The 58132-nt window shown below is 37.6% G+C and overlaps 5 protein-coding genes across 8 annotated transcripts; 2 read left to right on the top strand and 3 right to left on the bottom strand.

The window, feature by feature from the left end:
* Positions 1-828: 828 nt before the first annotated feature.
* LOC130740038 (polygalacturonase At1g48100) lies at positions 829-4234 on the bottom strand. Its single transcript, XM_057592535.1, has 8 exons — positions 3367-4234; positions 3086-3214; positions 2760-2930; positions 2629-2664; positions 2304-2511; positions 1880-1961; positions 1666-1774; positions 829-1395 (listed from the first exon to the last, which is right to left on the bottom strand). Exons 1-8 carry the CDS (start codon positions 3652-3654, stop codon positions 985-987), a joined length of 1434 nt encoding a protein of 477 aa, XP_057448518.1. The 5' UTR covers positions 3655-4234; the 3' UTR covers positions 829-984.
* Positions 4235-8429: 4195 nt separating this feature from the next.
* Positions 8430-11388, top strand: LOC130740037 (cysteine-rich receptor-like protein kinase 3). The gene is made up of 7 exons (XM_057592534.1): positions 8430-9306; positions 9518-9631; positions 9728-9867; positions 9965-10175; positions 10261-10495; positions 10610-10754; positions 10867-11388. The coding sequence occupies exons 1-7, from the start codon at positions 8517-8519 to the stop codon at positions 11200-11202; spliced, it is 1971 nt and encodes a 656-aa protein (XP_057448517.1). The 5' UTR covers positions 8430-8516; the 3' UTR covers positions 11203-11388.
* Positions 11389-12147: 759 nt separating this feature from the next.
* On the top strand, positions 12148-19718 carry LOC130740035 (cysteine-rich receptor-like protein kinase 2). Of its 3 annotated transcripts, none has more exons than XM_057592531.1 (8): positions 12148-12400; positions 15657-16468; positions 16585-16698; positions 16893-17032; positions 17102-17312; positions 18482-18716; positions 18848-18998; positions 19127-19718. In XM_057592531.1, the coding sequence occupies exons 2-8, from the start codon at positions 15685-15687 to the stop codon at positions 19460-19462; spliced, it is 1971 nt and encodes a 656-aa protein (XP_057448514.1). In that variant the 5' UTR covers positions 12148-12400; positions 15657-15684; the 3' UTR covers positions 19463-19718. The 3 variants fall into 3 exon arrangements, with proteins under 3 accessions (XP_057448514.1, XP_057448515.1, XP_057448513.1); XM_057592532.1 differs by lacking the exon at positions 12148-12400 and adding an exon at positions 12461-14070; XM_057592530.1 differs by lacking the exon at positions 12148-12400 and adding an exon at positions 14793-15250.
* A 21-nt stretch (positions 19719-19739) lies between these two features.
* Positions 19740-22426, bottom strand: LOC130740036 (2-phytyl-1,4-beta-naphthoquinone methyltransferase, chloroplastic). Its single transcript, XM_057592533.1, has 8 exons — positions 22278-22426; positions 22136-22200; positions 21951-22041; positions 21625-21713; positions 21282-21415; positions 21130-21191; positions 20596-20695; positions 19740-20197 (listed from the first exon to the last, which is right to left on the bottom strand). Exons 1-8 carry the CDS (start codon positions 22368-22370, stop codon positions 20097-20099), a joined length of 735 nt encoding a protein of 244 aa, XP_057448516.1. The 5' UTR covers positions 22371-22426; the 3' UTR covers positions 19740-20096.
* Positions 22427-26015: 3589 nt separating this feature from the next.
* LOC130740034 (homeobox protein knotted-1-like 6) lies at positions 26016-40712 on the bottom strand. Of its 2 annotated transcripts, XM_057592528.1 has the most exons (7): positions 40498-40712; positions 35463-35517; positions 32594-32879; positions 32380-32499; positions 32136-32271; positions 26514-26755; positions 26016-26397 (listed from the first exon to the last, which is right to left on the bottom strand). In XM_057592528.1, the coding sequence occupies exons 2-7, from the start codon at positions 35513-35515 to the stop codon at positions 26239-26241; spliced, it is 996 nt and encodes a 331-aa protein (XP_057448511.1). In that variant the 5' UTR covers positions 35516-35517; positions 40498-40712; the 3' UTR covers positions 26016-26238. The 2 variants fall into 2 exon arrangements, with proteins under 2 accessions (XP_057448511.1, XP_057448512.1); XM_057592529.1 differs by lacking the exons at positions 26016-26397; positions 26514-26755; positions 40498-40712 and adding exons at positions 29241-29463; positions 29697-29731.
* Positions 40713-58132: the final 17420 nt, after the last annotated feature.

Here is a 58132-nt window from a genome sequence, read left to right as displayed (position 1 = left end):
TTTATGTATGAATTACTCGGTCATTGTGTAAATCACTTAGGATGTACAAGGTTAACTAGTCCGATGTGCAAGTTTGTCATAAATCAAAATGTGTGAGATGACTTGGCTATTGTGTAATCGGTTATGGTGTATGGAGTAACTCGATTGTCGTGTAAGTTGGTCATGATATAGTGTTGAACCGTACACCGGACAACATTTTTATAACAATCATGTTAGTTATTTCACTGTAGTGTAGTCTTGCGCTGATTTCAAAAAAATGACAAACTGGTTTAGTAAGATTCTCCAAACCAACAAATCACTCACAAAACCCGCCAACGATACGAATCATGATTATTCTTGTATATTTCCTAAATTATATATATTCTATTACATATAGAGATATTTTGTCCCGAATGTGTGATTAAACACACAACTCTGTTCATACAAGATTATCACTCATATGAACTTTGGAAATTTTTAACTGCATAGGGCTAGAAGCCATTTTAGCTGTTTGGAACTTTAAGGCAGCTGGGAAGAAAGGGTCGTCCTTCCACAACCCCATTCGTTCCTTCCCACTACCCTACTTTAGCATTCTTTGCCATTTTAAAAGACAATTAGCTTTCGTGTTTCTTTATTTAGTCTTTCTTTGATTTGTTTTTCTCATCTGTTTGGTTTATCTTGCCTACTTGAGAGGGTTGGTCTCAAGGCTGTTTTCTTATCTATATAATCAGTTTTCTTTTCGAAAAAAAAAAAGACAATTAGCTTTCTGTCTCTATCCTCTGTCACTAACACTGATGAACCAGTAAACAAAGTCTATTAGCACATTCTAATGTAAAAAAAGAAAAAAACAGAACTCGAGCTAAATTACACCATCATCACCTTCTCCTAGTTAAAAACTTTGTGGAAGAGAGGCTTAAGGATATGTTTGTGAATCCTTCTAGTGTTGGTTCTAAAGACAAAATCAATTCCAAACATGCTATATCTAAAGCCTAAAGGTCACATCTATTATCTGTAACATGCACTATAATCATGTGACCTTGCTATCCTCTTGATCAATCCACCACCACTTCTCAAACAATAATCAATGCTTGCTGGCACCAAGGGGCCTTGTGATTTACCATAAGAGTTCCAGCACGTAGCTTGTTGTGAACCTCGATATTTGAGAGAGGGCCTAAGTTGAATATCAGTTAAATCAACATCTGTGCATGGTATGAAATTGCTGCAGGCTAGATGCACAGGCTGCACTGCATAAGTTCCACTTATTTGATCAAAATTCACACCAGAAATAACAACTGTTCCTGTCTGGTTCTTGCACATTTGCTTGTCACAGTAGTATTGATCTATCATTATTGGAAACAGAACATCATAGATTCTGATTCTGGAAAATGTCACATTTTTAACCATACCAATGCCTCCCTGTACAAAGAAAAAAGACTCAAATTAATGCCAAATAAGACATATGATGAAGATCATTAATCCTCATTTGGTGTTTCGTTCTCTATCCCACCAATCAAATTATGTCGTGTAGTCATGAGTATGACAATTATAACCTTAGATTGATAATTTTTAAATGACATGACACAGTTTGATTGGTGGGACAGAGAATGGAACACTAAATGAGGAATGAGGATTTCGCTCCACTTTATTAACCTGGTTTACTAGCAAAAGTAATTATGCTAATAGTACCTGCCATGTTTTGATCCTTGCTCCATACATAGTATTTTTCATTGAGATATCCTCAACAATGATGTCAGAGACGCATGCCACACTCTTGTCTTTTCCTAATCCTCCTAAACTAAAAGCAGAAAATTAAACCAGTTATTTATGATCACTGGTTTGTTAAAAGTGAAAATTAAAACACCAACTTGTACTGGCTAAGCCTTTTGTATTTTTTTCTTACCTTATACCATGTCCAGGGCCACATTTAATGTGGTGGACATGAATATTAGAGCAACCGGTTTGGATGGACACACAGTCATCTCCTGATAATAAATAAATTAAGATAAAAAAGTATCAATATTATATGCTCTATATAATATAAAATAAGTAGGCTTCAGTTAGATACCTAAAAAAGTTAAAGTTAGTTCAGCTGTGTTAGCATAATTTTATAATCTGCACGTTTCAAAAGTTAGTTGCTGCGACAGTTTACCGTTTCAACTTCAAAAGGGTCTCTCTGTCAATCATTCTTTGTCATCTTTAAGCCCAACAAGTCAAAGTGGGCAATGCACCATATTGGCCATGATTTAACAATTTACTATATTCTTACTTTTCCAGATAGAAGTTGAATGTAAGGTCATTTGAAATGAATTAAATTAATGGCTTACCAGTTCCAATATCAGAATGCTGAATTTCCACATCCTGAGTGTTTTGCAAGTGAATGCCATCAGTATTTGGGCTGTTCCCAGGGGAAGATATTGTGATGTTGTTAACTTTGATGCCCTTTGAGTTGTCAAATTTTAGATGGCACAGAGGACTGTTTATGATTCTAATATCTTGAACTGTCACAAAGTTGCTAGAGTAAAATCTTATAGCCTGGTTATAGACAACATCAAACAAGATCCATGAGAAACTTTCAATCAGAAACTAAAACTAAAAAACAATACACTCAAAGTGACACATTAGGTTGTTAGGGAATAAGGAAAATCTTACAGTTGGCTTCATTACAAGATTTTCAGAGTAGCTTTTCTGCAAGATTTCATGATAAAAAAGTGAGCTTTTTGTTATGAAATTTATATGAACTTTGTCACAGATACTTGAATACTTGAGGGTTATTTTATTACCTGCATATCATAAAGTTCTGATGAAGTGCCCCACCAGTTGAAGCCTTGGCCATCAACAGTACCAGAGCCTTTGATGGTGAAGTTCTGCAACCATTTAAAATTTATCCACTGAAACAAATTGGATTTTGCCCAGGATGATGGTTCAGCAGGAGCCAATACAGTTCCATCTATCTGCAAATTTATATCACACACTAACCTCATATTAATACATTAAACATTTTAACTTGCAAAATGTGACATATAATACTAATATATTTGCATGCAAAAAATATACACTTTTCTGTGACTATCTTAGGCATGATTAAGAAAAGGAAATGAAAGAGAACCTGAAGAGTAAGGCCAGGCATACAAGGGCCTTGGAAAGTAACAGGCTTGATGAGAAACTTGAGTTGTGGTGGAACTTTAACTGTAGCTCCAGCAACTTTGCAAGCACCATTCCATGCAGCAAGAAGTGCCTGGTTAATGAACATTATAGACAAAGTTATAATAGCATGTTAAGACCAGCTTCTGTTTCCACATAATCAATTATGGCAACCAGAAGCTACATACAGAAAACTTCTCCTCATAATCATTCTATCTAAAAGTTCTGAGGGATTTTAATAATTACCTCTGAATCATCAGAAATTCCATTTCCCCTGGCGCCAAAATACATAATATCAAAAGGGTTCACTTGGTTTGGATGAGGACCATGATGAGGAAGAGGAGCTGGCGGTGGACGTGGAACATGTGAGCCTCTAGTGTGGCCATTGCTACTATTTTTGTGACCTTTATGAAGTTTTTTCTTGATGGTGTTATTAGTCTTCCTTGCCTCCACAGAAGTTATAGTGAAGGTGACAAAGACATTCACCAACAAGAACATGAAAAAGAGTAGGGAAGAACTTGTGTTCCTCTTCATTGTTTCAGCAGGGTCTTTGTTTGTCACTTTCAGAAACAACACTAGCAGCAGCTATAATTCTAGCAATTTCAGGTGTATTGTGTTTCATACAGGGAAGTAGTATGGTAGTTCTGTGCAGCTTATATAGTGGAATATGGTAGGAAAAGTGTTGGTTTTCCAAGGGTGCGCTTTTTTTATTCAAAAGTTTGTTAAATCACTAAGAGCAACTCCAACGCTGGTTTATTAACCAGGTTGGAGGTGCTAAGAAACCGTTTCTTATTTTTTGCAGCATTGGAGTTGATCTAGGTGGCAGTTTTGGGTTCTTAACTACAGTGCAGAGTTCCTTGTGCAAGGAACTCTGCTTTTTGGTTTCTTAGCCTTAAACAAATGATATTTTCTCTCACATGCTCAACAGATTTCAGAGGGAAAATTAACAGATGAAGGAAGATGGAAAATTCACAACCTTAACAACATGAACAGAACACCAAAATAACAACTTTATTACAGAACATGGATTTTACAGAATAGAACACCAGGGTTTTTTTTTAAAAAAAAAAACAAGAAAAAAACATAATCTTGATCTTGACTGAGAAGCTCCGATCTGCAAAGAGATGAGAGAGTTTCAATAGAAGGCTAATTGAACAGACGAAAATCAACAGAAAAAAAATTACAACACAAACTCACCTCAGATCGCTTTGCATGTGAGGAAAGGAAACTCCTCTGCGAGATTGAAGGCCTTGAAAGCATGAAACAGGGCCGGTGGTGGCCGGATCGTGGCCTGAGGGTGGCAGGTTGGGGGTTTTAGGCCTGGAGAAGAAGAAGAGAGGGGCGGAGGTGGTGGCCCTGTTGGTCACACAAGTGCAGAAAAGAAAATGATTTGAGAAGAAAAGGAAGAAGGTGATGGCGGCAGAGAGGTGGAGAGAGGACGAGACGGTTGTTAATGTGGCCGGAGAAGAAGAGGGATGGAACGCAGGGAGGAAGAAGAAGAAGAGGGAGGAAGGAGATGTGCGGCTAGGGTTATGGAGAGTGAGAGATGAAAAGTTGTTTTGGCTTAATTGCAACTTTGGTCCCCGACTTTTACCAATACTACGATTTTGGTCCCCCACCTAATTTAATTACATGGATGGTCCCCGACGTTGTAGGTCGTGTGCAACGTTAGTCCTACCGTTTATTTCTTAATGGAGGAGGCTTACGTGGACGTCCAATTGGAGAGAGAAAGGAGGTATGAGGAGAGAGGGAAGCACGTGAGTATCACGTGACCCTTATCTGAACCCATTATACTCAAACCCCTGACCTCCCTAGAACGAAGAAGGTAACACGATTTAGATCCCTAGGGTTTCAGATTTGGGTATAATGGGTTCATATAAGGTTCACATGATACTCACGTGCTTCCCTCTCTCCTCATACCTCATTTTTCTCTCCAACTAAACGTTCACGTAAGTCTCCTCCATTAAGAAATAAACGGTAGGACTAACGTTGCACACGACCTACAACGTCGGGGACCATCCATGTAATTAAATTAGGTGGGGGACCAAAATCGTGGCATTGGTAAACGTCGAGGACCAAAGTTACAATTAAGCCAGTTGTTTTTATAGTGGGAGACCGGCTGAGCCGGTTTTTAGCCCGTTAGTGACCGGTCCAGACCGGTTTAGACCGGCTGGAACCGGTTTTCTGCCCGTTTGGTGGTATTTTGACCGGTTTTACCGGTTTTCTGACTGTTTTGGCATCAGTTTTTCAATTAAATTATTTTTAAGTTGAAGTATTTATTTAGTATTAAATTTTAAATCTAAATTGGGTGAAAATAAATATTATAAATTTATGTTGTATGGTGGGACACGGGTGAGACCCTTCAAATAGTAATTTAAGAAACCATGGGTTGGAGAAAAATCTACTTCAGTTTCTTAGGAGTTTCTTAAGTCTGATGTGGCAGTACGGACCCACAGGAATAGTGCTGAATAGTGTGTTAAGAAACCAAATAAGAATTTTGGGGTTGGAGTTGCTCTAATTCACACTTACAAGGTTAGCTCCTACTCCTAGCCATTTTCCGATGCATAAAAAAAAAGCTCCTACTCCTAGCCTCTTTTAGATTAACTTTTATTTTCTCATATTCTCAGAATCCAATTCTCACATCTTTTAGAAACTTTTATTCAAAATTAATTTTAATTTTTAAAATTAGTTGTAAGAGAATTTTACCCTCATGAGCAGTAGTTGAGAACGCAAACAAGTGTGTGGAAAGAGTTATTGAGTTCAATTTTCGCACAATACACTCAGAAAGAGATGAGTAACCCTAACTATGTTTGAATTTTAAATTTGAAATAATCAACATCCGAAATGTGACGGAATATTGAATGATTTATACTAAAAAATATAAGAAAATTTTCAAATATATAAAATTCTCTATGCGCAATTATGTGTCAATTACTGTCTCGCCAATAAGATTATCTCAACTAAAATTATAAATGATATATTTATACATTTTCTAATTAACATGGAATAATTTGAAGATTCCCATAATTTTGAGATAGGTTGTGCACTATACAAGAGGCATATTTGTTTATGAATTTATGGTTTCTTCTGGCATACTTTTTTTCAGAAAGGTGCTGAACCAGAATCTATCAATTATCTATGTTGGTGAATACTCTGGTTGCTTGTAAAATATAGCTAAGGAACGAAAATGACAAAATTAAAAGCCCCCATAACTCATAAGGCATGGATTGGCGATTGGCGAAGAAGACTTAAAGTAGTTAGCGTTTGGTTTACATGCATGTTAGTACTATCTTGTTCCTCCATTTGAAGGGTGATGATGACTCAACCAAAAAAACTGACAACAAAATTGTCATTTAAAAGAGAGAATACTTTTTTTTTTTTCAAAGAGAATACATTATAGTAATGTTCTGTTGCAATTCCAACTACAATCCCTTATTATCTTGGGTGGGAAGTGGACGAAAATTTTTTGTTAAGGATAGCATAATTTAATCCTTAGCTTTATTGTTTTCATGCTTATATTGCCTTCTTTTTCCCCTTCTATTGGCATCCCCTGACCATCATTTTATACGCTTGATAAGGATAACGTAGTTAATTAGATGATTGGTTGTAAATTGTAATGGCAATAAGATAAAGGCAGCAACACTTACGGATAAACAGGTCATTGACCTAATAAATAAAACTCTTATTCTTCTCTAAAGCACCGGCTTAATTATGAACTCAGAAAGTATACAGAGATTCTTGTTCTTACTCCATTTATTTTTTATGTATAACAGAAGAAACCAACCTGGTCTCAAAAGTTCCCAGGCTTTAATTTTAGAAGTAGACAAATAAAGGTGTATGAAAACACCTTGTATTATTGCACTTTGAACACGGCTAATTTTAGAAGTTGACAAATATGACTAGTTAGCAGTACAAAATGCAATAATACAAGGTTGAAATTCAATTGGTAGATAGTTGGGTTCTTTAAATATTTAATTTAAATTATTGAATCCTTTGTCACTGCATTGCTTTTGCTGGGAACGTAGGAATTGCAGAGGGAGTTTCTGTGGGTGTGTGTGTAGAAAGAATTACCGCTCCCCAAACCAAATTATGGTTTAGTTTAATGGTAGCTTTATGAATCAGAAGGTGGTTTACACGTATATATATGTAGAGGATTATTATTTATGAATAAAAAACTGAAGGTTTCTGGCTGCAATTGCAGAGTGAGCTGAGTCTAAATTGAAGACATGCATTCTTGGTTGTAATGGCTGAAAAGAGTGTCTAGGTACTGTGTTTGTTTGTCTTATTCTTGCACGCTGGTCGGTGGTGCACAATGGGACCAGTTGGTGCCGCTAGCTGCTCTTGATGTTTTTATATATATTTATTTTTGATGTTTTTATATATATATTTATTTTTGATGTTTTTATGTATATTGATATTGGGTTTTGTCAACTATAAATAGAGAAAAATATGTTCCTAAATTAAAAGGGTTTTTCTAACTCTTGTAAGTTAATTTTAATACATAAGGATTATATGTTAGTAATAAAAATATAGTTCATGAAATTTGTCCAATGGGCCTAATAAGCTCAAGGCCCAAATCAGGCAAGTATGCTTTGTCAACAAGGTAAGGCCAGTTAGGCCATTTGCACTTTGGATAGGTGATTATGCCACGTAACTATGTAGTTATGCCACGATGACGAGCAGTAACTATAAAGACGAAGAAGATCTAGGAATGAACCATATATAGAGGGGGTTACCAAACAGTTAGCTCAAAATCCAAATAGACCGACGGATCAATAGGGTTTGGTTTAATTACATCAATCATAGGCATCTAATTTTGTAGGTGTATTATTTCGCCTTGTTGGTCCATCTACAGAACTCTAAAAAAGCAACTATAGATATTAAATATCTTTTCAGATTTTGTGTTAAACATTTTAAATTTACTTTTATGAGTAAATTTATTTGTATATTTTTACATTGAACAAAAATATATGTTAATAAAATAAACTACTTGAATATGTAGATCCTATATTTAGGAATATTTAGGAAGTAAGATATACACAATGTTTCAATTGACAGTTCACTTAAAAGAATCACGATTAACTGCTTAGTACATGAATCCTAGTATGTTGGCAATAAATGGAGAGATTAATCTCGTGCCTATATAAATTTAGAGATATTTGGGTTAATACATACCAAAATATGTATGGAACACCACCAGTCAGTTGGCCTTGACTTTTGTCCTTAACATTGTACACACGGTTTCATCTTCCTTCGTTCTTACGTCTTAGCACTGACATGACATGCAGTGCAACATTTTCTGTTTCACACTTCACTTTCTGGTCTCTTGTTTGTTTCCCATGCATTATTTGGACACTTTGTCAAACACAAACAGGTAGAGCTTCTAGTTCTTCCAAATGTCCTTTCCATTTCCATGGTTTCTTCTCCTCATCTTCCTCTGCCACCACCACCACCCCCTCCCTACTCTCGCCGACCCAAGAGCCACAGAGGCAGCATCACTATGCACCAACAGAACTTCACCAATGCCACAGAGCCAGCGCCAAGTTTTCTTATCAAATTTCTACGACGCCTTAGAATCCTTAACATCTCTGGTCACCACACAGAGACATGGAACCGTGGTTAAAGGGAGTAGTACTACTCAAAATGCCACCGTCTATGCTTTCGGTGAGTGCATGAAAGATCTCTCAAAATCAGACTGTGATGTCTGCTTCGCTCAGTGCAAGACACGTGTCCTGAGGTGCTCGCCTATTCAGAGAGGCGTTGAAGGTGGGAGATTCTTCTTTGATGGGTGCTATCTCAGGTATGATGCCTACAATTTCTTCAATCAGAGTCTAAGTTCTCAAGACTTGACCCTTTGTGGGAACATAGATTTTAGTGGAAATAGGAGTGTTCATAAGGCTAATGTAGTGGAGTTAGTGAGGAATTTGAGTGTGGAAGCACCAAAGAATGATGGGTTTTTTGTGGGGGTTTTGAGTAAAAGGAATGTGAGTGTTTATGGGTTAGCTCAGTGCTGGAATTTTGTGAATGAGAGTGTCTGTCAGAATTGCTTGGTTGAAGCTGTTACTAGGATCGATTCTTGTGCTCTGAAAGAAGAAGGGAGAGTATTGAATGCTGGATGTTACTTGAGGTTTTCAACAGACAAGTTCTATGATAATTCAAGCAACATTGCTCCTCCAGGGACTAAAGGTTAGTTAGTGCAATTGTTAGGAGATTTTCCTTCTCTCTGCTTTGGTTGGTGTTTCTGTTCTGAGTAATTCCAGTAGCACATTTTGTCCTTTATCTGTTATGGATTTCATTTCTTAACAATAGGCGTTGTTATGCAAGAACAAAAAAAATTCATGACTTGATCTGTGTTCTGAGAAATCATACCAATAAAACATGTGTTATTGTGTGTTAGGAAGTACCAAGGTTGGTATAATTGTGGCTGAATCATTTGCCGCAGTGGCTACTCTGCTGATTGTTGCAACAATTATTTTCTTTGTGAGGAAGAATGTGCTGAGGCAGAGGAGAGGTAAGTATCTATGTGTGATATCTGGGAATGTCTCAGGTTGTTTAAACTTTAAATGTCAAGTACTAATTTTTTATTGTAATGATGTTTTTACTTCAGAAAGAAGACAGTTTGGTGCATTTTTGTTCTCCGAAAACAATTCCAAATTAAATATGCCATATGAAGTCCTTGAAAAGGCGACAAATTACTTCCATGATTCCAATAAGCTAGGAGAAGGGGGATCAGGTTCAGTTTATAAAGTAACTTCTCAATTCTCATCTTATCTATCATTATATATTTTTACCATCACAACTTTTGCTTAAAGATGAGTTGGATTGTGCTTTTAAATCAATATAGGGAGCTTTGCCAGATGGAACAACAGTGGCCATAAAAAGGCTTAGCTTTAATACAACACAATGGGCAGATCATTTCTTCAATGAGGTTAATTTGATCAAAGACCTTCAGCACAAAAATCTAGTGAAGCTTTTAGGGTGCAGCATCACAGGACCTGAAAGCCTTCTTGTTTATGAATATGTGCCCAACCTGAGCCTCCATGATCACCTATCTGGTATATTTTTATATCTGATATATGGTCTTAAGACATAAACTTCTAACTTGGGTGAGTTACTCATGTCTCCTATGATTTGCTCCAGTTAGAAGGAACCTTCAACAGCTGACATGGGAAGTCAGGCATAAGATCATATTGGGAACTGCAGAAGGTTTGGCCTATCTTCATGAGGAATCCCAATTGAAAATCATTCATAGAGATATAAAATTAAGCAACATTCTGCTTGATGATAACTTCACACCCAAGATTGCTGATTTTGGACTTGCAAGACTATTTCCTGAAGACCAGTCTCACATAAGCACAGCCATTTGTGGCACACTGTAAGTTCATTCCCTTTGTAATACTATTAATGCTTCCAAGAAGATTAAGTGTTGTGAATGCAAGTGAGTTTCAAGTTCCACATTGGTTACAGTTTATTTGATGTTCACTTGTAGGGGTTATATGGCTCCAGAGTACATAGTTCTAGGGAAGTTAACTGAAAAAGCAGATATCTACAGTTTTGGAGTTCTAGTTATTGAACTTCTATCTGGAAAAAGCAGAACATCCTTTGTTCAAAACTCATGTTCCATCCTACACATGGTATACTACTACCAATTCACTTTATGCTTTCAACAAGACAATGTTCTCACAGTTTCAAGGCTTTTTCCATAGGCTAATAATAGATCATTCTTCTTTTTCCTTTTGCACAAAGGTTTGGAGCCTTTATGGATCAAATAGGCTTTGTGACATTGTTGATCCAATCCTGGAGGGAAATTATCCAGCAGAGGAAGCATGCAAACTCCTCAAGATAGGGCTGCTATGTACACAAGCATCTGCAGAGCTGCGACCACCAATGTCAGTGGTTGTGAAAATGATTAACAACATTCATAAAATTGCTGATCCAACACAACCACCGTTTCTTAATTTTGGCAGTGGAGAATTCAGCAGATCCTCTTTACCAGAAGAGAGTCTTCAGCCTGGATCTAACACTCAATCTTCAGGGGACAGCATGACCGAAAGTTCTGAGCATAGATTGGTTACTCTATAAATATTAAATATGTATAATTTAGTTCATGAAAACAATCATGGTCAAGTGCTGTACAAAATAGTTTCAATAATTATGAGCATGGCTTGTACAGATGACATGCGAAGGTATTTGAAATGCTTTTGCATATATGAAAATAGAAAACCTGAGTTCAGTACATATACATAACATATGTATATTACATTGCAATTTTAGTGGCTATACATGTGTGATTTAGTTCCCAATCATTTGTTAGCAGTTTTATTTTCTAAATCTGTTCAATTGTTAAGATTAAGTCTCTTCTCATAAATCTTAACATTATAAGTTAAGATTTATCTATACATATTTATTAATACCCGTTGCGGCCGGCCCAAATGGCCATAATGCTCGATGGCATCTCAGCCAGCCCAAAAGTCTTACAACCAAGTAAGCACCATGTAGGCTAGCTAAAGTGACTAAGTTTGAGAACATCTCATCCCGACACTGGCTTCAGCCAGCACATTTGATGAAACATCACAAGGCAATCTAAAGATAATCATCATCTCGAAAGTCCTTCATCAAGGTTTCTTAGAGACCTCAAGTCATAGAAATAACAATCACCATGTCTATGAATACAAAACAAGGTTGGATGTTCATTTACTCAGACATTACCCCACTTGTTGTGCTCCGCCTTGGACATTACCACCACAACCAGAATGTTTAGCCTACAACCAGCATGCGAAGATTAGAGGAGTGCATTGTTCAATTTTTCTAGAAGAGCAATACATTTTAATTCTTAAAAAATGTCTTGTTTAAGATAGAACTTATTATTAAATTATTATTACTATTATAAACAAATATGCTAACAGAAAAATGAAACGTGTAACAAACTAACCTAAAGAGGAAGGATATTCAAGTATGTCCTCTAGTGTCATTCAAAGGTTATATTTCGTTGTTGATATTGATGTTGCCGCGTGATTGCGCTGTAGTTTTTGTCCACACAGTTTCTCTTTCATGCTCGGTTTTTCAACGCGGCGAGTAAACACTTCACGTTTCAAAGTCTACTCTGTTCCTTACTCCTCCCCCCACTTATCATCTGCTTGACTAAAGCTTCAATCTCTGTTTTCTTGTTGACTTCACTACCACCACCAATCCAGCAAGAGCAAATATAATCTAATCAATCATCTTCACCTTCTCATCCATCTCATGCTCACCAACAACACCTTCAATATTCTATTCCCAGGTAATATTAATCAATTATTTCCTCTTCATCTCATTCATCTGCTGAGTTTTAGAATATACAAATATAATCAATCATCTTCATCAAAACTGAATGAGTAGATAATAATCACCTCTATTAGCAGCACAACACAGGTAAGTAAAGTAAGAACTTCCTTCAAAGTTCTTTCTCTACAAGCTTATCATCTACTCCAATATCCACTTTTGTTTCAGATTTCCCAACTTAAAATTGTACTATATATTCTGTGTTATCTGAGGCAACATAAACATAGTTAATTTTAAACTGTTCTTTCCTCCTCTTGTTCCTCTTCTGATTTGATGAAACTACACAACAGTTTTGTAAAATATCAGTAATAAAAGAAAAAGTTAAAAAGTGTGATAAATCAATAGGGTAGGTTGGGTTATGGATATTTATGCCTATGGGGCATATTCTCGATGATAATAAATGGGGTAGGTTTTGTTGTAATCTTGTGGAGAAATAAATATTTTCAGTCCTGTTATATACCGACATTTTCTCTAGAAGCTTATGATTTTCATAACCAAACAGAGCAAGCCAAATCAGAGATTGCTTGCTGTGAAAGTTCATGAAGACTCTCATGAACTTTCCTACAACAGGCTTCCATTCTTTATCTGTATTTATTAAAATAATTTGTAGCTTTCAGTTTTTTAGTTCGGTTTCTGTCTTTCTAGTTTGGCTTAAATGCATTTGGTGCCCCTGATGTTTCAGGTTCGTGCAAATGATACCCTCCATCTATTTTTGTCGACGTTTGTACCCTCGATGAAACAAAATAGTGTAGTGAGTACCCCTCCGTCAGTTCAACGTTAAAAAACTAACGGAAGGTGCTGACGTGGCTTTTTTATTTATTTTTATGTGGAAATTACATTTAAAATTTTAAAAAGAGGGAGAGGAAAAAGGAGAGGGTGGGGGGATTCGAACTCAGGATCTATAAGTGGCAAAACACAACCCTAACCAGTTGAGCTACACAAAGAATTGATATATAATGCAATACAATTTTATTTATATCTTTATTTCGTCATTTTCTTCTCACCAACACAGTTCTTCTCCCTTTTCCTTTCCCTTTCACGCTGCCATTTCTCCTTTCCCTCTCCTCTTCATGTTTTCCTTCTCTTGGTTGTGTCTTCTTCTTCACCTTATCACCACCGTCACCGTGTTCCTTCCAAAGTTTCTTCTCCTTCAAAGGACAACACCATGAAACTTACCCAAGCTTTGTCCTCCTCAACCCAAGATCAGATTTGGGCTTGGAGTTACCCCCACTTCCGCCAGTGGCCGACCACCACCACCACCACTGTGAGTTCATCTTCTTCATTCGTCTCCGGCGAGACCGCCACCAACACCATATTCGTTGCACTTGAATCGGCTAAAAAACCCCACAAAATCATCATTCCCGTCTACCCAAGTGAAGAGGAACGACCAGAAATGCCTCTTGGATGTCTCACGGCCGCGATCTGGTCGTTCACCGACGAACCATCCGACCTGTAACTGCGATTTCCTGGAAAACCGTTGAGAAATTGGAGAAACGGATGCCACCACCGTGTTCCTGGCCACGAAAAGATGGAGAACCATTACACTTTTCCCCCCCGGCGACATCTCCGACGCGGGCCACCATCCTTACCGGCGACACTTCGCCGGAAAATCTCCAGAATTGCGTTTTGGTAAGTTTTGACCTACAGAACTCATTTTTGGACTCCAAACTTCAATATTAAATAGAGAATAAAGTGTTGGTTGTTGAATAAAGGTGAAAAGGTGAAGAAGAAGAAGGGTAATCTATCGTTCTACACATGAGCTAGATGCTAATGATGTTGTTAGTATCAGCATGTGGGTTGAAAGCCACCTGAATTGTGTTTTCTTCTATGAAGATTTCTCAAACTCAGATCCTTTCATTTTGGGTATTCAAACTGAGTAGCAATTGCAAAGAAACTAACATCAAATGGATAAATGATATAAATAAAATTGTGTTGCTTAATATATCAATTGTTTGTGTAGCTCAACTGGTTAGGGGTGGGTTTTGCCACTTATAGGTCCTAGGTTCGAATCTCCCCCACCCTTTTTTTCAACTTTCAAAACGTGGTAGGTCCAAAAAATTAAAAAAAAAAGCCACGTCATCACCTCCGTTAGTTTTTTAACGTTGAACTGACGGAGGGGTACTCGTTACACTATTTTGTTTCATCGAGGGTACAAACGTTGACAAAAATAGATGAAGGGTGTCATTTGCTCGAACCTGAAACATCAGGGGCACCAAATGCATTTAAGCCTTCTAGTTTCAATTAAACAGATTATTAGTAATAAACTAAAATGGTAGTTTCTAATTAAATGTATTAATTTTTAAAAACTATGATGTTCTCATATAACCTTATTATTTCATTTAAAAAAAAAACTTATTATTTTCCTCTTGTAACCAAAAAAACCTTATTGCCGGTGATAATGATGGAATTATTGATTAACAGTTAACACTGTGTGTTAATTAGGTAACGCATTTATAAGAGAAAAGAAAAACATGTAGCCCATTGACCCATTGATACTCAACATTAACCACTGAATAAGACATCATCAATCAGGGTGTGTAGAACCAATAATCCCAAGTTGGTGTGGGGTTTGCTTCAACAACACATCTTTAACACTTCTTCTCCCCCATATTATTTTCAGCCTCATTCATATGTCAAATAAGTCTGAACAAGTGTGAAACTACTGTTTTGTGCCGCTGTATAAAACCAAAATGTACCTTTTTTTCAATTATGATGGCCATTGAAGTAGCAAGTTCTTTTGAAACTTCAAGGATGCTAAGAGAAAAGTTATGTGCCGACGTGGGTTTCCGTCCACCTTTCACACACTAAGGTTACTTTAGGAATGATTTTCTGCCAGAAGCTCATATCTGCAAGTGGCATTTTTTGTGTTTGAATCTCATATCAATGAACTAGAATTCTTGCAAATGATAGCCTACAACAATACTATTAGTGTATTATCTTGAAGTATGTTGTGACCATTTAAGCCCAAGCATAAAAAGCAATTATACCACATGTATAAACTTCCTACTTGCTTTTATTCTTTCCTGGTAAACAATCCATAGCAAGTTTGGATCAGTTTCTTTTTTCCCACAAATTCTAAATTGTAAAATCTAGAAGTTTCTCCCCATAATTGATTCTGATTTTAGAATCAAACATGCACTCAATCATAAACATGGAATGTTCTTTTAACCTGATATAGCTACCCAGAGATTCTGAATTATCCCCTTTTTCTACAGATATAGCCTACCAGAACTAGTGATTCAGATGGGATTGTCCCAAAAAATGAAGAGAGTAGTCTCGCTCATATCTTCTCAGTGCTTTGTGTTCCTTCTACTCAAGTTTTTACTACTATCAGCAACTGTAATGGCAGAACCAAGGGCCAAGACAGTCCAGATAACATGTGCCAAACAATTGGAGCACAACACCACTATCTTTGTTCCTAATTTTGTTTCCACAATGGAGAAGATCAGTGAACAGATGCGCACTGATGGCTTTGGCACGGCAGTCGCGGGGACAGGACCTGATACTAACTATGGCCTTGCCCAGTGCTATGGAGATCTTTCATTACTTGATTGTGTGTTGTGTTATGCTGAGGCACGCACGGTTCTTCCTCAGTGTTTCCCTTACAACGGTGGTCGCATTTACCTTGATGGTTGCTTCATGAGGGCTGAGAACTATAGTTTCTTTAATGAGTATACAGGACCAGGAGACAGAGCTGTGTGTGGGAACACAACTAGGAAGAACTCAACTTTTCAAGCAGCGGCGAAGCAGGCGGTTTTAAGTGCAGTTCAAGACGCACCCAACAATAAAGGCTATGCAAAGGTGGTCGTTGCTGTTTCAGGAACAGCAAATGAATCTGCTTATGTTCTGGCTGATTGTTGGAGGACTTTGGACTCAAGCTCTTGCAAAGCATGTCTTGAGAATGCATCTTCGTCCATATTGGGGTGCTTGCCCTGGTCAGAAGGGCGAGCACTCAACACTGGGTGCTTCATGAGGTACTCGGACACAGATTTTCTTAACAAAGAAGCAGAAAACGGAAGTTCAGGAGGTATATTAAAATTGTGCTAGTATCTTGCTTTCTGCATTAAGAAAAAAATAACACTTAATAGTCAGTAGTGGTAAATCTTGAATGAGATCATTTTGCTGACTTGTGCTGTGATGCAGGTAATGTAATGGTGATAGTTGTTGCAGTAGTCAGTTCGGTGGTTGTTACGGTGGTAGGAGTCATTATTGGGGCTTATGTCTGGAAACGAAGATACATTCAAAAGAAACGAAGAGGTAGTTGACTTACAAGAACTTGTCTCTATTTGCTTGAGAATGCAAACCCAGAATATGAGCCATACAACTTTCCCAAAGCTGAAACTAATTGTCTGCTGGATATTTATATCTTAGTTATGGGGTTTACTGAGGAATCACAAGAGTCATAAGAGTGTTTAGTGTTTACTGATCTCGATGATCATTTTGGTTTCCAGGTTCTTATGATCCAGATAAGTTAGCAAAGACTCTTCAGCATAACAGCTTGAACTTCAAGTACTCTACATTGGACAGGGCTACTGGATCTTTTCATGAGAGCAACAAGTTAGGGCAAGGAGGATTTGGAACAGTATATAAAGTATTTCTCTCAAAACCTTTATCTCACCATTTAGCATATCAAAGCCACTCTTACAATTTGCTATTGCAGGGAGTTCTAGCAGATGGAAGAGAGATTGCTATCAAGAGGTTATATTACAATAACAGACATAGAGCAGCAGATTTCTACAATGAAGTCAACATAATTAGTAGCGTGGAACACAAGAATCTAGTCAGACTATTAGGATGCAGTTGCTCAGGACCTGAAAGCCTGCTTGTATATGAATTTCTGCCGAACAAAAGTCTCGATGGTTTCATTTTTGGTAATATCCCAACTCATGCAATAGGTTGTTTCTTTTCAGATTTGAAAATGAGTGAAACTGAAAACGTGAATCAGAATGAGAGAAACTGAGCAATAGGCAGCTGTGATAGCTGAGTATTGAACACAGTGACTAAGTCTACCTTATAAACAAGAGATTACAAGTGTGTATAAATAAGAAGGTTAACCAACTCATTGAAAGTAACTGAAAATTAAAGGCTTAACTAAAATAACTAGTCCAGTGCATGTAGTGCATCATCATTGAGCTCTTTGAGTGGTCATCTAGACAATTGGTCAATCCCAGCTCTTTGAGTGTATCGCTTGGTAACTAGTCTTGTCTTGTGTGTGGTTGGGGTGATTCAAGATCAGTTATATCATGTGGCTGGGACAGCGTAACTAGGTATCTTGGAGGCTGGTTGTATTCTGCTGAGACAATGTAGCTAGGTATCTCTGAGGATGGTTTAGAGCATGTCAGTGGTCCAGTGATGTAAGGAAACACATTCATAGAATTCCATATATCTAGACTCTAGACATTAATATTTCTTTCAGTTTAAGGTCAAACAGTATATTAGCTTTTGTGCAATGTTTAAACCCTAAGAAGATGCACCTCCTAGCTCTAGGATAAAATTTCTTCCTATATGTTTTTAGTGTAGATGTATCTATGAAACAGCCAAACACTTGCAATTTTGAAATGTGAGGACCTCAGCATATCAAATTTCAAATAGTGTTAAGATCTCATATTGACTAGAGATACGGTTAAATATATCATTATGGTAGAGCAATCCTCACCCTTGAAATAGCTTTTAGGGTAGAGTTAGGTCTAAGCCCGAATTCTGAGATATGAATAGAGTCTATCCTAAATCCGTTTTTTGATCAGGAGGCAGCTGAGAAAACTGTAGTGATTTCATTGATTTATCACTGAGTACATATGTCCACTTATACAAGAGATTACAAGTGTATATAAATAAGGAGATGCATGTGGTGCATCATCATTGAGCTGTGACAATATGGCACAGCACACTTCATTGGCAGTAATTTAGACAACTAATTCATGCTTATTTAAGCTATTACCTAGATCGACTCATTTTGACCATTAGGCATTAAGTGATTATCAGTTTATCATAATGTGAAGTTGTGAACTAAATATACTATTTCTCACTTCATATATAACAGACAAAAACAAGGGCAGAGAACTGAACTGGGAAAAGAGATATGAAATTATCACCGGAACAGCTGAAGGATTAGTTTACCTGCATGAGAACTCCAAAGTCAGGATAATTCACAGAGACATAAAAGTCAGCAACATCCTACTGGATGCAAAGCTTCGTGCTAAAATTGCAGATTTTGGTTTGGCTAGGTCCTTTCAAGAAGACAAGAGCCACATAAGTACAGCTATTGCTGGAACTTTGTAAGTATCTTTGCACATAAAGCATTTTTTTAAACAAATTATACTTACCAAAGAGCCCAGTGTTAATGCAAAAACCTGCAGTACATTACATCTGAAATAGTCATGTACTAATTTTTTTGGGGTACCCGCAGGGGGTACATGGCTCCAGAGTACCTAGCTCATGGTCAGTTAACAGAAAAGGTAGACGTATATAGTTTTGGTGTGTTACTGCTAGAGATAGTTACTGGTAGACAGAACAACAGGAGCAAGGAATCAGAGTATACAGACAGCTTAATTTTAGTGGTCCGTTGCAGATTCTTTCATTGTTTTGTTCTTCTTGTTGTTAAACTGTACATCAATCGGGGTTTAGGCAAGATTAAGTGCTGAACTAACATTTTTTTTTTCTTTCTTTTATCTAATGGCTACATCAGGCATGGGAGCATTTTCAGACAGGGACTGCAGAACAATTATTTGATCCAAATATAGAGTTGCATGAGGCCCACAATGGCAATGTTAAGAATGAGATTTTAAGGGTGATTCACATAGGACTTCTATGCATCCAAGAGATCCCTTCATTACGGCCAACTATGTCAAAGGTGTTACAGATGCTAACAAAGAAGGAGGAGCTTCTTGTTGCTCCCTCTAATCCACCCTTCTTAGATGAGAGTACCATGGCACTCCATGACACAAGTGGTGACCCATTGTACCCTCTTAATGCAGATGATTCAATAGCTACTATGGCCCATAGCTCTTTTTATGCCAGGTGACCATGACAGAGCAGAGAAAACCACTCCACACAGAAAGTGTGCAGAACAGCTTAACTTTGTGGTCGGCAAATAACCTGGCCTGGCTCAGACCTGTGATACTGAATATTGCTAACTAAGTAACTATGCATACTGTTACGAAATGCAGACAATGTATACTGTATAGTGTCATGACTGAAATTTATTATGGAATTTTAGAATAATTTGATATGTAACAGCTCCTAAATGTTAAATTTTGGTACAGCTATTCTTTTCTTCACTTTTCAAAAGAACAGTTGTAGATCGAAAAAAACAAGAAAGAGTACGAGCTTTTAAGATTTTGCAATTCAATGTGTCCAATGAGACAAACTGATTAAGCATTACAAACTACACAAGACTTAATCAATAGGAGCAGACGGGCTTTCGTAACAATATACTGAAGCACAGTTACAGTTGAACAATCATGATAGAACCATTATTTCAGAAAGATGTTACGGAAAAATATTAATACATGACTGAAGTGTTTCCTTGGAACATCTCATCTTTGCAAATAGAACTAACAACCGAGTTTAGGTTTTTACAACCTAAACAAAGTCAAGACCAAGCCTGGGAAGGAGAGGTGGAGAATTTATAGACAAAGATAATTCATAAATCCCATCTAACGTTTGGCTACCAAGCACCCCATGAGGCCTCCACTGATCTCATAATGTCTGGCAGTAGAAAATCCTACTTCTAAAGCAAGTTCCTCTAATTCCTTCCCTGCATCAAAGGACGATTCTTAATCAAGCAACCAATATGACAAAGTACTAATATCGATGGGCTTGATAATTTATTTATTCCTCGTGTTTGCCAAGTATATTCCTATTATTAAAAAGGATTATGAGCTCCATGACACTCACATCCTCATGCTTCCAACCAATTATCAACAGAATTGAAACAAAGGCAGCTCACATTGCCAAAGACCCAGGCAGGTTTAGCAATGTGTGTAGCCACACTTCTATCACTCTATACCAGGCAAAATAAATCCTTTACAAAGTAAGTTTCTCTATATCTCAAATAGGGAGAGGACAAGTGAGATGTGATAGGTGTTGACCCTGTATTAGAAGGGTCAATGAGAGGAAGAATAGCCGAGACACAGGGGACCAATTGACACAAACCTGTTAAAAATTCTCTTATTGAACTCTTGAGATATCTGTAGTCCTCTGAAAGGCCATAAACGGAGGCTACTGGGACAACAATATTATCAATCAACAATTCCTAGCAGAATGAACACAGATGTTAGCTTAGGCTTTCAGTTCACAACCAAAAAAAAAAAAGACAAGCAAACTAATCGAAATTGCAGAATAGATGGTGATCTAATACTCATTTACATATTTGGACTGTAAAATTTTCTCTGAAGTTAAGCACAACCAAACATAGTTGTTGCTAGGGGCATCATTGCATCAACCGTGCCAAACTGATGAACTCAAACGCAATGCTGAAAAACTAAATTCATTTTTCTCCATTACATATGATTAGGATCCAATTGTAAAGCAAGGGAATTAATGTGAGGTTTATAAGTCCTTGGACTCTCCGACTCTAACGGCTAGCTTACTTCACTGTTCTCTATGAAGGTGTATTGCTGCGGAGAATGTCATCATTATCACCATCATTACAGCACATACAAAACAACACCAAGGACTGAGATATACCGTGATTGAAGAAGTTAGTAACTCATTGCTTTTATTGAAGTCGAGGATAGACACTCTAGAGCCTGGAAAGCAAAGCAAAAGATATCACAGAATCTGTCAAATTTTATAATAACACCAATCATCATATTAAGGAGTTGAGATACAAAAGCTACCAGCTTTAAGGACACGTAATATTTCCTGCATGGCTTTACGCTTATCAACCACATTTCGAAGACCATATCCCATAGTGATAGCATCAAACCAACCATCATCAAATGGCAAGTCAAGAGCGTCACCTTCAACCCACCTACGACACAAAAGTATTACTGCCTTCGTATATTGTCACCTACTAACGATACTACAATACAACACAACCATACAACAAGTTGTGTTACAGGTTTATATTAACGAACATGGACAAAAATTTTGAAGGATAAAATGTGGATAAAGTATTCAAAAATAAATGCAGCTTGTTATCTAATGCCAGCAAATACTCCAAAAACTACCCATGCTCACTCAATATTCGTGAAGCAGTTCTTCGTACGTGAATTCTGTCGTGATGCGGCAACGGATAGCTGCTCTTCCGAGAAATCAAGACCAATCACCTACAGCCCAAAAAACTCCCTCAACCCAACCATACTTTTACTGCAAATGCTTAATAACAGTAATAGTAACAACAAAAATAATAATAGATTTTAAACAAAAGACAGTGCCCCATTAGTGATTAGACCCAATTTTCACACATTAATCTCAAATGATACAAATAACTATAACTTCACTAACATACTAAAAAAAGACCCAAAAACACAAAAATAAAACAAGAGAGATAGAAATTAAAACACCTTGCCATTGGAGCCAACTTTCTCAGACAAGAGCAATGCTAAATCCCCACTTCCACAGCACACATCCAATACACGGTGACCCATTTTAGCTCTGCTTCCAAATTTCACAGAAACAAGAAAGTGATTATCATTTATCAAGAAAAATGTGAACTCTCAATGGAAATGAAGTGGTAAAGAGGGGATACCCAGACCAAGAAACAGCCATTCGCTTCCAAATTCGGTGTTGACCCAGACTCAGCAAATCATTCAGCTGAACATACAGAGAAACGAAATGGCGTTAGGTTATCGAAAGAGGAGGCGTTGCTGGGAGAGGGAAGAGTGGCGCACGTTATCATAGACAGGCGCAATGCGGTTAAACAGCGCTTGGCGCTCGTTAGCGCAGATTGGTCGGAAATTGCAACAAGGGGAAAGAGTTATCATCTCTGCTCCACTTTCCTTCCACCCCAGTCTTTCTGTATATTAAGTATTAACCTTTTTATTTTTAACTTTTAATTTTTAATTTTTATTTGATTTTTTATTTTGGTTTTTTTTTTTTACTTGAAAAGTTATTTCAAATTTCTACTGATCAAACTTAACTTATTTTTTTGGCTTCCCACCAGGTTTCAGGCGAGTTCAATTTAAAATTGACTCATTGCAACTCCATCAAGCGTGGTGGAAGCGGACTGGTTGTTCAGGATTGCATTAAATCTTTGTTGTTATTTTGATCATGTTGATCTTTCTCTTACTCCTAGAGAGGACAGTGTTTGTGCTTATTACATGGCTCGGCATGACTCCTCACTCAATGACGTTGTTTGGGTGGAGGAAGGGCATCCAGGTTTGTTGGTTTCACTTCATGATGACTTATTGGCTTCAATATCCGCCCGCTATTTAATAATATTTGATCCACGTTAAAAAAAAAAACTTAACTTATTTTTAAAAAAAATGTATTTTTTTTTTTTAGAAAAAAGAAATGTATCTTAACTCTTTTATATTGGTCTTTGAATTTATAATTTGAGTTTAATTCACATGTAATTTAAGGATGTGATGTCGACTATCCAAACAAACACCTGAAAGTAAGGCACTGTAGTTCCAAGTACTAATCACTTCTCCTCCCAAGTACTATTGGTTAAAAAGAAAGATGGGTTTGGGAGATTGTGTTGATCATCACAATCTTAATGATATTGTTATTAAAGATAGATTATGTATACCTACTATTGATGAACTACAAAATAAATTAAGTGGCGTTACTATCTTTTCTAAGAAAACTCAATTAGGGTTAGACCTATCATCATTTTCACGTGGTTTTTTTTATTTTCCATGTTAGATAATGATTAATATTTTTTTTAATTACAACTCATATTAATTCTAACCCTAAATCTAATATTGGATTTCCAAATATTAAAACGCCATAAACTCTTCTTCCTTCCGGCTCTTCTCCCTCAGTAGGGAGTGAGAAAACCATCATCTTCTTCCTCAGTACTTTGTTGACAACCTTCTTCCTCTTCCCCTAGCCAGCTGCCACCTCCTACCTCTTCTTCTTTCTCCCTCCACATAAAACTCTAGCCATAAACCTTCGCAAAAAGGAGATCTTTCGCACTTGAGAGAGCGAGAAAGAGAGAGATTATGGCTAATTATTAGGCAGGCTTGCGGTGGTTGGCTTGACGAGAATTGAACAGTGATGTCATGAGCTTCTTGGTGGCCTGGTGCAAGGAGCTCAATTTCCGACGTAATTTTCAACGTCTAGTTGAATCAACAGACGAGAACTCCCCTTGTGTTCTGGTAGAGAAATTCTACCATGCAAAATCAAAGAGAGAGAAAATGAAAAAGAAAATTTAAAAAAAAAGTTTTTGCCAATATTCTTGTTATCTCTTTCATTCTCACCAACTTACAATTTTTACTATCATTTGAAGATGGTGATCATAGGACTAAACAATGTCGTACAAGTGAAATGATCTTGTTGCACAAAATATTTTATAACATGAATCTAAATAACAAACTAGAAATACACAAAGAAATAGTAAGAACTAATTATAATTGGTCTAGGAACTTGAGGCCCCATAAAAGATGCAGTTATATAGAAGCTCATTAAAGGTGCAGCCTTATACCAATGCCTTATCAAGATGTCATTTTGAATTTCCTTTGTTTGTCTCCTTATACTCGCTAGGATAGTTTACAAGACCTCATAGGATTGGTTTTAAACATGGATCGATCATTGACTCTAGTGTTTCAAAACTCAAGCCTATTATTGACTCAATTGAGGTACTGGATCAAAGAGCTACTAATTCAAATGATGAATTAATGGTTGGACCGCTCAACCCGAATATTATAGTAAACCAGAATAATCAACGTTAATTGCCATGAGGTCAGCCCCTGTCATTGACCCAATTGAGGTACAAGATCAATGGTTGGACCGATCAACTCAGATATTATAGTAAACCAGAATATTCAGGGTTAATTGTCATGAGGTCTAGTGGAAGTATGCCCAAATTTTTTCAAGAGGTCATGAGTTCGAGCCGTACAAATGCAATTTCAATAAAAATAAGGTTTAATCCAGTTTTTGGTCCCTATCCTTTGTCATAAATATGACTTTAGTCCCTCGCCGGAGTAAAGGTGGGGATTGGTCCCCAATTTTTGGCAAAATAATTGGTTTTGGTCCTTCCGACCGGTTGGGTCAACGCCGGAGCTCCGCCAGCTGACGTGGCCCTTGCCACGTCAATTAATGAGCCACGCTGGATTTTTTTTTCTTTTTTCATTAAAATTCTAAAAATAAAAAACCATAATTAAAAGTTAAAACCCTTAAATCTCTTCTTCTTAATTAATCATTCACCTAATTAAATCATTCATTTATTTAAAATAAAATAAATCAAAGTAGTAATGAATTTTCAATTTTGCTGCATCGTTGTCCCCAATTCCCCCTTTTCCATTTCCTTCCCTTCATAGCAACGCCAACCACCGCCATTATTGGTGGTTTCACTCAACGAGCAACCCTTAATTCCTTCATTCATTGATTATCATTCCCTTTCTTCTTCGATCTGCTTCCATTCCCTTTCTTCTCCACCCACAAACCCATTTTCTCTTCAACACCCAGACCTCTTCTCTTCTCCACTCACAAAACCCATTTTCTCCAAACTCATCACCGTCATCCTCTTCTCTTCGTCTATCAGGGTCTCCCCGAACCCAAAAAACCCCCCAAGTCTTCGATCAACTCTCTGCCACCACCACACCAAGATCTATGTCCAGAGTTTTGGGTTTGGTTTCTGAGTTTCCTGGCGTGTTTAAGTCATGAGGATCTCTGTTTTTGGGTTCAATTGCTTTGATTTCTGGGTTGGATTGTTTCTGGGTTCTCATAGATGTTTCTAGGATCTCTGTTTTTGTGGGGGTGGTTTGACAGTGTCGTAACATGATGATGGGTTGAAGATGATGGGTTGTAGACCAGATCTGGGTTTTTCTTTGCAAGTATGAATTCGGTTTTTTTTATAATGATGATGGATTGAAGATGATGTTGATAATGATGAAGAAAATGCAATGAATGAAGATGATGTTGTTAGCTAATTTAATTATTAATTAGTGTGTCCTAAATTTATTTTAATTTAATGAAAAAAGAAAAAAAAATCCAGCGAGGCTCATTAATTGACGTGGCAAGAGCCACATCAGCTGGCGGAGCTCCGGCGTTGACTCAACCGGTCGGAAGGACCAAAGCCAACTATTTTGCCAAAAACTGGGGACCAATCCCCACCTTTGCTCCGGCGAGGGACTAAAGCCATATTTATGACAAAGGATAGGGACCAAAAACTGGATTAAGCCTAAAAATAATCTTTGACATGATGTTCCTTTAGTTAATTTTCTTATTCTACATCCAAAATGTTCTAGTTGTTAACATATGTCACTTGGCATTTACCCACTCATTAGGGTGTTAGTTCCTAACTGATAAATATGAAATCGATACTCAGAAATTGGGCAATTTTGCTCACCAAAGTTTATGTCTGATTTCCTTTCTTCCTTGCTTAGTTAATTTGCTAGTTCTGTTCTGTTGGTAAAAGATAAGAATGCATAATGACAAACGACAGCAACAAGCTACAATGGAGGTAGACCAAGGACCAAACTATAAGCATTCATTCAGAATGTCAGCAGTTTTTCATCAAGAATACAAGGGAAGAAAATTACATGATCATTTCCCTTTTGATCTCTTTGTGGGAAATGTAAGCATATTACTGTCAGTAATCTGCTTCTAGTTTATAATTTACAAAAGAAAATACAGGCAACAGTTACTAAGAATATACATTTGAATGCATGCATATACATATGCACCTCATTCATCAGAAAGGAACCGTCCGGTCAGATGTTCCATCATAGAAAACTGCATGTTCTCAGATGGTTTCCAATGTCGTTTTCTCTGATTAATAAACCAATTGTTAATTTGCTTCTGGTCTAACCCCGTTGCCTTAGCCAATTCAATCTTATCAGATTCCTAGATTATCAAAAAAAAAAAAACAAGTTTTTCATTTGAAAGCTTGTGTGAAGTTCAGTAATTGCTTGTATGGGAATGAAAATGAAACAAACAGAAGCATGCAATGAAGTATTTACCGTTGGGTAAGGCCATTTGTAGTGAACATTCCACCACTGAAGCAGTGTTTGTCTTGCTTCCTTGGGAAGCTTACCCTTCTTTTTCTTCTTTGAGAACTCCAATTTCAAAGTACCAATGTGACTCCCAAACTTGCGTAGAAGCCTATCCTTGAGCTCACGATCTTCTCCCCTTAATTGTTGTCCATCTTGAGCATCACCATCTCCAGTACTGAATTCTTCGTCTGAAGATACACCCCCCTCATCTAGCCAAATAATAATAGCAATATAAAAATAAAAATCACTAAAAGAATGCAACTTAGAATTGAATTCAATTAAGATAAAAAAAAAATCCTCAAAACATGGACCAAGCCACCAAGTGAACAGACATAGAAAATATTAAATAAAAAATATAAATTGTGTAATTCTCTTTCCTTATTATCTTTAAGACACTTGCTTGACAAAACTTGCAAATAAATAAAGAGGTTGGGTAAATGACTCATGTGGGTTACTAACCCACAACTCAATAGACCATTAAGATTTTTAATAAAAAAATTAATAAATAAAATATAAAAATTTTAACTTACTTATCTTTAATGTGATAAGACGATAAGTTATTTAATCAAACTTTCTTAGGGTCATTTAGACAACCCGCAAAGGAATTGTAGAAAACTTACGTTTATTTCAACAAATTTTAAAATTAACTTATAAATAACACTAAATTAAATTGTTTGTTACTGTCAAAAAAAAAAAATTGTTTGTTCAAATTTACTATAAAGCTGTCAACACAATTTTTTTTTTGAACTAGTCTACACAAATTTAAATTAAAAAACTCAACAATAGGCAAGTTATAAATAAATTTAATAACTAAAAGGCCAAAATTGTTCAAGCATAGTAGCCACGAGGACCCACGAATTTGCTCTGACAACCACTCAGTCCGACAAGGATTTGACCCTCGCATGAGAGTACACTGTACACAGCAGACCTAGGTTGGACAGTTATGTGAAAGCATTATCAGTGTCAGTGCCTAGTTCCATCCTTTGTCACTTACTATGACCTAAACCAGAGTGACATTGAACTCAAGATTAGAGCATGTTTGAAAACCTTTTTAAAATTAATTTTGAAATTAATATAAATAAGCTTTAACTAATTCCATTGCTAAAAATTGATCTTTAAAAATGATAAGCCATCGTTAGACAAAACTAACCACGTAGACATCAATGAAATTTAGAAACGTTGTTCTCGTGCAACAATTTTAACTGCAATTTGCGACACAAAAACCTTGTAGTAGTGGCATTAGAGCGAATCTCGACCCCATCAACAAATGTCCAACCAAACTTCAACCCTCGTGGGAAAGTACATGCTTTAATTCAGGCACAAGAGAATAAGACAGGTTGCTTTACAAAGAGGGGCCATGTCTTACCAAAAAGAAAAGGCAATTGGAGTTTGACAAGTGTTACGTGCATCATCCCATTACCCATGGGTCAATGACATTAGCCCATAATGGCATATGAGAACAAAGTATCGAAAAAGAGCACTAAGACAGGCCACGCTAGAGTGCGTGGGGAAGATATATGAACGTTCTCTCAAACAAAAAGCTTTTGCAGCAGAAAACAGCGAGAACTGCGGGAGTGCATGTGAAAGATTTGAGGATTAGATCAATATAACCCCCGCTCTACACGGGATTTTTAGAAAGGTTGTAACCAGATAGATATTCACCAGCCCCTATATTAAACATCCTTCAAGCTCTTATGCTCCCTCATGCATTGCAAGCTAGGGAAAGGAACCATGACATTTGAAAAGTCCATATGATGTTGGATATCCGATAACTTTTGTTTTCTCCACTAATAATTGCATCGTTTTGTCAACGAAATCTTTACATTCCTATGCCAGATAGCACTTGGTGAAACCTATGCCAATGCCACCAATAAGGGCAAGGCTTACTGAAATTTTATATTTTAGTCCCCAGCATAGATTAATTGAGCACTTAATAATGCTTATAAGAACTTGTGCAAGAGTTTCTTCAATATGCACTCATGAGTTAACGTGACAAGTTCATTGCAATAGGCTCAAATGAGCCTAAATAGCTTATATATAGGCTGGTTAATGAAATAGTTTCCAATTCATTTATCATAGGACAGATTCAAATAAGCTCTAATAGGAAAACTCCTCCAAATACCACCCTAATGTTACCTAACGTATACACTGAACAGTACAGGAACATACTACTTGTGAAATGAGTAATGATAGGTAGACGCCTAGACGGTAGTAAATAAAGTGCATACACATCCTAACACCACTTTTTCTTTCTATCTCTCTTTCAATCACATCATATAGTTATCTCTTCTATTCTTATCTAACTTTACGTGTCTAGTCAGATAGTAAAATAACTTAGACTTCAAATTGAGCTGATTATGTGTGTATTTGTATTTACGTTGCCAATAGCAAATTCATTCCAATGAGACAAGATATGGACCGACCAAAAACACATTCACACTACTTTGGAATGTGTGCTGAATGCTGATAAAAAAATAAACACTCCATGTCACCAATTAATTAACATCCCAACAATTGTATCACCCAAAACATAAATCAGAGTGCAGCACATGTAGAGGCCTAAAGAACGCAAGAAATCAAACATGTTATACAAAAGTTTCCAAGTGAAAGAATATCCAAAATCCAAAGAATGATGAGATTAGTTTAAAAACAATAGAGAAGTACAACTGTTACTCAAACGGATCGCTTAGAACATGCAAGAAAGTTTTCTCAATAAGATATTTAACCCGTTTAACAAGCTCTAGAAATGACATAATTGAAGACAGCATCAATGTCAACAATGATTAATTGGAAAAACCATTATTTCGAAATTCCATGAGGAAAACAATATTATAAACCCAAAGATTGTCACAAAATTTTCTTGAAGCACCTTAAAACCTTATTCTAATAAACAAGATCCTTTATGCGCCTGTAGTGGCTGCAGCAGAAGAACAAGAAGAATAAAAATCAAAACAAGATCAAAGAAGATAGAAGAAATTAGAAACAACGAATTTTACATCCTATCAACTTTGCTTTTGAGGCAAAGGTTAGGATGATGAAGGAGAATCCATCAAAAGATGCAATTTTAAATCATTTTCAAATTAAAACATCACCACTGAAAAGGTAATCTGTACTTTCAAACATAAACAATAGTAGCCAACTATTACCAACCTGATCAGTGACCACGCTTGACAACATCAAAAATTCTGTCAAAATTGATATATTAGAATCTATTGTGTGCCAGCCTCTATACAGTTAGCAGATCGGCAAGGGAAACTATAACTAATCTTCTAGCATCAATAAAGTTCAGTAACCAAATTGAAAGACAAGAAAAGTAATGATGAATTTTTGATAACCACCAAATGAATATACCACACCACGCATATCAGAATGTCAAAATTCTATACTTCTATGTAGTGAAAAATATTATACAAGTAAAACCAACCATGAATCATTGTTTGTAGGCAACCAGAAAAATAAGACCTAGTTTAAAGTAGGAATGAACTAAACAATCACAATCAACCAAGACCTGCAGTTAACCTTCAAAGTTATTCAAGTTCAAAAAACCAACTTTCGAAAGAAGCCAACTGGATAATCTGACTGATAATCTTGAGCTAACTCTTCTAAGCCACTTACCATTTAATTATTCCAGAAACTCTGACATTACTTTAGCTGCAGACAGACTATCAGCCCCTTAGACTATTCCCAATGAACATTTTTTATATACCAAAACAACATGCAACAACACTTGTGCTCTATTGGAACTCGATACATCAATAAAGTATCAAAGAAGAATCATTGCATGCCATTACTGGCAGATCATGTTAGTTTGTTCATCTAATCCGAAATAGGTAAATCGGAAGGTTACTATATTTGATCATTAGTGTTAATTTACATGAAAAAAGGATCCTCTAATGTTAAAGTTTGATATGAAATATTAGTATAACAGACATTAAAAAGAAAATCCTATTAAGTTTTTTTGAAAATATTTAGGAAGATAAAGAAGAAAAATTGTTACATCACAAAAATTTAACTTGAAATGATTCATTCTAATTTGGTGTATGCAAGAAAAAAGAAGAAAGTTTGTGCATCTATATTAATTAGTGAAGCTTGAACACAACTTAAAAGGGATAAAGATATGATATTACTTTGGGAGCCTTCCTTTGATGCCAAGCACTAATTCACATGGATGAACTACATGTGTTCACATATCATTTGAAGAACATGTAATATGCCACAGCATTTCAGCTGTCAAACAATATATCAAGCAATGAAGTACTACAGCACTCCTCTAGCCTCAAATAAATGATTAAAACATGTTAAGTTTGAAAGATGATTAGCATACAGCATACTCACAAGACAATCTAACAAAAAAAAAACTTTATAAATAGCTCTTAAGTTTCAAACCTAGTAAACTGTTAAACAAGGATATCATTTTCAAAATATTCGCTACCAGCATTTGTTTCCTCACAGTTGCAAAGAAAAGAAAAAGGAAAACAATGCCACTAACTATGAGTCATGCATCACTTAATTAACACAGGCATAAACATTGTTTGAATGAATTTGCTGTGAAAGTTTTCTAAACAGCAACTTGTTCAGAGACAGCATGCACTATGAGCTGGAAATACCAAAAGAATACAAGAAACAATTTAATTGGATGCCAGATGGGAGAAGTAAGAAGGCCCATATCAAAAAAATCATCATCCATTGTTTGGTCATTGTCTTGAACTGAGTGTACTATTTGAGACGAGACGTAACAACTGCAGTTTCATAATGTGCAGATACAAAACCTTGACATTCAAGGGCAGGAAGAAGAAAAGAAAAAAACCAGGAAAATTACAAAAAAAAGAGTTAAGAAGAGTGTGGGACTGGGAAGCCAACAACAGTTGAAAACCACAACAACTACATTCAGTTTATTGAAATTCAAGAACTCGCATTACGAGGCACTAAACACGAAAACAACCCAAGACTTCCGTCGGCTTTGGGTTCAACTGAAAACCAAACATGCACTAAAAAGTCCGCACAAACCAAACAAGTCCAGAGAAGCTAGTAATTACTACTACTTCAAAGTAGAAACAAAATAAAGGCGAAAGGTTGCAAACAGCGCTGGTAACCCCTGAATGACCAAGCAATTCAAACTTTATATCTTCACTCATAACAAAAGAAGCATAAGATTAAGTCAAACAGCGAAAGCATTCAGAAAAACCACACTTACACACACATTAACTGCGCGCAGAGACTGAGATCGAGCAGTGGTACACAGGCACAGTCAAGACAAAGAGAAAGAGATAAATGTCCTTTTTGTGTATTAGGGTTTTCCTTTCCCTATTTTCGGGTCCTTGTTTTACTTCAAAAGCTACGTCTCGTGTTTTCATAATTAAAAAGCACTTAGCAACTTAGATTAATCATTATTAATGTTAACAAACAAAAATAATCCAAGAAGATGGATCAAAGAGAAGGTAGTAATTAGCAGCTAGCTAGCACAGATATCAACGAACATCGAGTCCCAAAATTATAATAACACTAGCAGTAAGTGACTGCAAAAGTTGCAGTCAGATATACTAAACAAAAAGAAAGAGAAGAAGAAGAAGAAGAAGAAGAAGAACAGACCAGAAAGAGTGGGAACTGAAGCACCAGTACAGAGATTGCTGAGCTGCATTTCAATCTTGTTGAGGAAGTTGCTCGCTTCGTCAAAAGGCCTAGCCAGGTCTGATTTATACTTCACCAGCATATCACAGTAGCTTTCCTGATCGGAGACAAAAATTGATTTATTAAATGTGACAGTGTTCGTGCGCGCACAAAAGAGACAGAAGAAGGAAAGGAAATGAAAAAGAGAGGGAAATTAAGGGGGGACCATGAACTCGTCGAGTTCGGGATCGGCTCCAAAGCACGTGGAAACTACGTCCCTCTTACACAGGTCATTTTCTCGCCGGATTTCCTCTAACAAACGCGCGATTTCCGGAGGCGCACCCACCTGCCATTTTATAACAGAATTCAACTCGTTAAGCTAGCGTGATAATAACCGTTTCTGTTACGGAGCGACGGTTACGGTTTCAACGAATTCTTACCTTCTGGCACTCGATGTAGGCTTGGAGGAGGCGAGGGTACTGAGGGTGAGAGGCGATTTTCGCCTTCATCACGGTGGAAGCCACGTCGTCCTGGTTTCCGGCGGAGGAGGGTTCAGCCGACGAGAAGAAGTCGTCGGATCCGAACATCGGAATCCGGTCTGCTGTGGAAGAGGACATGAGGAAGCTGTGGTAGTCTGCAGGGAAGATCAGATTCTCCGGCGGCATCAGCGCCTTGTCGGCGTACTCCGCCGTGGATGGCACTCCGTACATTTCGTCCATAACCGTTCTGCTTCACACTTTAATAGGATAAGGAGGCGGAGCGCAGTAGAAATAGTAGAAGAAGTAAATGAAGAATTCTGAATTCCTCAACTTTTTGTATTATTTAATTTATTTTATTGAAGAAAAAGGAACAACTCGCGGAACTCACTCGCATAATCTCGTTTCCCTCTACAGTTACGGTATATATGAGTGAAGAAGATGACGATAATGGTGAAAATTATCTATAGTTTCATGAAGATTTGCTCAAGCTTAACTTTATTTATATAATAATAGAAAAAATGAGAACTAAGTTTGAACTTTGGGTTTGAACTTTGAAGCAAGAGCTAGAAGTCTAGAACGATCACGATGGACTTATTACCACAGTAATGATGTATACTACTAGTATTGCTCCCAGGAAAAACCATGTATATGAATATGAATTATTATATAAAAAATAAGGTGCGTGAGGGTTTACGACACCTGCCAAATTATGTAAAGTGTAAACATGGTTTGGGTTGTCTAGGGCCAACTTGTTCTACGTACTAGAGACTAGAGTCACTAACTAGACCTCACCACTTTCTCTCATCCTTCGTGTTATCGTGTATGACTTGTCACTTGTCAAAGACCAGCCCCATGCTTTCAAAATTCAATAATGTGTTTTTTTCCACATGCAAATTAAAACACCTTAACATATGAGATATAGAATAAGAAGAGAAGTTGAGTGAAAAAATAAACAAAAATTAAGTGGGAATGAATCTATATATTAGATATGAAATGAGAATTAAGTAGTTTAATTCGGATATAATTGGATTGAAGTTGACATTGGTAGATGGAGACCACTTACGGTGATAAACACTCTTAGACATCTAAAGTATGTAGAGAGATTAATGATAGAGCGACTCAAGTCACATTATGTACTCCTTGATTACATTATAAGTAAGAAGTATCATTAAGTGTTTATCACTATTAATGTGTTCAGCTTACCTAAAAAAACTATTAAGGTGTTCATATATCATTTTTGTTAGATTATGTATTACATTTCTTATTTTTCTCAGCTCACTTTTTCTTTGGGTGTCCACACCCACCTACCTATTATTTTCCTGCGTAATTATATAGGGTATAAATATTTAAAAAATTATATAGGGTAGATTTACTTTTAGACATCTGCACTCTATTTTTTTAATTTAATTTAATTTTTATTTATTACAAGTGTAAATTTTGTTTACCATTAATATCCAATAATCGAACACCACCTATTCAAAAACAATTATGTTCATTAGATTTTAAATAAATTAAATTTTGTATTTTCTTATGTGGCAATTAATCATTAAATTAATGTATGTGAAATTAAATTTTATGCTCACAATGCACAAACATTAAATAATAATTATAAATGTATAATGTGATAGAATGATGAAATCTAATTGAGTTTGTTTATTTTTCTGAGTTAAAATGTCACTCGTTCTGAAAACCCAAATGGTAACTAGTGGGTTGTGTCATTAACGGGCAACCTTTACTTTTGGTCAGTATTTGATTGAAACTAATTGCATTCACGTGATTGAGGCAAGAAGAGCTTCGCTTGCTTGTAGCTCTTATTTTGGTTTTATTATTAAAGATTATCATGATCTAACTTATCATTTTGATTATGCATGTTAAGTTACCTTTTTGTTCGTAGACGAGAAAATTGTGTCGTAGATTGTTTAGCCAAAGGGGCATTGTCTTTTTCGGACATCGTTTGGGCGAAGGAAACAGGCTTGGTACTTTGATTTAGGGGTGTAGATGACCAAACAAAATGAAAAGCAATTAAAACAATTTGTGTTATTGATTTGGATCAAATTTCAAGTATGTTTCCCTTCGAACCCAAACCAAACCAAACTCATGAATTTCGAGTTTGATTGGTTCATATGGTTGAATTTCTATTTAAATAATATAAAATTCAGAATATTAAAAAATATTAAAAATGTATACAAAACATTTGGTATATAAATTCACATTTGTTTTTGTTTTATCTTTGATTTGTCTTTTCAATCTCTCATTCTTTAGAAATTACTTTGCTTTTACATTGTTTAAAAAAAAACTTTGCTTTTCCATAACTTCTTCATAGTATTCATCATAAAACCTGAAATTAACACACTTCAATGTTTTAAAGAAAAAAAATTGGAAAATTTGAACCAATCTCTAGATTGCGCTTGCATGTGAATATAATTCCCATGTCTTTGTTTATCAAAGTAAACACAAACAAATGCTCGAAAATATAGTGACTGAATAATTAACACCTTCAAAACTAAAAGACAGAATCAGCATAGCACAGACATGATAAATGAAATCAGATATGCAAAGACCGAATTTTGGAAAAAAATAATAAAAGAACCTTATTGTTTACTCATTGTGGTAAGCATACCATAAAACTTAACATTCTAGCCTTAACTCATTCAGACGAATCTTTAATTTGTTCAATTTGTTCGTTTATATTGTGTATAACTTAGAGGAATCTTTACTTAATTATATTAGTTGTTCCTAGAAGCATTCGATTCATTCATTCAATCAAATAAATAATTGTTAAATAAACAAATTGGCTGAAAAGACCTAAAAGGATAAGAAAGGAAGGCACCTTAATTGGCATATATTTATTTGCTCCTCAGGCCCATCCAAGCTCTTGTACATATCTTGAAAAAGGAAGAACAAAAGTATTAATTTAAGTTTAGCAAATATTCTCTCACAAATTTAAAAAACTTCCAATATCTTCTACTATGAAATCTCTAAATTAATTTTATATATTTTTATAAAAAGTATTTTTCTCCTCTGTTTCTCTGCATCATATCACACCTCCCTTTCCGCCCTCTTGTTATGATACATTTTTTTTTATCTTCCTAACAGGGGAAAGAGTTCAGAGGATTTTCTTTTATATTACATATTTAAATTTAAATATATTTGGCAAGAAACTAAAAATATAAAGCACAAAGCATATATATAAATATATTATGCCTTTTAGAATTGTGGTCGACATGATAGTGGTTGATGATCAGAATCGGATCACAAGTATACATATGCTTCTGTATGTTAGCTAATTGTCCTGAAAGCAGGGTCGACCTAATACTAAATGGGGCGTAAAATCAATTTTAAGTGAGGCTCTTTTTTGGTTTTTTTTATTTGCTAAAAAAAATTGATCGTATTAATGTTTATTTTCTACCACCTTTTTACTTAGTAAAAAAACTTTTTTGAGGTCTTTTTTATGTAGTAAAAAAAATTGAGGGGTCTAAAGACCTTGCTTTGGTAGTTTTACTTTAGGGTCAGCTCTACCCGAAAGGTAACTCAAGTGGTAAAAGTTGGTGAACATATGGGTTGGGAAGGGAAGGTCCAGAGTTCAATCCCGAAGGGCTATAGTTTATATTTCCAATGTAAAAAAAAAATGCTATCCAGCTACTTGTCTATTTCTTTTATTTATCATTTTTTCATGATAGAGATACTTTAACGAAGGTAATTCTACTTGTGCTAGAAAATATCCTTAGCTCTCAGTTTTTAATCGATAATCTTCTAATTAAATTGAACAATTAACACGTTAAAACTGCCTTTTCTGAATAAAAAATTGTGGGCTTTGGCGACAAACTGAGAGATAATTAGAATGAAGATGGTGGGACAAGTTCATGTGCGTAACGTCCTCAAAGTGAAGTAAGTACATTTTGAACATGTCAAAAGGAGAAGCAACAAAGTGGCAGGTGACCCCTTGAAGGATCGATCTTCCCAATATTTGACCATGACGAAAGCAGGTCAATGTGTGATGCTTCAAATAATGTGTATTAATATAAAATATATGTATTGTGATTAACTCCACTAATTCATATAGGATATTAAGAATTTACTGGAGCGGCGGTGAACGGTTGATTTTAGACATATCCTTCGTCAGAATAATGTTTGTGTTGATTTTTTTTTGACTAAGTTAGGAGCTTAACATGAGGACCTCTTACACACGGTGGTTTCTCCTCTGGATGGACTGAGAAGTTTGTTGTTGACCGATTTCATGAGTCTCCTTTGTGAGATGGTAGGCTGGGACTAGCCTGTTTTTCCTTCTTGTTTCACTTGTGTTTTTTCCGTTTTCTTCTTGTAAAAAAAAGGCGGCATTCATATATTTAAATTAATATTTTCTTTTATAAATTTTAAATATTATTATTATTATTTGTTAAGCAATCCTTCACACAATTTACAATCTTCATCTCTTCCGCATCACCAAAATGATTCAAAGCAGAGGTGTCGATCCATCCTGCACTACCGTTCACCGACCACGATCGCCAAATTTCATCCTTTCTATCGTCAACAAGTCTCGACGGTCAAAACTTTCTTACTTTACATTCGTAATATTGAACATAGGAAATCAATATAAGTATTAATGGAATGATGATTTTGCCCACTTTATAAAATTTAAGAAGCTAAAAATCAGCTTTGGACTCTTATTCTTACGGCTTGCCACTAGAGGAACTTAATTTTGAAAATTTTAACTAAGGCATACAATGTTTGCCCCAAAAAAACTATAATTGGGCAATCGAATTAGATAACTTTTATACAAGGTATGAATTTGTTAAAGCTTGATGTTTTCATATTTACGCAATTGAGAGTAGATATCTACATACGATAAGCATACATCCAATGGAACGAGATGTCAAACAAATAGAGTACTGGGAAAGATAATAAAATGAATGTTTTATACTCAAGAATAGATTACCCAAAGTGTGAGACCAAAATGATAAAATAGTAAAATTCAGGGATCAAAATGTGAAACACAAAAGGTAAATATATTGCACCTATGCACCGGATCTCGGAATATAATAGCCCTTGTCAAAGGTGGTGTTGGGTTTGGTAGGTGTTGCTTATAGTGGTAACCAAACCCACTGCAACAAAGTAACTGTTGGGTTCTTTTTCAGTTTTCAAGTGTGATTGATTGATGGATTGATCGTTCAATCCGTCTTATTCACCCCACTCTTTATGATTATGGGCCACGGTAACTCAGTGTCATTTACTGATATGTTTTGCATTTTTTTTTTCTTGGGCGTTGGTTTTGTTTGCTAAGAAGAAGAAAAGTGAGAGTAGAGAAAATAAAAAGAAAGAGAATAGAAAATGAGATGATTATGCAGTGTTTGGAACGATGGGGGTGAGAGCAATGATTGAGGGTGAAAAGAAAAAAGAGATAAACGATTTCTTCCATCATTTGAATTGCGCCCGACAATGGAAGGGAAGCTTGCTCTAGGGCTTTGTTTGGTTAAAAGAGAAAAGTGAGAAATAAGAAAGGAAAATGAAAGAAAAAGAATAGAAAATGAGATGATTTTTTTAGTTTTTTTATAAGAAATAAAGTGAAAAGAAAAGGGTGAGCAAATAAAAATGTATGTTGACAAAATGACATAAACACCCTTGAATAGAAATAATACATTATAGCTATATTTTGGTTAGAAAAATACAGTCTTTAAAATACAATTTAAAAAATATTATCGTTATATTTAATATTTATTAACATTTTTTATTATTTTTGTAAAAAATATAAAGTGAAGGTTAATTTAGTAAATTTCAAAAAATTACCGTTCTTTCTAAGCTTTTTTCACAATGGAGAGACAAAAATAAGAATAATTATATTTTGACACCTCATTTTTGTGTGCATGGACACATACTAGACTTAAGATAATACATTTTTTCCTTGCTCTAAGTGGATAAAGTTTAGTGTGAGCCACGAAAAATGTACTCAAAGACGTTGCCAAAGCTGGTCGGTAAGCATGACGTTTTTTTTGTACGCCAGAAAGATAAATGATATCCGCCAAAGTTTGATCCTTGAACCTCTCATTCTCAACCCATATGTCTCAAACTCTTACCACTTGAGCTATTATTCGAGAACGTCGATAAGCATGACTAACACTACAAGAAAAAAAAAACTAATTGTTGTTAATAATTAGAAAAAATTGTCAATAATGCTTCATCGACAACCAACCCACAGAAAAAGAAAATCATAGGTATTCTCCTCGTCGGTCATTTTTTCCGACGACTTTTAAAAATTGTAGGTAATTTACCTACTGTCTAAGCTGTCAGTAACTTGGCCGCATATTTTTATTTGTGTTGGTATTGATTTACTTTTCCGAAGCATTTTTTCACTCAAAAGTGGGGTGTTACATGTATTTTGCACTACAAATCACGAATTAATTTCGGAATCTTAGATTCCGAAATAATTCGGAACTTGAAAATCCGAAAATAGGGGATGTGAAATCTAATGGTTGGGGTGGCAAATCCAGCTCTCCAAAATAAACTCTCTTTCTGTGAATAAAAATGACATTTTCACAAAAGTTTCATCCATAAAAGTGACATCTTTATTCACAACAAAAGGGGAAATCTAGAATTTTAAATTTATCACTATTCATATTGTATACTATGATGAATAAATGTGTGTGTTCCTTGCGAACGTATGAGAATAGGAAAAACATTTTTCAAAATGTGATCAAATATATATTCAGAGAAAAAAAGACAATAAAATAAGATATCATTTTCAATATAAGAAGTCACTTTTCATTGAATAGAAAAAAAATAACATATGAATATAGTTATTAACTATACAAGTCTTATATTAATAATATTTTTAACTTAAATAATTCTATACAATTGTAGTCATACATGCTCATAAACATAAATTTTAGACTTGCATGCTCACACATTATAAATGTTGTGCATAATTGTACATAATAAACAGAAACTACTAACCTCCATGATGTGTGAGACATTACAATAAAGCTCCATCAAAACCACACATATTTGATTACAAAACAAAGAACAAAATTAAATGAGAATGTAACTACAAAAATCAAAACTAAAAAACTAAAATATGTAAAATGAGAGAAGATAGATGTGATGATTGTCATGTGAGAATGCTCTATTTATAGGTTACTAACAACTTTGACCGTCAAGAAGGGGTGGTTAAGGATACAAAAGATTCAGGTAATGCTTTTTTTTTTGAAAAGCAAAGATTCAGGTAATGCTAGTGGTGATTTTAGGAGGGAACTTAGGAGGAGTGGTACCGGTGCTGCTACATGCCATGGAATGAGGAGGAAGAAGAGAAACCGGCACAAATTAAACGGTGGGGACTAACTACACATCTTCCATTAGTGTTGGAGATTAAAAGTTATGACATATTTTTGGAGAGCCCGAATCTTTTTTTTTTTCAGGGACTAACTACATGTAATATGTGTACCCATATTCCATTATATTTATTGTTTACGTGTGAGTTTATATATTAGTTGAATGCAATGTAAATAATATTTTAAGCTGAATCATACGCAGAATTTTGTTTAAAATTTATCTTGAAGCGCATGTGATCGTTTGCTTACACTTGTACGAATAGATAACTACCTGTTAGGTAACTAATTATCCCAAAAACTTAAATTGTTGAGTATGTAAGGGCCACATGAATGAGGCGACTAGGATTAAACTCTAGACCATTTGGTTATTGAGACTCTAATACTATGTCAAGTAACAAACTATCTAAAAAGTTTAAGCTGTTGAATAAATGTCACATGAATGGTTTCATATTATTTCCCTAACATTACCAAACACATCAACAAAAAATAGCTTGGCATCAAATTGAACCCACCACACGCATCCTGTGTTAAGAGCATGCGTACCTGTTAGTAAGGAGCCGAAAACTGCATACTCTTAGTTTGTGGCAAATTTGCCTGAGCTTGCCTTGCATGGTTGAAGTTGAACTAGTAGCAATCACTGCATCAGTTCAGAGCTGAATATGTCTGGTTGTGGGAAGTTATAACAAGGTATATAAAAGACAGTTTGTTGAGAGAAATGAGAAAATGAATAGCTTGTAGACACCGAAATGAGAGAGCAGTACTATAGAAATTTGTTTTTTGGGGAGAGAAGTGGGATCTATATGTATCTTTATATAAATTTAGTGTTGGTGCCAAATTCTAAAGAACGTGTCCCCATTTAAATAACTTATCTTGGAGAATGAAGAATCCTAATTAATGTTACTGTAGATAGCTTTCTCTGTTTTATAACAATTGACCCAAATGTAAGCACATGCAGGGGCGTATCCAATATTTTCTTATAGAGACGAAATATAAGAATAAAAAAATCTTCATTAAATATTATATAAACTTTAAATTATAAAAGATTATTTAAATACAACTTTTCGTTCTTTCATAGTACTAAATTTATCAATTATTGTTTCAACATAGAGTTCTTCAGCAATTTCTCTCTCGATATATACTATTAATAAATTTATGAGAATATCATCTTCAATTATTGCAAAGCCGAAGTCTTAACAACTTTCATTTCATAAAAAGATCGTTCTGTAGATTCGATCTGTTGAAACAGGGAATGTCAAAACAAGATGTATCAATCTATCAACAAGTGGAAATATTGTTGTTTTTCTAGTTTCAACTAACTTCTGGTAAAACTCGGATAAACTAGAAAAAATTTCTAAATTAGGATCTCGGAAAATATCTGAATGATAATGTCTTAGTTGGAACTTGAAACGACAAATTTCTCTTTTCTAGCTCGGAAAAATTATCTGCATAAAATTTCTCAATAAGCTTACAAATTTTTTCATAACCAAATGATTTAAAATTTTCCTTAGGATCTAAAGTTGAACTAAGTAAGGGAAGCTTCACTGCTTCTACACTAAATCTTCTATTTAATTTAGATAGTTGCAAATCAATTGCAGAATAAAATACATATATCCTATAATGATGTTCCTTATCTCCATCTTGTTTCTTATGACGACCATTACCCATAAAATAATGGACTTTCATGTCAGGAACTTCGACTTGATGAATATCACAAAATATTATAACATCTTCTATATAAAAATACCTATAGTCGCTAAACATTTTAAATAAACTGGGAGGTGATGGCCCCTGCCTGCCCCTACCTAGATACGCCTCTGAGCACATGACCCCCAAACCAACGATATTCCAATGTTAATTTTAGTTTTGAACTTTTTTACATTATCGTTGGCCAAAGCCCAAGAGTACTCGTGATACAATTCTTATAGTGCAAGACTGCAGCTGGAAGCATCATTTTTCATTGATATATTTAGTTCCTTCTGGTCATTCTCAGTTCCCACGTGTCCCAGAAATATCAAAGGAGAGTTCGATCAACAACTTTCATTTGTACATAGTTCTAGACTTCTAGTGCACACGTGCATATTTTCCTTAATCGTTAGTCATCAATTTTGTTTTTAAAGCATAATTATGTTATGTGATTATATGTCACCGAAAGATAGTCAATTGGTAAGAACTAGCTAAGGACATAAGGGTTTGATGAAATGAAAGGTGAATAATTTAAAATTCAAATTTTAAGAAGAACTAATTTTGGTCTTAACCAAGGTATCTCCACAGCCGACAGTCATGAGACTAATCCCTCGGTAACATTACTAAATCTGTAAAAAAATGTTACGTGATAATATATTGGTTTTTTTTAATATTATGTGGTCCAAATTCCAAATGCCTGATTATTTAAGCGTTCAGCTGTTCAAGTATGAGTATGTGGCCAATTTAAACTCCATTGGTTTTTGTTTTGCTTTTTCTTTTTTATATTACACAAATCAAAGAGAACACCTTTTGACCAAAATTAGTTAAAGTACTAATTTGGTCACTTTTGGATTACCACCTTTTCAAATTATCTGCTCTTTCTTTCTGCTCACGTTCTAATTTATTCACATTGTGTAGTATTCTTTTTGAGTGAGTTGAATAAGAATTAAAATTAGTTTGTTACATATAACATGTGGTTAGCTTAATTAAGCAATATGTAAAGTTTGATTCTTGTGTATGATAAAAGTTATGCTGTGAGCTAATCCAATTTAGACGTAGATATATGTGATAATACCAAACAAACTTTTTTATTGAAAATAAATAAAATTTAAATAGGTATTAAAATAACAAGCATTATATTTAGAGTTTAATTACTATGCACACATATGCAAATGAAAAACTCTTTACAGTAAGTACTAGTGTGAGTCCATATAAATTAAATCCTTATATTTTTAGAACTTGAAAATATATTTGATGCATGAAATCCTCTATAAGTAACTTAAATAACACAAATATCTGTTTCAAAAAAAAAACACAAATAACTAACAAAAAAAATAACACTCACAACTTAATTAGTATTTAATGTTGCAATATTAACATTTGTTTTCAATTATAGTTACACTAGACTTGAAATTTTATTAGTGGAAAATATTTAATATTTTGATAGAGTACTTTTTGTAAAGTACATGTATCCCTTGGGAGAGCATCAACTGAGATTAGTACTCGAGATCTCAGTTTAAGTTTGATCAATCACGTGTCAATTCATCATTAATACGACTATGCACTTAGTGATATATCACAATTGAAAGAATGATCGATATACCTTTTTAGTTTTCTTTTTACATCAAAAAGATAAATTGTACCCGTTAGGATTCGATCTCTGGACCTCCCTCTACCTAACCCATATGTCCATAGCTCCTACCACTTAAGCTATCATACGGGGACAAACCTTTTTAGATTTAATAACAATACCCCACACATTTCAGAAAAAAAAAACAATACCCCATTATCTTTCTAATTGATAGACACTAAAAAGGTATTAAATTGAAAAGAGATTAGTCCGAAAAGAAATATTCATGGACCACAACCTGAAACAGTGACTCTATTAGTAAAGAAACTTATCATCATTAAAAGTCAAACCCAAAGGCCCAAACAACTCGTTCAATTCAAAGAAATGCCAACTTAGGATCTATAATTAACATCTGCTTTAGAAAATTGTGTTCTAGCTATAAGATGTACATTTTCAATTGGGCGCTCATGGAACAATTATTCACGTTCACAAAGACCTGGAAAAAAAGTTCATGTAAAGTTCAATTTTTTTCCGAGTGCCTTATTAAGATAATAGCCCTTAACGAACCAGGCCGACAAGGTGATTGTGCAGCATATATCATTAATTGGCTAAACAGCTTGACACATGATAAGCTATGGTTGGCCAAGTTAGCCCACTAATTGATCAATGGGAACTCTATATGATAGCTACTAATTAGTTCAATAATTGTGGTGAGTTATGCAAGTTCTAAATTGTGTTGACTTTCGGAAAATGATGTTGTAGGCTCTACACACTTTTAAGCTTTCTGTTAGTTAAATTGATATGTTTATAAATTTGTCCAACTAAAGCACAACAATGAGAAGATGCATGCTGGTTTTGTGCACTCTTGTCATTGTCCTCGTAGGGTTTGGACTTGGAGAGTCGTCAAGTTAAATTTTAATGATTGTTAAAACCCAAAAAATAAGTGTATATTTTTGTGAGGAGTCACGACTCTTGTTAAAATAGGGCTTGATTTCATTAGGGATAACAATGGGCTCGTTTGTCTCTGTTTTTTTTAATTAATCACTTATCTTTTTTATTTTATTTTTTGGACAAATCACTGTTTTTTAATTACTTGTGTATACTTTAAAAAAATCATTCTAAAAACCAGAAAATTGATCTTTTAGAATGATCCCAGCTCCCAGTCTTAGTGTTTACACGGATTTTTGGTAAACAAATATCCTCTTAGTTCGACTAAAGGAAGTTTAGATTCGGGGTCCTTTTGAGAAAACGCTTTGCCAAAGTGTAGTGTGTGAACGAGTGTATTCTCGACAACAATAAACAACTCAAACGAAACTGGACTTTATTGAATATGAGTCGATTACAAAACAGTCAAGCAAACTAAAATAGCATGAAAGCAAATTTCGACAAAACAAGCTACACACAAGAACTGGAAATCAACAAACTGAAATGCAGGGAAACTAAAGCGTTGGTTCTGCAACATACTCCTCCATCATCACGTTCTGCTCTCGAAGTCTCATTGATGCGGACGTTTAGAGCTTTTGGTGAATTTTCAGAGTTTTTAGTTGGGAACCCCTTCTTCTGCTGCTGCTTCCTCTATTTATATTGTTCTTTCTGCCCATGTTCTTGGCGGTTTTCCTTGGATGCACGATGGCTTCGTGGGTTTTGAATTTTGGCGTCATACCCCACGTTTAGCCGATGGTCTTCGCGCACGTGACTCTATTGCCACGTGGATGGTTCTGAGTCGTGGGCAACCGTTGCTATTCGTGGCATCGTGGGTGTACGCACGTGCTTGTAGTTGCTTGTTATTCGGTAACTGCCTCTTCCATTAAGATGATCGAGATTTCTTCATCTTCTGAGTGTGTCGAGTTATGGCTTTTACTAACTTGTCTTTGAGGGACATCGTGTGCTGAGTTGCCGGCTTCGCCCAACCCTTTCTGTCGAGAAACCACTTTTGCACCATGGTGTCGAGAATTATAGTACTTGTAATTTTGGCTTAACAATTGCCCCCCAAAAATGTTGGTTGTCGACTGCTTTAGCTCAAAGACACCAAGCATTTTTTTTTTTTATATCGCAGCCGTTCGATTCCAACGATTCAAATGCTTTGTGCTCTCGACCATTCGATCTTCAAGTCCAATCGGCAGCCATAACGTCTGATGACTTCTCCACTAGCTGACAGTTATAGCCTTTTTAGGGCCATGATTTCACCTATGCCAAAAAGCTGAGAGGTGACATGAATTAACTAATAAAATAATCGCTTGGACCCCAAATTTTTATAAATTGCTGCTCAATGCGGCTTGGGTTCCGTTTTCCCTTCCGTTTATAAATACCCTTTTGGTATTCCTTGTTCAAGCTTTACTCTTTCCTCCAACCTGCAACTTCTTCTTCCAGACTTCATCACTTCATCTTCTTCCGTCTTCTCTGAAATACTTACTGCGTCTTTCAATGGCTTCCAATCATGAGCAAACCATTCCGTTGGCCACTGAGCTTAAGCTGGATGAGTCCAAGCGCGTGCCAATCCCAGAGCCTCCCAACGAAGCAGAGAAGAGAGCTATCTGGAAATCCCAGGTACTCATTCCTTTCTCTGTTAATGGTACTTTACGCGCCATTTTGGGCCCTTTGAAAGTAGTGAAGCATGACAGGCCCAATAGTCTCCCTGAAGAACATGAATCATTTCACCCTAGCGTTAGGGGAGAGGAGCTCATTTTGGCATTTCAACCCTCTTACCGTATGCCATTTCTTTCTGACCCAAAACGAGCCTTTCGTTCAGCCCCTCCTAACCCTTCTGCTAACGACAAGGCCTACCTGAAATGGTTAGATAGGGTTGAGGGAGATAAGAGACAACACTGGAAGGATGTAGGGATTCTCGACTTGATTCAGCTGTCGAGATCTCCAATCTCGTATAACCCTGCTATGCTGCTGAGTGCACTTTATTTCTGGGAGAGGTCCACTAATTGCCTTCATGTTCCCTTTGGTATGATCACCCCCACCCTCTTGGATGTTGCTGCTATCACCGGGCTGTGGCCCATTGGTGATGATTATCACTCTGCACCTGCTCCTGTTAAACCCATCTCGATCCCTACTGACAACGTTTCTTTTAGTCGATTCATTAAGGACCATTATGTCGAGAGTGGTGAGGTGTCTGATGCTGAACATGTCGCTTTCTTGCTGTATTGGCTGTCTGCTTATGTCTTTTGCACCAAATCTTTGCGCATACCTGCCAAGCTTTTGCCTTTAGCCAATCTGCTTCACGAGGGTCGACAACTTGCTATGGCTAGGCTCGTCCTTGGCAACCTGTATCAAATGCTGAATGAAGCTGTCGAGGATATCCGGAATACTAAGACCGTCTCTCTGAATGCGGCTGGACCACTTTGGCTGTTTCAACTTTGGTTGAATGCAGTCTTCGAATCTCTTCTGCCGGTACAAGCTAATCCTCTAACTGTTTCTAACACCAGGATCGATGCCCATAGGCTCGAGACCCTGACCCCTGCTTATGATGCGTCGAGTTTCGAAGCTGATTTCAGGAAGTACTTTACCATGTTTCTCGAGCTGAAGCACTACCGTTCCAGTTTCTCTCCTTACAGCAAGGCTATTCGTGGCCCTTTCTGGCTGAGGAATTCTTATCCTAATGCCTCTGATTCTGCGCTGCCCAAGGAGCACCACATCATACTTTGGAGGACCCTCTTATCTCCTAGGGTTTTAACTGTGGGCTTTGCTAGCAGTGACTACACTCTATGTGGCTACAACCCTCAATTGGTTTCTCGACAGTTTGGGCTTAGCCAAGTTCTACCCAACACTTTATTTGACAAGAGTCTAGTCCTGTACCCCGGAACTATTAAGAGGGCTTCTGTTTTCGACACGACTGTTCAGTTTTATAACAAGAGACTCCTCAACCTGAGCCCCTTCACTTACGCTCCTTCATATTATGCCACTAATGCTTTCAAAGCCTGGTGGTCTGAGTATTGGGCTCAAATTTCGAAGCCCCTCGTCGATTGTCTGCAATGCATGACAGATGCTTTTCTTTTGCAGAAGCAGGATCCGAAGAAGACCAAAGGTATGCACCTGGCAGAAATTCGATCTTTTCAAGAGTTCTTTGGTGTGGTATATTACCCAACTCTTCGCCTTCGAGATACAGTTGCGAAAGCGGCCCAAGTATTAAGGCAAAAATGGGAACTTAAAGCCAAGAAATCCAAGTTAGTGGTTCCTCCTGGTGAGGAAGGTCTATCTTTTGTTATTCGAAAAACTGGCTTTAGGTTCCCGTCTTTGCCTACGAGTAAGTTTGCATTGGCTTTTCCACCGGTCTTGCCTAAATGGGTTGACCATGTAAACATAAATGTGTTGGCCAATCAAGCTCTACCTCCTCGAAAGCGAGTGACTTGGACTAAGTACCACCTATGGAACTTTCCGTATCATGTGCCCGTCGAAATCTTCAACCACATATCGCTGAACATGCGTATTGGTCAAGGTAATACTTCGACTTGGCCTTGGTTTTCCTGTTTTACTTCTTAATTTTTCTTTTGTTTGCAGCTGAAGTCATTATTCGACCAGCTCCTCAAGTTATTTCCCCAGTGGCTCATTCCTCCAAGGACAAGCCAGTCGTGATTGAGGATGATGATGATGATGATGAGGATGATGATGTCAGTCTTGCTGACAAGCTCAAGGTACTTTCCTCATGCTTTTACCTTTTCCTTTTCGATTTCCTTGGATTATGGGCTGACGTATTTTTCGACAGAGTCGAAAACGGAAACCTAAGCCTGTTGCTTCGGCCAGTCAGAAGAGGGCCAAGGGGGTTGGTGTTTCCACCCTTAGTGGGGCTTCTAAGTTGGCATCTGATGCTCAAACAGAAGTCGATGACAAAGAGGGTGGTGGCGGCGCCGCCATTCAGGTATGTTCTCCATTCTCGAGGGTACCTTGTGACATTTTTAACCCGTGGTTTCCTAATCTGAGTCATCTCTTGTTTGTTTTGTTTCCTTTAGACTGATGTTCATGAGCACTCTACTTCCAATCCTCCATCCCGTGAGAATTCCCCAGCTCCCATTCCTGCAAAATCCAAAACTGAAGGTGTCGAGAAACCTCCCAAGGCCGCATCCTCAGCTAAAAAGACCTCCACATCTGAGGGAAGGAGGAAGGTCAGGAGCAAATCTCGTCATAAGTCTCCTCGCCGTTCCAGAAGCTCCACCAACTCGAGCCCTTCTAAGGACTCTGCTTGCCAGGTATCTTTATACTTTTCATGTTTTGTTGACGCCTCTAATATGCGTTTTACTTTATCGAAAGGGCATTAAAGAGGTTTTTCTTGCAGGAAACTCAGGGTGCAACTTCTCCCATCCGCGAAACAGAGCCTCTTCCAGGCAAGGATGACAGCCCTATGCCTCCTCCAAAATCGACTGCCACTGTGCAACATTCGCCTCAAACCAAGGGTGGCTCTTCATCTCATGTGTCTAGTGAAAAGCTCGACACTTTATTTGAGGAGGACCCGCTAGCAGCTTTGGATAGCTTCCTCGATGGCACCTTGGAATGGGACTCTCCACCCCGTCAAGCTGATGCCACTGCTGAGACTGCTCAATCAAGTGGGGTAGCCAATTCTCAGCAGATCGAGGAGAGTATGGGTCGGCTGAAGGCTATTGTCTTCGCCAATGGGTTTCTCGACCAGATCCAAGCTGATCCTCAAGCGAGCCATGCTGCTAAGGAATTGCTTGTCTTCCTTCTTGGCCAAAAACTCGATTCTCAACAGGCTGCTGCTTTGGCTAACCTTCAATCTTTTTTAGTGGATGCTTCAGCCACCTTTCATCAAGTCAAGGACGTTGGTCAAGCTGTCAGCTTTAAGGAAGCAAAAGTCTCTGCTGGTAAAGATCAAGTTGCAGCAATGAAAGAGGACTTCAAGAAGTTCACTGCTAGGAAGGTTTTGATCGCAGATGAAATCTCTGAAGTCGACATCAAACTTGAAGAGCTGCATCGAGAGATTACCAAACTGGAGAAAAAGCGAGCTGATTTGGTCGAGGAAGGCCCTGCTGTGAAGGATCAGTTGGATGTGCTTACTAAAGACTCCAAGGCTCTGATCATCTCGACAAAAGAGGTTATCAAGGAATTGGAGATTGATCAGGCTGTGAAGAAGGGTCTCGATGCCAAGATTGCCACCTTTGCTGATTGTTTGAACTCTTTTAAAACCCTGCTGTAGGACTCTTTTTTTTTTATTAATATGTAATGATGGCACTATTCTAACCATGGCTATGCCAATTGCGTGTAATATTTCGACAATGGTTTTGGCACCTAAGCCATATAATTTGACGTTTAATTTGCCAAGTCTTTTCAGTTTCCACTACGCATTTATTTTGACGGCTATTCATTTACTGTTGCATCGTTCAAACTTCCTTGCACCCCCTCACATAGTCGTCGCTTTGTTTCTGGGGAATGAACCAATTTATTGCAATCTTATACCACGTTTTCTTGATTCAATGCAAGTCTTTGTTCATTAAAAGCCAAAGCTATTCACGATGGTGGTGGTAATCTGCATGGCCTATAACCATAAGATGAAGAGTTGGCAACTGATTGCCATTAATTAATGCATTCCTTGGTTGCTACCCTATAAATAGAGCGTTTTTGGTTACTTCTTTTCAGTAACTTCTCCAAACTCTCCCTTGTTTCTTTTCCAGAACTCTTTTCCTGCTTTCATAAATCCCTTCAGCCATGGCTAGCCGTCGTGTTCTCAACCAGATCCGAAACTTGGCTTTTGACCAAGACTTATTCTGGGAGTTGCACTCTTTCCTTCCTTTGGCTGAAGAGCTTACGGGGCTCATTAACCAACTTCTTTCGAGGAATATTATTGCCTCGGTAAGAATTCCTCTTCAGGAGTTCTTGAGCCTCCTGCATGAAGCTGTACCTCTATATGAAGAACACCGGGAGCTTACTGCTCGAGTGTTCTTTGCTGAACACCAGATTGACGAGAAGATGGAGGAATTTGAAGAGTTGAAGGCTGCTCTTAGCCAGGCGGACCCCGAGGGGAGTGTGGGAGCTCTGAAAACCTTGGTGGACAAGCTTTCTTCTACTGCCCGTGAAGAGCTGGATATTCGACAGGAGAAATCGCGACTGGAATCCCAACAAGAGGATGTCTTGAGGCGCATAGAGCCTCTTAGGGCCAGATACAATAGTTGTAGGGCCAACCCTCCCTTTTAAAATTCCTTTGCCATAGTTGTAATGCTCTATTCTACTCAATAAAACATTCGCGTTTGGCAATTTATTTTCTTTTACTTCCTTATTCGATGTTTATCTCATGCAATGTTGGCTTATACGTTTTTAAATATTTGCCATTTATCGTCATTTGTCGATTACCTCCTAATTCCTTAATCGAATAAGCGTTGTTTAAAAGTACTTTCTCGACTGTAAAAGGGCCTTCCCAGTTTGGGGCCCACTTTCCATAACGTTTATCTTTTTTATCAATTGGTAAGACGACCTTCCATACGTAATCACCAAGCATAAAAGACTTAGCTCTAACCTTTTTGTTATAAGCTTTAGCAATGCGATCCTTTTGCCTGGTTAAGGTATCCAACACCAATAGTCTTTCTTCGTCGAGATTGACTAATTCGTCAAGCATCATACTCCAATAATCTTCACTTGGAATTTCCTCTTGCCTTTGAATTCTGCACGATTGTAAATATACTTCTGCTGGTAACACCGCTTCTTGACCATATGCTAGTCGAAAAGGCGTTGCTCCGGTAGATTCCTTAGGTGAATTCCTGTAAGCCCAAAGCACTTGGCCTAACGTTTGATGCCAGTTTTTAGGTTTTCGACCAACATGTTTTTTAATCAAGGAGATCAACGTTTTGTTGGCGGCTTCGACTTGACCATTCGCTTGAGCATAATAGGGGGTCGAGGTTAGGAGTTTTATACCCCAAGATTCTGCAAATGATGCTACCTTTTGGCCTACAAACACTGTGCCTTGGTCTATAGTAAGTGACTCAGATAGCCCAAAGCGGTACACTATGTGATTCTGAATGAACTCGATCACCGTGTCCTGGGTCACATTTTGTAGAGGAATTGCCTCTACCCACTTGGTAAAGTAATCTATAGCCACTATGATGTACTTATGCTGCCTAGAAGAACATGGGTTAATTTCGCCAATTAGGTCTAAAGCCCAACCCCTGAATGGCCAAGGCTTAATGATCGAGTGTAATTCACTTGCTGGCACATGTTGTATCCCCGCGTGTCTCTGACAATCTTGGCACCTCTTGGCATACTCCATACAATCTTTCATAATAGTAGGCCAATACATCCCTTGTCGAAATAGGATCCATTTCATCTTGATTCCTGCCTGGTGGGCACCACATAGCCCGTCGTGAACGGCCGAGATCGCTATGAACGCGTCGTCTTCACTTAAACACTTCAGTAGTGTTCCGTCGACGTTTTTCTTGAATAGCTCGTTTCCCATGATGACATAGCTCATTGCCCTGTATTTTGTCTTTCTATCTGTAGTACCCACAGGATTTTGCAAGTAATCGACAATTGGCTTTCTCCAATCATTAGGTGCCATATTGTCAATGACCAGGATGTCGAGGTTAGAGGGGTTTAGTTTTTCTTTGACCTCGATAAGCTCTTTTAACCTACATTTATCGACCATATATCCTGACGCGATTTGTGCCAATTCATTGGCTTCTTGATTGTCCACTCTGGAAACGTGACCTAGCCTAGCTTTCGTCGAATTTGGCCAACAAATTGCTAGCTTTCGTGTAATACCTAGCTAGATTTTCACTAATGCACTTGTATTCCTTGGTAAGTTGCTTTATTACCAACTCAGAGTCGCCTTTTACGACGACATTCTTTGCCCCAAGGGCTGTCAGGATCTCGAGGCCTGATGTTAATGCCTCGTACTCAGCCTCATTGTTTGAGCAGTTACTCTTAATCCTAAACTTGAATTTCGTGGGGATGCCCCTTGGGGATACTATGAACATCCCGATCCCAGTACCATTCTTATGGCTAGAACCGTCGAAAAATAGCTTCCAAGGTTGGATGCCTACGTAAGTTATGATTTCTTGAGGCAAAGTATGGTCTGTCAGGAAGTCAGCAATTGCTTGTCCCTTAACTGCCTTTAGTGGGGCATAAGTTAGTGAATACTCGGTTAGGGCTAAAGCCCATTTACCAATTCGACTATGCAAGATAGGTTTGGATAACATGTGCTTTATTATATCATAATGAGAAAAAACCATTACATCGATTGGCTTTATATAATATTTCAGCTTTACGCAAGAGAAGTACAAGCATAAACACAATTTTTCGATCATGGTGTATCGAGTTTCTGCATCATTTAACACCCTGCTTAAGTAAAATATGGCTCTTTCTTTGCTATCTTCATCTTCTTGAGCCAACATGCTTCCGATGGTTCCATCCGTGACAGAGATGTACAGCTTCATTGGCTTTCCTCTTATAGGTGGTGCCATTATAGGTGGGCTAGACAAGTACGCTTTGAGTTCATCGAACGCTTTTTGATGCTCTGCTTCCCAGCGGAACGCATCTTCCTTTTTAAGTCGAAGAAGTGGGGAAAATGACTTGGTCTTCTCACTGAGGTTAGCAATGAATCTCCTTAGGAAGTTAATCTTTCCCAATAGTGATTGCAGTTGTTTCTTGCTGGTTGGTGGACTAGTGTCGAGAATGGCTTTAGCTTTGTTCTTGTTGATCTCGATGCCCTTTTTATGCACCACAAAACCCAAAAAATCACCTGCAATAACACCAAAGGCACATTTAAGGGGATTCATCTTCAAGCCATATTTTCTCATCCTCTCAAAGGATTTCCTTAGATGCAACAAATGGTCATCCCTTGATGGGGATTTCACCACAATGTCATCAATATAAACCTGCATGAAGGTTTCTATAAAATCATGAAAAATGGTATTCATTACCCTTTGGTAGGTCGCGCCAGCGTTTTTCAACCCAAATGGCATGACCACCCACTCGTATGTCCCCAAGGCACCAGGACATCGAAAAGCTGTTTTCGACACGTCCTCTTCTGCTATGAAGATTTGGTTGTAGCCTGAGTAACCGTCCAACAAGCTTAAGTATTCGTGACCAGCAGCTGAATCCACCATCATCTCAGCAATAGGCATGTGATACTCGTCTTTTGGAGTGGCAGCGTTAAGATCTCGGAAATCTATGCAAACTCTCATCTTTCCATTCTTCTTGATTACTGGAACCACGTTGGCTAACCAGTCCACATATCGAGCTGTTCTGATAAATTTACACCTGAGGAGTCTTTCGATTTCTTCCTTGATTTTCACCAACACATCTGGATGGAACCTCCTGGGCAATTGCTTGACTGGTTTCTTGTCTTCTTTGATGGGTAACTTCAATTCCACCACTTCTCGACTGAGGCCAGGCATTTCATCGTAATCCCAAGCGAAACAGTCTTTGAATTCCTTGAGTAATTTCACCATCCTGTCTTTTAGCTCCGGGTCAATGAGAGCACTGATGTACGTTGGCCTCTTTTCTAAGCCATCACCTAGGTCCACTTCTTCTAAAGGGTCTTGCGCTTCCATTTTCTTGGAAACATCGACCACTGGCTTCTCGAAGCCCAATGGGCCGTCATCATAGATGCAATCTAGCCTCAGATTGCAAAGGTCCTCGAATCCGCATTCCTCGGCACTCTGCTCGTTTTCTTCTATGCACGTGTCATCCTTATTTGTTGTTGCCTCCTCCTGGGGTGTCAATTCGACGGGCAGGATTGAGACACTAGCTTCATCTATAGCCATTTCTTTGGCCATCCTCTCGGCCTCCAAGGTTGTTCTTATTTTGTTTTCGGCTGCGTAAGCCGAAATTCGAGCCATGCTCGAATTAATCATCTTTATCATTGGCTTGCCACCCAACAGTGGCATCTTTCTCTTCATCACTGTGCCATCCACTCATGGCATCAGGTTTGCATGCTTCATTGAGGTTTAGGCCCCGGATGGGATCCAACGTTACTGAGTACTCTGAGTAGGGGTTGAAGTATTGGCTAGCCACTGTGTCTAAAGGAGCAATTGTGGCTAAACTCTTCTCGAAATTCTTCTTACCAACGTAGCTTGTTTCTGCTAAATAGTAGCTTTGATCTGCTTGTACATTTTCGACAACTCCATCAGCTTTCCAAATGGATATACGTTGGTGTAAGGTCGAAGGCACTGCCCCCACGCCATGAATCCATTCTCTTCCCAGCAGCAAATTGTAATTGGCCTTTGAAGGGACCACAATGAACAATGTGGAACGGGCTACTGTTCCTACGGTTATGTTCAACATAATTGCCCCTAGGGAAGAACCTGTCTTTCCTTCATAATCAGAAAGCACCATGTCATGTGAGATTAGATCCGCTTCAGTTTTACCTAACTTCTTGAGCATAAATCCGGGCATGAGGTTGATTGCAGCTCCCCCGTCGACAAGGACTTTGTTAACACCCTTCTCCTCGACTCTGGCCCAAACAAATAGCGGTTTCAAATGGCTCTTCATTTGCTCGGTTGGCCTTTGGAAGATAGCTCTTTCATCTTCGACAGATCCTCTCTGCATCACATAATAACACAAAGGATTGTCATCTGGTTCGTCGTCGACATAGTAGTCTTCCTCGCTTTCAGTGACCTCTGAGATTCTATCGAATTCTGCAGGTAGGATGGACACGATGCAGATGATGTTAAGCTCTTCTCCATCACTGTCGTCGAAATCTTCGAGCATGTCTTCATCCTCATCTTCGACAACATCCTTCCCTTTTTCCTTAGCTGGATTTGGTGGTACGGTTGTTCCTTGTTTGATGGCGTGGTCCAGCTGGTTGATAATCGACGCCACACTAGGTTCATTGCGAGAGTTGTCTTCTGGCTTTATGTCCCATAGTGAACGGAACTTGCCACCTCTTTCCCTCTCAGCTTTCCTTTTCCTCAAAAAACGCCTGAACTGAGTCCTGGTCATTTGTTCAGGAGCATAGTAGTTCCCAGAGCCATAGGAGTAGCTTCGTGACACACGGGAATTGTTGATGTAAGAGGATCCCTGGCCTAAGTCGATTTTCTGCCACTTAGGGTATGGTTTTGGCCTTGGAGGCGCTGGCCCGAACCATTGGTTTCTTGGCAATCCAGCATTGGGGAGGTAAGTTTTGTCTTTATTGCTTGCTTTCTGGCCTTTATGGCCATCGAGTTCCTGGTCTCTCTCGACCCACTCCTCGTGAGGGTACTTCAGTCTCCTGGATACAGGAGCCTTCCTCTGATAATGCCTTTTCATTTCTGAATCTTGATAGGCCTTGGCTGCGGATTTGTCGAAAACAGCGCTGCATCGAGGGCACAGCATAACTTCTTTCTCGCCATTTTTGCTGCGGGATAGAAACTCGACAAGGGTTTCTCCAGCCTTGGGGTAAACCTCTTCCAAGTTCACTTCTTTCTCAACCTCTGGTTCTTCGACAGCTATGTTTTCTTCTCTTACTTCTCCCAGCGTCAAACCCAGACTCAGCTTTTCGGAAATGTCGACCATGCCAATGTAGAAGGGCTCTACATAGTTGGCCTCAGCTATCTGCAGTGGATCAGAGTCGATCTTCATTTGACCTTTGGCTTTTTCATCATACTTGAGTCTTCCTGAGTCCAATGCTCCCTGCACAAGGTCCCTGAAACGAACACATTGTGAGGTCCAATGACCAAAAAAGTTGTGATATTTGCAATATTTCTTCCCTTTCCTTTGTTCAGGAGAAGGAAGTTTTTGGTCTTTAGGGACCACAAGCAAACCATCAGACACAAGTATATCATAGATTGCATCGCATTTGGCCACATCAAAAGTATAAGTTTTCACAGCAGGAATCGTGTTCTTGGGGTTTTCCTCCCCAAGTTTGTTTTCACGTGGTTTCAATGCTTTACAAACATAAGGATCCCCTGGCTGAAGTTCAGCCAGATTGACGTCATTCAAATCGACGTCCGCCGGGACTTCTCGATAGACACATGGACTCTGACCTACTGAATCCGCATCTATGTACGCTACCTTCTCCTTCTTTGGCCACTTAGTAGTCTTGGCCCTTTCCTCTGACTTTTCGGCCTTTAGCAATTCGATGTGCCTCACTCTATCTGCGAGTAAAGACATATCTCGAATATACTGAGTGTCGATTTTCTTTCTAATGGAATATTCTAGACCACCAGCGGCTAAGACAACTAGCTCGTGTTCAGGGACATGGGTGAAACATCGGGATTTAAGCATCCTAAACCTGTTTAGGTAATCATCAATAGACTCTGCTGGCTTTCTTTTAACACTAGCCAGATCCTTCAAACTTAGTTTGCACTCTCCCCTAAAGAACTGTTCATGGAAAATTCTTTCCAACTGAGCTCATGTATGGACTGACCTAGGAGCGAGGGTGGTGAACCAGGTAAATGCATTTTTGGTTAAAGAACTCGGGAAGTACTTCATTTTTAAATTTTCATTGATGGCTAAGTCTCCTGCTTCGATTTGGTACCTGGCTATGTGTTCTACCGTGGACTCTCCTGAATCCCCCGAGAACTTAGTGAATTTGGGGACCTTCCAGCCTCGAGGAAGTTCTGATTCGAGAACCTCCTCTGTAAAGGCTGACACAAAATGGGGGTCTATTCGCGAAACCCACGTTGAAACCATGTTGGTTCAACAATTGCTCCACCACAGCAGCAACATTTTGTTGCCCCCCAGCGTTCTGGTGTCGAATTCTTTCTAGCACACCATCAGCGTGTTCTTCCCTGTTTACCATATACACATTTGCAATGGTGGCTGCACTGCCTCGTACAAAGGGTTTGCCCTCATCTCTTGGTGTTGCGGCGCCTGATAGCGCACCGGGGCAGGGACATGGTTAGGCAACGGGATTTGGTTAATCCCTGGTGCCGGTTGGATTTCGACTGGTGCCCCAGGGCTGTCGCCAAACGATCCATCTGTCGTGCCAAATGCTGATTATTGGCATTATTATTTTGGAGCACAGGGTTGATTAGCTCACCTATCTGTCGAGATAGCATGTTAACCATTTCATGGTTACTATCATCTACTTGCTGCCTAATGGCTTGAAAGTGAACCATTATTCATACCTGTAGACAATAAATTTGTGAACTAGATCCAGGAATAAGGGGACTAACTCGACTTCCCAAGTTTAACATTGTTCCATTTGCCCCAAAAGGGGGTATGCTGAATGGGGGAACATTTTCAGGGAACGTCGAATACGTGCTTGTATGCCTTGCATCATAGATGTAGGCATACCATAAGGCATGTCCCTCGTAATCGTTGGAACAATTTTGTGCCTGTACTGATGTAGATACAGGCATTTCTGCAACTGCAGAAATTGCCACGTTCTGGGTTGGCATACTGGTGCCATGCCCCATTCCAGTAGAAACTTCTTCATTATTGTTACCGCTACTTCCCCCAGGGCTACTCTGATTACCCACGTTAGATCCTTGAGGAGAGGTTCTTCCTCGATTACTTGCCATACTCAAAGTCTTACCACTTCTCAGGTGCATATAAATCACAATCAAGACAAGTAGCAAATACCAAATAGCATGCAATAAACCCAAACACACAAAATGCTTCTGTAAAACTTAGTTTTCACAAAAACGGTCCCACTGGGCGTGCCAATTTGTTTACACGGATTTTTGGTAAACAAAATATCCTCTTAGTTCGACTAAAGGAAGTTTAGATTCGGGGTCCTTTTGAGAAAACGCTTTGCCAAAGTGTAGTGTGTGAACGAGTGTATTCTCGACAACAATAAACAACTCAAACGAAACTGGACTTTATTGAATATGAGTCGATTACAAAACAGTCAAGCAAACTAAAATAGCATGAAAGCAAATTTCGACAAAACAAGCTACACACAAGAACTGGAAATCAACAAACTGAAATGCAGGGAAACTAAAGCGTTGGTTCTGCAACATACTCCTCCATCATCACGTTCTGCTCTCGAAGTCTCATTGATGCGGACGTTTAGAGCTTTTGGTGAATTTTCAGAGTTTTTAGTTGGGAACC

This window comes from Lotus japonicus, chromosome 2 (assembly GCF_012489685.1).
Source record: "Lotus japonicus ecotype B-129 chromosome 2, LjGifu_v1.2".
Lineage (NCBI taxonomy): Eukaryota > Viridiplantae > Streptophyta > Magnoliopsida > Fabales > Fabaceae > Lotus > Lotus japonicus.
The sequence above is the reverse complement of the archived record's forward strand: the minus strand, read 5'-3'. Positions and strand labels throughout refer to the sequence as shown.

Bases quoted from the DNA above. Each gene is read 5' to 3' on its own strand.
- LOC130740038 (XM_057592535.1), bottom strand. From the start codon at position 3,654: ATGAAGAGGAACACAAGTTCTTCCCTACTCTTTTTCATGTTCTTGTTG. The intron at 1,962-2,303 runs GTAAGCCATTAA...ATTTATTATCAG, and splicing joins GCATTCTGATATTGGAACTG to GAGATGACTGTGTGTCCATC. The intron at 1,775-1,879 runs GTAAGAAAAAAA...TTCTGCTTTTAG, and splicing joins GGCCCTGGACATGGTATAAG to TTTAGGAGGATTAGGAAAAG.
- LOC130740037 (XM_057592534.1), top strand. From the start codon at position 8,517: ATGTCCTTTCCATTTCCATGGTTTCTTCTCCTCATCTTCCTCTGCCAC. The intron at 10,176-10,260 runs GTATATTTTTAT...GATTTGCTCCAG, and splicing joins CCTCCATGATCACCTATCTG to TTAGAAGGAACCTTCAACAG. The intron at 10,755-10,866 runs GTATACTACTAC...TTTTGCACAAAG, and splicing joins CATGTTCCATCCTACACATG to GTTTGGAGCCTTTATGGATC.
- LOC130740035 (XM_057592530.1), top strand. From the start codon at position 15,210: ATGTGCCGACGTGGGTTTCCGTCCACCTTTCACACACTAAG. The intron at 17,033-17,101 runs GTATTTCTCTCA...TTGCTATTGCAG, and splicing joins GATTTGGAACAGTATATAAA to GGAGTTCTAGCAGATGGAAG. The intron at 18,717-18,847 runs GTAAGTATCTTT...GGGTACCCGCAG, and splicing joins ACAGCTATTGCTGGAACTTT to GGGGTACATGGCTCCAGAGT.
- LOC130740036 (XM_057592533.1), bottom strand. From the start codon at position 22,370: ATGATAACTCTTTCCCCTTGTTGCAATTTCCGACCAATCTGCGCTAAC. The intron at 21,192-21,281 runs GTAGCTTTTGTA...TTTGCTTTCCAG, and splicing joins ATTACGTGTCCTTAAAGCTG to GCTCTAGAGTGTCTATCCTC. The intron at 20,696-21,129 runs GTATATCTCAGT...TCATTCTGCTAG, and splicing joins TACTAACTTCTTCAATCACG to GAATTGTTGATTGATAATAT.
- LOC130740034 (XM_057592528.1), bottom strand. From the start codon at position 35,515: ATGTACAAGAGCTTGGATGGGCCTGAGGAGCAAATAAATATATGCCAA. The intron at 32,880-35,462 runs GTGCCTTCCTTT...AGTGTGAAGCAG, and splicing joins ATAAATATATGCCAATTAAG to AACGGTTATGGACGAAATGT. The intron at 26,756-32,135 runs GTCTGTTCTTCT...TTATTTGGCTAG, and splicing joins TTCAGTTCCCACTCTTTCTG to ATGAGGGGGGTGTATCTTCA.